Raw genomic sequence first — 65,107 nt, 5'->3', positions numbered from 1 at the left:
CCATGTGTGTCTTAGGGACAGCTGTGGTTGCAGCACTTAGGCGCTCCATGACTTGTGGGGTCAGTCAGAGGGGACTGGGGTCTGGCTTGTGCCTTCCTGAGCACGGTCAGCCTTGGAAACTGGAGTCAGGCACCGAGGAGCCCCATGGGCGCCTGGTCCTGGGAGGAACTGGCAAGAAGGTTTGTTGGAGCCAGACGCCCCGGAGAGTCCAGCCACAAGGGCCAGCTCGGCTGCCAGCTTGCTGCGTGACCTTGGGAAGTCACCAGCCCTTACCAGTCTCCTCTCTGAAGTGAGGAAGTTGGCATACATGATTCTGAAAGTTTCCCAGAGCACTGTGCATCTCATCGGGCAAGGAGGGGAGAACTTACTGGAGACCTGCTACACCCCAGGGGCTTTCCTGGATTTATCTCATTTCATCCTCAGAAGAGCCCTTGAGATCAGTAAGCAAATCCCAGGAACCCAGACCTCAGCCAGGGTTCTCTGATTTTTATTATCTGAGTCACCCAAACCTAGGGGACAATTCAGGCTCCACCCTTTTGTATCTGGGCGTCCTGGGCATGTGACTTGAAGTTTCGGGGTCGTAGTTTTCTCTTTTGTAAAAGAGGAAATAATGCTTTTTCACAAAGGAAGAAGCAAATGAAATCATGCATTTAATTAATATGCAGTTCCTCTGCCTGGTTCTTAGAGCTTAATTATGTCAGCTCTTAATATAATGAAATATCCAGTGGAAATCCAAAGGCTTCCAGGAGTTCTGTGGATTTATAAGGAGTTCAGCATCTCATGGCAATCTTCCTGTAAGCAGCTGCTCTTCTTTTCTGAATATAATTTTAAAAATCATTTTGCTTGTTTTTCACTGACATAAATCTATTTCAAAAGATAATTTCAGAGGGCTATTGCCATAAAAAGTAGTGCCACTTTTGATCTGTGGAAGGCAGCTGAGAAAAAGAAGCATGATAAAGCCAAAACAAAGGCTGACATCCTAAGTCGACGCGGCTGCCTCTTGCCCTTGTCCTGTGCTGGGTGCTCTCGTTGATTGAGGGGAGCTCGGCTAGTGTCAGAGGTGTCCCCTTGACACTGAGGGTTGAAATAGAAGTGAGAAAGGACTGTCCTTATTTTATGAGTCGATATCATTTAACGCCATGCAGAATCCTAAAATCAGTCCTGCCTTATTTGGGAATTACTGCTCCACGCTGCTAGAAGGCGATTTCCCCTGGTTAAAATGATGCATGCAAGTCAGGCAGAGGTTTCTGGCATAGGTTTCCTTTCTCCTTCTCCTCTTTTCCCTGTCCAGCCTTGCTCTATCTGGCCCACTGGGCTGGAAGCGAGAAAAGCAGCCCCCTCCTTTAACGGGATGCATCACAGAGGAGTCGTTTTTAAATCCCATCGTTTGCTTTTCATCTCTATTACCTGCTTTAACTACTTAATTTGCCAAGTTCCTGTGAGCTGCCTATTGATAATTGATAGATTGCTCCTTCCTTTCCAATTTCCTCTATTAGTTATCCCAGGAAGTTTATGTGGGCTTTGCATGTAACCCAATAGGTCGGAGAGTGCCCTGCTTGTTTGTAGCCCTGTGTAAATTAATCCTGTCCAGCAGTGCGGAGGTGAGGCCAGCAGGCCCTGGGAGCAGGAAGCGATCCCGTTGCATCCTGGCAGGCTCCTCGTGGGTTGAAATGGCCTGGAGCGGAGGCGCGAGGACTTCCCCTGGCTTTAGTGGCTCCAGCGGCTGTCTGTAGGAGATCATTGATGCCAGGCCTCCCTCCTCCCGCCAGCCAGGAGGCTCTTCCCTGGCCACAAGCCCCCTCCTCCTCGCAGGCCTCCAGCCTGGGGCTTTCACAGGCGGGGGAGGGAGGCCCAGCCAGGAACCTCCTGTTTAAGAGTGCCCAGTTTCCCAGCTTGTCAATCCCTTCGCTTTATGTTATTTTATATTTTATTTCATTTATTTCACTTGGTTTTGTTTTATTGATTTGACATTTTATTAACTTATATTTTATTTCATTTCATTTTGGTTTATTTTATTTACGTTATCTTTTTTTTAAATTTTCATGTTTTATTTTACTGTTTTATTGATTTATTTTGTTTTCTTGATTTTGTATTTCTTTTCTTTTATTTATTTCATTTCATTCATTTTATTAATTTTATACTTTTCTTTCTTTTGCTTTGTTTATATTATCTGTTATTTTGATGTGTTTTATTTTATTTATTTTTATTGTATTTTGTTGGTCTCATTTGTTTTGGTTTTCTTATTGATTCTATATTTATTATTTATTTCATTTCATTTGTTTTATATTTATTTTATTTATTTACTCCCCCATTGTCTGCTCTCTGTGTCCCTTTGCTGTGTGCTTTCTGTGTCTGCTCATCTTCTCTTTAGGTGACAGCAGGAATTGAACCCAGGACTTCCCATGTGGTAGGTGGAAACCCAATCGCTTGAGCCACATCGCTCCCCTACAGACTATTTTTATTTGCCCATCAATTTAAAACTATTGAATTTGTGAAAGTCTAGAGATTGCCCTTGAAATTCTAAATTTTGGGTTTTGTTGAGAAATTGGAAGAGAGAGTAGCCCTTGGTTCACATTCCTACAGGGAAACAAGTGGAGGGAGGGGCTGCTTCACCTTGATGGTGTCCCCTCTCCTGTCCACTATAGCCTCCAAAATGGGTCATTGTCTTATACATGGCAAACGTCACACGTGCTGTGACTTCTTGGACCATGGTAGACAAGTGCGGTTTAGACCTACATATTCCCTGAGGGTCCTGTACAGTCCAAACTAAAGATACATCATCCTTTTTAAAAAAGATTTATTTTATTTCTTTCTCTCCCCTTTCCCCTGTTGTCTGCTCTCTGTGTCCTTCACTGTGTGTTCTGTGTGCGCTTGTTTTATCAGGCAGCACCGGGAATCTGCGTCTTGTTCTTGTTGCGTCATCTTGCTGCGTCAGCTCTCCGTGTGTATGTGGCGCCACTCTGGGCGGGCTGCATTTTCTTCACACAAGGCAGCTCTCCTTGTGGGGCACACTCTGCACCTGGGGCTCCCCTACGCAGGGGTGCCCCTGCGTGGCACAGCACTCCTTGCACGCAGCAGCTCTGCGCGTGGGCCAGCTCATCACACGGGTCAGGAGGCCCTGGGGATCATATCCTGGACCCTCCATATGGTAGATGGATGCTCTATCAGTTGAGCCATATCCGTTTTCCTGAAGACTCATCATCCTTTAAGGAACTTTGGATTTGGACAGACAAAGTCCTGATTTCTACTTGAGTTCATTTCCTTCTATCATGATGTAATCATAGTATAGAATCCTTGGCCTCAAGGAAGGAAATTTCTGGCTGTTCCATTCATTCATTTTATGTACTTTATGATGGACTACTCTCCATCAGGCCCTCTGCTACAATGTGGGAATACTAAAATGAAAGAGTGCTTATTGCCCTCCTCTACCAATGGAATGGGAATGCCCAGGGTACAAGGAGCTTGTCTGTAATTGAACATAGTATACGCCTCACTTCTATCACAGTGCCTGGTCCATTATAGAATGAGTGAATGAATGATATAATCTCTGTCCTCAAGGAACTCACCACCGTCAAACACATCATTGCCATACCCTGCAATGAGGACTATGAAAGGGGCAAAACAAGGGATGGTGGAAACCTAAAGAAGGGCCACTTGGCTTACCTAGGTGGGGGAAGGCTCAGAAGAGGTTTAAAGGATAGAGCAGTGACATACCAGCAAGGACTTGCAGGGTCAGTATGGTTACTCACCCAAAACCACTGGAACGGGCTTTGAGAAGTAGAAAGAATAGTATGTGCAAAGATAGAGCAAGAGATTCATGAAACTACCAAGTGGGCTTGGCTTCCTCACTTGACTGTGGACCCCCAATGGGCTTTGCCCATCTTATTCACCCTGTCTCCCCAGAGACTTGAATAGTGCCTAGTGCAATATTTGTCATGATAGAATGAATGAAACTTTAACTACAGCTTAAATATGGAGTTGAATCAAGGTTGACTGGGTTGAGTGATCTGGATAGTTGCCTCGGTGCCAAGGCTGAGGGGTTGGAGGGGAAGGGATAGACTTGAGAGGGATTTGGAACTAATGACGATGGTAAAGATGAGGTGGTTGGGTGAGATGTGTGAACAGGCTCTGGTCTTACTTAGCCTTTCTCACAGGATTCCGGCCCCATCTCCTGGGATCTTCCAGTTCAATCTCGGAAATGCCCTACCTCCCTGGGTGTTTTCCAGCCAGGCAATCACTGGGCCATATGGATTCAGAAGACTATCTCAGAATTTCTCTGATTTGAACATACCAGTCCAATCTTTGAGTTATTGAGGATGAAGGATCCATTGATATCTACCACTTTGCTCTGTCCACTTAAGGATAATGATTTCATTATTGTGCTCAGTGTTTAAAGCAGGGGATAGGGAAGCACAGACTACTTACTTTCCTCTTCTGAAATCTGAGAACACATCACTCATTGACTGAGTAAGTACTATGTGAAAGGTACCCAGCCAAAATACTTTTCATGCATTAATACACTCATCACATCTCTGTGAGACAAGTACTCCGAGTACCATCCCCATTTTATTCTAAGGGCTGAGATTTGAGCCCTTGGGCCTGCCTTCAATTCCCTTGGGATGGTTCTCCTGCACTGCACCATGCAAACCAACACTTATGGCCACCCACAGTGCCTCTAAAGTTGGGGGGAGGGGAGAAGAAGGGTTTGAAGAGCAGTGACCTTCTGTGTCTCCCCTCACCATAAACCTACCTTTCCCCGAAAAAAAAAACCATTGTCTTAGGTCACTTACTGGAAGCGGAGTGTGAGATGGGGATTCTTGGGCAAGTGATTTATTGAGGGAGTGATCTCAGATGAGCTCTGTAAAGGAGCAAGGGAAGCAGGGGAAGATTAATAAAGGTGGTTTCAGAGAAGTCCAGTAGCTGCATCCTGATTCCTCCAGGAGTTCTGGAGTGTGAAGCACACCACGGAGGATATTCCACCCAAAAGCGAGGGCACTGGGTTGTGATGCTTCCTTGTCAGTCAATCAGGGCCATGGGTGAAGGAGGAATGGAGTGTCCATTTGTATGGGTCTGTGGGAGTGCTGGTCAACCAAGGACAGACCCCAGCCAAGGACACTCTCCAGGAAAAGGGTGTAGGCATCTAGGGGATCTGAGTGGGACTCCGACAGTATCTGTTGAACATCAGCCGAAGGCAGATGGTTTACAATCTCAGCCAATAGATCAGGCTTCAAATTCCAGGTCTTGTACTCGTAAGGAGATGACCTCAGATAAATCCCTTAACCTTACAGAGCATTGATTTGCCATTCTGTAAAATGGGGATATTAGTTGCTTTCTTCTTGGATTGTTGTAAGCATGAAACAAGACAATGCAAGCGAAAGAGTTGAGCATAATGTCTGAGTCCTCATGGCAGCTATTTTGATAGCTGCTGCTGGAACAGGTCTAAAGTTGGAAGGGATTCTACCCAATTGGTGTTCTCATCTTTGGTGAAGGATTGCTTATTCCTCAGAAGCACAAAGAGATGTTTCCTTACAGGGTAACACTCCAGTAATTTCTGTGTGTGTATATTTTTAAAAAGTAAGCTTGGTAGCAGCCTAGTTACAAATCTGATTGGCATTTGGCAGGCTGTGACTCAGCCTGGGGGTCAAAAGACTCCTGAGAACTGCTTGGAAAGGGATGAGTTCGAACAGCCTTTGCCAAGGAAATATGTCAACAGTCAACACCTTATTTTCCATGTGAACATCATGCAAATACACAGCCGTAAATTGCCTGCAAATTGCTCTGCTGCCAGTTGCCAGAGTAATTTTAGGATAAGCCTCCCTCCCTAAATTCTTAGCAAGCTTTTGAAATGAAATATAAAGGTCATTATGATTAAATTAAAAAGGATAGGCCCGGTCTAGAAGGAACTATTCCACCTCATCTTTCTTGATTATTCTTCCAAAGGAAGAATCTGCTTCCATTCCTTCACATTGACCCAGGATCTGAAAATGGGTGAAACACAGAATTTTCTAAGTTACTTTGAGGAACCCTGTTGGGTGAGGGACAATTCATTAAGTCCATTGCCTTGCTGAACTTCTTGGGTCCCCATTTTTAGAGGGATGACTTGATGGCAGAAACCAAGGTTATTCCTTTGGCTTGCCTTCCTCAGTCCCCCACAATGCCCACTGGACTTCCATCCCATTAGGAGAAACCAGTGGGTTACCCACTTGCTACCTATGGTAGATTAAGTTCGGTACCCCAGGGGGAAAAAAAGTGTTCTTAATCCCAGTCCTATGGGAGTGAACCTATTTTAAATAAGACCTTTTAGAGATGTTATTTTTAGCTCATGTGTGGCCAACTGAATCAACATGGGTCTTAATCTGGGTAACTTGAGTCCTTTGTAAAGAGAAAATTTCAGACACAGAAAGGGAAACAGGAGGATCCAGAAGTTGGAAGCCAAAGAAACTGAAAGAGGAAGGAGAGGGCATGGCCATGTGACAGGAATGCCAAGGAGCCCAAGGATTACCATCCAACCACAATCTTACTGAGCTTGGGAGGAAGTAAGCCTTCTAGCCTCAGAAACCATGAGTCAATAAATTTCTGTTGTTTGAGCCAACCCATGTAGGTTATTTGTCATAGCAGCCTGGAAAACTAAGACACTGCCCAGAGAAGGAAGACTTCAAACTAAGGAGTTATCTTTTACTGCTTTCTACCACATTTTTTGCAAATGCAGAAAAAGAAGAAGCCCTAGAAAATACTAACTGGAAAACAGAAATTGCAATTCTAGAAGATGCAAACTAATCTACAGTGGTAGAAAGCTGATCAGTGGTTGTCTAAAGGTGGGAGGAAGGGGAAGGGTGATTATAAAGGGGCATGAGAAAACTTTTGAGGGGAAGTGCATATGTTCTTTATCTTGATATTGATTTTTTCATGAGTATGTAGATATGTCAAAACTCATCAAACTGTATAATTCAAATATTTGCAGTTTATTATTTTATAATCATGCCTCAGTGAAGTTGGAAAAATAAAATTAATCACTTCTTTTAAAAAACCTTATGATAGTATGTTCCTGGCTTGAAAATGTAGAATATAGTACAGGTGTTAAACCAAAAAGAAAAGACATCAAGTGTGACAATTTGAAGCTGGTTGGATCCCAGAAAATCCTGTTATTAAAGTGCATGTAAACTCATTGTAGAAGGGACTTTTTCAATAAAATCAGTTAGGGAGAGTCCTTTTGACTAGATCACTTCAGTAAGGCATGGCCCAGGGTAGATCTTAATCCTCTTACTGGAGTCCTATATAAACAGAGGAATAAAAAAGCTGCAGACACAGAAAGAAGACTGCAGAGACAGAGAGAAGACTTCAGAAGTTGAAATCAATGAACCTGTGAGAGATAAAAGCCAGAGACAGAGTAGCTGAAGCTGAAAGAAAGGAGGCCTGGAGGAGAGGGGAGAGTTGAGAAGTTGTTGCAATGTGCCTGATTGCCCACAGCAGTAGCTGAAAGCAGATGCTTTCCGAGAAAGCATCTCTGATGGTACTTTTTTTGGGGGGTGGGGTGGGGAGGGGGAGAATAGAAACAGGATTTAATACGATATTCAAGTATAGGATTTGCTAGTTACAAATATAAATATTATCCTTACCCAATAGGTAAATTTTTTTGTGTTTTTTTTTTTCATACAAAAAATTCATTAGAGTTCATGAGTTTTGCGTGCACATTGGCAGAGATGCTTGGCAGCTGGACCTCTTGGGTGCTGCTCAGCAGAGAGGGCTGCAGGGCTCTCAGGGTTCTTTGCCCTCTGTGTCCTTGTCCTTTTGGTGAACTTCTGGATTTTCCCAAATTTTCCTGGATTCTATGTCACCTTGAGTTTGATAATTTCATGGCCTTCAAACAGTAAGCTTTTAACCTAATAAATTCTCACTATAAAGCCTAACTCATTTCTGGTATATTACTTTGGCAGCATTTAGCAAACTAAAACAGCAAGTCATCATGTTTTAAAACGTATGTGCCTCAACAGTTTTGTGGATCAGGGATTCTTACTTGTCTGTGCATCCCTTGAAACTGGAGCGTGTGGATCATGTTCTGGGAAGATGGTCTCCAAACTCTATCAGAGACTTAGAGATGTGAGTCATCCAAGGAATTCTGAAAAACCTTTGCCTAGGCAATCCCCATGGCCCAATTCTAAAGGTGTGGTATGGAGGAGAAGCTGATAAATATTTGCTGAAATGAATAGGTTCTGCAAGTCCCATTTCTCTCTTCCTTGCTTGGACAGGTGATTTTCCAAATTAGCTTGAAGTTAAAAGGAAATATGGGGTGGTTCTCCTAAGACCCCTTTGGCTTTGAGCAGGCGACTGGTTGACTGAATGAGCTTGAACATTGGATGTCTCAATGTGGGAAGCTCAGGTGAATGGGGACAAGACCCAGAGAAGGAGAGCTCCTCTAGACCCCTGCCTGTCCCCCTGCCAGTGGTGTCACCATTCCCACGTCCTGGCCCACGTAAACAACAGAGATACACACACACAGACAGAGTCACACAAGTGTGAGGGATTCTTCTCTTTTTAATTAACTTTTTTATTTTTATTTTTAAAAGAGCTTTAGATTACATAAATGTTACATAAAAAATGTAGGGGATTCCCATATGTGCCACACTCTCCCCCCTATACTTTCCCACATCATCAACATCCCTCATTAGTGTGGTACATTCGTGGCAATTGATGCACCCACATTGAAGCACCGCTACTAACCAGGGACTACAGTTTACGTTGTAGTTTGCACTCTGTCCTGCACAATTTTGTAGGTTATGACAAAATGTACAATGGCCTGTATCCATCACTGCAATGTCATGCAGCACAATTTCAAAGTCCTGAAAATGCCCCCATGTTACACTTATTCTTCTCTTTCCCTCCCCTAAGAACCTCTGGTAGCCATTGCCTTTATATCAAACATACGAGCTCTTCCATTGCTAGAATACTAATACATCTATAGTAAAATAACAGTAAGTCTACCTCAGTCCATCATCCATTCCCCACTCTTGAGGATTTGGGGATGATGATGCCCACTCTGCTTCTAATTGAGAGGGGACTTAGATCCCATGGGGCAGATGGACGGAACTATATTGCTTACAGTTGCAGACACTCTCTGTTATGAGGGATTATTAAAAGAGAAATCTTGCTATCATCCATCAACCCACCCACCCTTCCTTTCACCCATTCATTTAGTCAAGAACTGTTTGCTTAGCATCCACTGTATTCCAGGTAAAAGGACTTGGTGATCAAAATAGACATAGTGCCTGCCCTCAGGGAGCTTACATTCTAGAGGGATAAGCACAATAACCAAATAACCAAAAAAGAAAGGTAAAATTATAACTCAGTACTTACAACTAAGTGCTATAAAGCAGAGATAAGTGGGAGATTTAGCTTAGTCATAGAGTCAGAGAAGGAAGTGTTCCCTGAACAGTGACAAGTAAGGAGATTTAAAAGAACAGCAGGAATTACCCAGGTAAAGAAGGTCAGGGGGAATATTTCAGGCAGAAGGGATGGTGTGTGCAAAGGCCCTGTGGTACAAGGAAGACTGACATGATTAAAGAACTGACTGAGGACTTCTGTGCCTGGAGCTCAGATTGCGAGGAGGAGAGAAGCCAGTGAGCTAAGCAGGGGTCAGAAGATTCTTCAGTTTGTAAGCCATAGCAAGGATATGCCAACTATCAATTCCCCCTGAAGACCATCTGCAAAACCCCTAAAACAAAAGAAAACAAAACAAAAACACATCAGTCAAGCTAAGCTGAGTTCAATAAACCTACTGCAATAAGGGAAAACACAACCTTGACAGAGTCTGAGCACTGTCACAGGAGGTGGGGGCCAGAAAGGGAATTTATAGAGTTTCAGGGCCTGGGCCCTGAATTTAAAGGCTGGTTTCACACGGCAGAGGATTCGTTGGGATTGGGCAGAGCTCAGGACACCATAGCCTGGGGTTCATGGGCACAGGGAGGAGAGAGACTTAAAGTAAGTCTTACTGTTACTCTTCATACATAAGCTATTTGAGTTGGTCCGCAGACATCTTCCAGAAGCAGATGCTTCTCAGAGCACACAGCTAAGTTATTTTTGCTTACGCCCCGTAGTTTACAACAGGTACATGGAGCAGGAACATAGGCCTGATTCTAGTACTGTTTAGCATAGGGATGGGGAATCGTGCGCTTTCAGTTCTGAGGTTCGACTTTCTCCAAGGGCCACGAGAAGACACGCATGCGTTTTCCTGTCCCATGTACCTGCTGGCCTTGCTGACGAGGCAGTGTGGGGTCGTGGAGAGAGCGTGGGATTGGGGACCCCGCCTGTCACCTGGGGCAGGTCACTCACTCAGTTTGGGCCTCAGTGTTCTCATCTGTCTGGTGGGAACACAGGAAAAGAGGACCCGGAAGGTTCTCTTCAACGTGCAAGTTTTCTCTCCCCGCCTCCCTCTGCGTCGGGAACGGCTGGCAGGAGGCACTCAGAAGTGAAACGGGCCTGTGTTCCTCGCTAGCGCTGACCCTCAGCCCATTTTATCACCTCTCAGCATTTGGCTCACTTCTGAAGTGAGATAAGGACGCCCACGGTATCGGGGTGGTTGTGCGGCTTACAGTACACCTTAGCCCTGTCTGGCACGGAAGCGCTTGAACGCTAATTACCGTTGTTGCTTCACACACTGCCCTTTCCACGGCCCTGTAAGGGCAACTGCCCATCTCATTCACCCAGAACTCCGGGCTCTCTTTCTACCTCCTCCCACGGTCTCCTTTTTTTTTTTTTTTTTTTTAAATGCATACAATTGCTTTCTGTTCCCCACGCCCAGGGTGATTATCTGCATCCTCCTTCTGGTGATGTGGCCAGAATGTCCACGTGTGGCAGTCTCTCCTGCGCTGCAGGCAGCAGGCCACGTGAAGGCAGGGAGAGCACCTCCAGAGCTTTGATTTCCCACCCAGGAAGGGCTCAAGGGCTCAGTTAGCAACAAAGACGCCCTGGGACTGGCCTGTGTCCTGGGAATCCTGGCAGAGCCTGCTCTTGGGTTGGAAAAGCCCAGAGGAGAGATCATTGTCTCCTGGGGTAAAACACCAAAAGACGGATGCTGCCGGTGCACACGAGGGAGCGCTTGATTCTGACCTGCGGCACTAGAGGAAGCTCCGCAGAGGAGGTGACGTACAGGTTTATTGTACGTGTGCATGGTGGCCTTTTCACCTAAGAAAAAGATGCAAATAGTAAAAAAATTAACAAAATAAAATGGGCGCAGTTTCAAAATAGTTTAGAGTTAAGTAAGTCTTCTTTCCAGCTCTCCAGTTTCCCTCCCAGGGGCCCCCACTGCTTCTAGGTTCTACCTGAATATATGAGCACAGATAATGCCTATATCAACTTATCCCCACAGCACATATGCCTTTCCACTTAATTCTATAGCTCAGGGATCATCTCATTTCAGCATGCGTTGATCTCATTCATGGCTGTTCTTATTAAAATTAATGGTAATAATCAGCCCCCTCTCATAGGCAGCTTCGTCATTTCCTTATTTATTTATTATTGCTATAATAAATAATGCTTCAATGAATAACTTTGTCAACATTTCTTTGAGCACTTGTAGGAGGATTGCATAGTAAATATATGGTAAATTCTCCAAGGTAGCATTGCTGGGTCAAAGTGTCCATACATTCATAAATTTGCTCTGTGTTTCCAAGTCATTCTTCTGTGAATAGATTTCTCAGAGGGTCCATCGGTGTGTGACTCTCTCTGACAACATATGAGAGTTGAGCAAGGCTTGAGGGATTCCTAGCAGGAGCCTGGGATGGTGGAAGGAGCTGGAAGGAATGGATTGGTGCTCGAGGGTCCAGAACAAGAAGGCAGGAGGGAGACCCAGGACTGAGGAGGCCGAGAGGATCCTGAGTTTAGTTGCCCTATTAGGTAGGACGTTTTCTTGGAGGCAATGGGGAGCCTTGGGGAGGTTTTAGGGAAAGTAATGTGATTGAATTTACACTTAAGGAGTACCATTCTGGCAGGTGGAGAAAGGCTGGGAGAAAAGAGACTGGGTAAAGGCTTTCGTTGTGATGCCTAAGAAATGATGAAACCCCCAGCTAAGGTAGAGGTCTGGAGAATCAAAACGAGGGAACACATCTGTGAGCTGTTCAGGAGGGTGATTGGGCGGACGATACCTACTTTGCCTAAGACTTTGAAATTCATAATCTCATTTGATTTTCTCAAGACCTCTTGAAATATTTTTTCAAAATCACCATATTCAGGTTTTATGCAACCTGGCATTATGGTTCTTAATAGTTAATTTGCATAATTGTCCCAGAGTACCATGGGAGTGAACCAAGAGGGAGATTGTCCCATGGGGTGGTCTTGGGAGACTTGGGTGTGGAGATTTAGGAAGAATTCCAAGTCTTCTTGGAATGCGTAAAAGCTCAAGCAGGCGTGAATTGGGCTGGGGAAGCAGGAGCAGTGAGTCATCATAAGTCTTTTGAGAGTTAATAAAAATTCCATTCCCTCAGCCAAAGCCAACTGAAGTGATCAAGTTACTTTTCTATAGAAGTTGCCAAAGTTCCCTTGCCTTAAAAGTTTTTTGGTGCACTTACTGTGTTCTAGGGATGATGGAGAAGGATTTACTTGAGCATGTTTGCTTTACCAAAGATGATACTGAGGTCCAAAGAGAAGTGGTTGCAAGACATGGGAATAGAACCCAGTTCAACAAAACCCCCTACAGTGTGGGCTGCGGCGGGGTCTTTGTCCAAAAAGTCCTCTGGACTAAAGACCTCTTGGGGCCTGTTAAAAGATTTCTCTCTGATCAGGTCCCAAAAAAACCTCTTGAAAACCAAACGTGGCTGGGGGAGAGCCACCAATACCCAGAGGATCGAAGCAAGACAGCACCATCCTAAAAGCTCTGTCCTCAAACAATACTGGGCCATTTGGGGCTCTGTTGAGCTTGGTGTTCAGAACAGTATCTGCTCTATTATAAAATGGACGCTGGATCTTAATTCTCTAAATTAAATGGCAGTGGATCTCGAAGGTAGTGGGTACAAGGATCACCTGGGAGATGTCGTTTTTAAAAATGTAAAGAAAAAGTCATCTGGGAAGCAGAGTGGTTTAAGCAGTTGGGCGTCCACCTACCACGTGGGAGGTCCTGGGCTCAGTTCCTGGTGCCTCCTAAAGAAGACGAGCAAGACAGCGAGAAGACAGCCTGACGTGACAGGCTGGCGCAATGATATGATGCAAAGCAATGATGCAACAGAAACACAATGAGGAAATACAGTAAGAGACACAAGCCGGGAGCAAATATGGCTCAGGTGATTAAGCACCTCCCTCCCAAAACGGAGATTCAGGGTTAAGTATATTTATAAATAAATCTTTAAAAAAAGTCATTTGCTCTGAGCTGGTGCCTGGGAACCTGTCTTTTGGAGGGACACCCCAGGGGAAGCTGATGCACGTCCACCTAAGGACTCCTCTTAGAGAAACGTGGTTCCAATGAAAAGTCTTATTCCTTGGAGCTCTACTAAGTCTACTACACGTTTCAGGTGAAGTAATTCCTGTCCTCGAGGCAGGAGAAACTAAGAAGGAAATGAGCTCACTCCTGGGATTTACTGGGTCAAATTTTGCAAACCAGACTGTCAGGTCAATGACTTTGAAATATGCTAGATTCTGAACAGTGTTCCCTGGAAGCTATTTACTTGGTCCGGGAAGGGAGACATTGAGAAAGAGAGTCAACAGGCATGAAGACAAAGAGGGTTTTCATTCATTTCATTGTATTTCAAACCGTTAGAATGCCCGCTTTTTGTTCTGCTCCATGCTGGACCCTGGGGATGTAGGCTAAATCTGATGTGGACTTCTGGGTGTTTGTAATTACAAGAAGAAAGGGAGAGGAAGGGTGAGGTAGGGGGCTGGGGGATAAAAGAGGGTGAAAAGGGAAGAGAGGGAAGAGGGCAAGGGGGAAGGGTGGAATAGAGGAAGGAGGAAACATTTTTTGCGTGCTTACCTCTGAAGTTCCTAAACTCAGACACCCCCGGGGCGCAGCGGCAAACTCAAAGGGTGCTGCAGGCTATTTTAAATTTTTGGGGGAAACAGTGATACTTGATATCTGTCGGTTGAGAGTGAAAGGGTGGAAAAAATGCACCATGCAAGTAGCAACCAAGAGAGGGCAAGAATAGATATATTAATATGAAATAAAATAGACTTTAAGTACAAACTGTTAACAAGGGAAAAAGATGGCCGTTATATACTGTTAAATGGGTCAATTAAAGAAGAAAGCAAAATAATTAAAAATTATAAATGCACCTGACAGCAGATCCCCAAAATGTGTGAAACAAACACTGATAGATTTGGAGGGAAACAGAGGTGATTCTTTAATACAGCACTTTAAATAATGAATAGACCATCTAGACAGAAGATCAATAAGGAAATTAATATTTGAATGAGAGCCTAAACCAACTAGACCTGACAGGCGCACATAGAACACTTCACCCAACAACAACAGAACACAAATTCTTCTAGAGTGCACGAGGATCATTTTCTAGGACAGACCATATCTTAGGTCACAAAACAAGTCTCAATAAATTAAAAATATTGACATCATATGATGTAGGTACGCCAAACAAAATGGAATAAGACCAGAAATCAATACCAAAAGGAGAAACGGAAAATTCACAAATATGTGGAAATTAAAAAACATATTCTTAAACATCCAATAGGTTAAAGAAGAAATCACAGGAAAAATTAGGAAATACCTTCAGGTGAATGAAAATGAAAACATAACATATCAATAAAGGGATGCAATAAGGGTAGTGTTGAGTGAAAATTTTATAACTCAAAATGCTTCCATTAAAAAGGAGGATGTAATCAGAGATGGAGCCTCAAAACTGGCAGGGAAGTAATAGACAGGGATAAGTGAAATATAGAATAAAAGGGGAAAAACATTAACAACAATCGAGAGAATTAACAAAACCGAAAGTTGTTTCTTTAAAAAACACCAATAAAGTTGGTAAACCCTTAGCTAGACTGATGAAGAAAAATGAGAGAAGACACAAACCACAAAAATCAGAAATGAAAACGTGGACATTACTATGGCCCCTGTTTGTAACCTGCTAGCTCCAAGTAGTTCACAGTTTCGGTAGTGGATTGGGATCTATTCCTTTCTATGATGTCACCCCTTTGGTTTCCGGCAGTTGCTAGAATAACTGCAAGTCCAGCATGAAAATCACTGTGGAATAGGACACTAGGGTAGTGGCATCCAATCTGCTCCCCAGCTTTGAGAAGTTGTACAGTGCCCAACAGGCACGCATGTCCCATGAGGAAGTTACTGTGGCTACCGTCCGTCTACCACATGGGAGGTCCGCGGTTCAAACCCCGGGCCTCCTCGACCCGTGTGGAGCTGGCCCATGTACAGTGCTGATGCGCGCAAGGAGTGCCCTGCCACACAGGGGTGTCCCCGCGTAGGGGAGCCCCACGTGCAAGGAGTGCACCCGTGAGGAAAGCCGCCCAGTGCGAAAGAAAGCGCAGCCTGCCCAGGAATGGCGCCCCACACTTCCCGTGCCGCTGACGACAACAGAAGCGGACAAAGAAACAAGACGCAGCAAATAGACACCGAGAACAGACCCCGGGGGAGGGAATTAAATAAAATAAATAAATCTTTAAAAAAAAAAGAATGAAACAAAAGTATTTATCTTCTTTCAATGTATCCTCATTACTTTTTTCAAACGGCTTCTACGCTGTTCGGACACAGATAATGATTAAGTTGTTTGGAGCTAACAACTTAATAAAGGGAATGGTTATAGGTATTCCTTTTTGCCTCAGGGTGCCGTAAAAAAAAATCAGGAGAAGCTAAAGGCACCACGAAGAAAGAAAGTTTGGGAACTTCTGGCTTACTCTGTTCTTGCAACATTTATTTCTTTTAAATTTAATTCTGGCCAGAATGCAATCAGTGCGGCGCTATCCCGCACCCGGTTTTACTGACGACAACACGGAAGAGCGGGGAAGAGCAACATCCATTAGTGCTGAAGGAGGAAATGACTTTAGCTCCGTCCAGAAGAATGTGTGTGCGCCTGGCCACTGGCCTCAGCTCTCAGGTGCGTAGACTACCCACTTAGCCAGCAGCTTAGTTTTACTGTGCTCCTGGCAAGGCGATCGTACCCTTTCATCCCACTGATCGGCACCAGCATCCCGGCCCTCTAATTTGAAGTGCTTTGATGTATGGTCAGGGTGGCCGAGCGCGTCAGAGGCTGTGGCTCTGCCGCTGTGACCACGGGCCGTGGGGGCCGGCGGCTCATAAGCTCTCTACCTACGGGTCTGGCTGGGCCATTTTCCAGCCGTCAGGAGCTGCTCTTCCCAGGAAGGAGGCAGACTTGGAGAGCGTTCAGAAGGAAGCAGGCGCTGTGGTCACAGGTGATCCAAGGATATTACAAGGTAAGAAACCAGCTAATGCACACCCTTCTTTTCTTTTCTTTTAAAGACTTATTTATTTATTTCTCCCTCCTCCCTCCCTCGTCTGCTCTCTGGGTCCATTTGCTGTGTGTTCTTCTGTGTCTGCTTGTCTTCTCATTAGGCAGCTCTGGGGACCGATCCTGGGACCTTCCGGAGTGGGAGAGAGGCGATCATTCTCTTGCGCCAACTCAGCTCCCTGTTCTGCTGCGTCTCTTATTGTCTTTCCTCTGCGTCTCTTTTTGTTGTGTCATCTTGCTGCGTCAGCTCTCCGTGTGGGCCAGTGCCCTGCACAGGCCGACACTCGGCGTGGGTTAGCGCACCACATGGGCCAGCTTGCCTTTACCAGGAGGCCCTGGGTATCGAACCCTGCAGCTCCTATATGGTAGACGGGAGCCCAATTGCTTGAGCCACATTCACTTCCCTCTTTTCTTTTTTTTAAGATTTATTTTATTTATTTATGCCTCACCCCACACCCGCTGTTGTTTGTGCTTGCTGTTTGCTATCTCTATCCATTTGCTGTGTGCTCTCTGTATCTGTTGGTCTTCTCTTTAGGAGGCACTGGGAACTGAACCTGGGACCTCACTCGCTTGAGCCACCTCTGCTCCCTGCTTTTCTGTGTCTCTCATTGTGTTTCCTCTTTGTGTCTCCTTGTTGCATCAGCTCGCCATGCCAACCCATCACACCAGCTCGCTGTCTTGCTTGTCTTTTCCAGGAGGCACTGGGAACCAAACCCGGGACCTCCCGTGTGATAGGCAGGAGCTCAATAGCTTGAGCCACTTCTGCTTCCCTCCACACCTTTCTTGACACCAAGGATGAAGGAGGCCCAGGAGGGTTAAGACACTGGTCTAAGGCCACATGTGAGTTGGTGGCCGAGCCAGGGTGAGATCTGACTCTCTCGAATGTAAGTCCCCGGTGAAAAACTGACCTGAGATGTAAACCATGGAGGCCTCATGTGGCTACTCAGAATCTGTATACCCAACCTCCAGGATGACCTCCTAAAGGCTCCTTTTCAGGTGCTAACATTTGTTGAGCTCCCGCCCTGAGCCGGACCCCCTGGGGGGTACACCTTGCTTGTATTGTCCTACCTGGTCTGACTTAGTAGCCACATTTATGTAAAAAAATTTTTTTTTAATTTTTACTTATTCCCTGCTCCCCTGCCGCTTGCTTGCTGTCTGCTCTCTGTGTCCATTCGCTGTGTTTTCTTCCATGTATGCTTGTTTCCCTTTGTTGCATCATCTTGCTGCACTAGCTTTCCGTGGGCACAGGCCATCGGCTCTCCATGGGATGTGGGCCATCAGCTCTCCATGGGATGTGGGCCATCGGCTCTCCATGGGATGTGGGCCATCGGCTCTCCATGGGATGTGGGCCTTCGGCTCTCCATGGGATGTGGGTCATCGGTTCTCCATGGGATGTGGGCCATCAGCTCTCCATGGGATGTGGGCCATCGGCTCTCCATGGGATGTGGGCCATCGGCTCTCCATGGGATGTGGGCCATCGGCTCTCCATGGGATGTGGGCCATCGGCTCTCCATGGGATGTGGGCCATCGGCTCTCCATGGGATGTGGGCCATCGGCTCTCCATGGGATGTGGGCCATCAGCTCTCCACAGGTGCGGGCCAGCCTGCCTTCACAAGGAGGCCTGGGGAAGCAAACTCAGAGCCTCCCATATGGCAGACAGGAGCCCAACTGGTCAAGCCACATCCGCTTCCCTAGGAGCCACATTTTAAAGACTAGGCAGCTGAACTTCAAAATGTGGATGAGCATTTACAAGCGAGGAAATAATGAAGGTCAAGCTCCAATCCAGGTCAGACTGACTTTGTATTACATGGTGATGCCTCCCCTCCATCTATTTAGATGTTCTGGGGAGATGGGAAAGTGACATACAACTGTTAGCTATCATCATCGCCATCATCGTTCTGGGGAGAGTTCCCAGTTTCCACCAGACTTCAGTTCTGAATGTACAAAGCTTTTTTTTTTTAAGAGTTATTTTTATTTTTATTTATTTCTCCCCCCTGCTTCGTTATTTGTACTCACTGCTCCATCTCTGTTCATTGCATATTCTCTGCATCTGCTCATCCTTCTTTTTTAGGAGACACCAAGAACCAAACCCAGGACCTCCCATGTGGGAGGGAGGTGCCCAGTCACTTAAGTCACATTGCTTCTTGCTTGTTGTTTCTCTCATTGTGTCTCTTTGTTGTGTCTCATTGTTGTGTCATCTTATTGCATCCTTTTGTTGTATCAGCTTGCCATGATGGCCTCTCATGTCAGCTTACTGTCTTCCTTGTCTGCTTTAGGAGGCACTGGGAATTGAACCCAGGACCTGCCATGTGGCAGGCGGGTGCCCAATGGTCTGAGCCACATCCACTTTCCCACAAACCATTTTTTTTTCCCCTAAAATCTAAGTAAAGTTTATGTTTAGTTTGAAAGCATTTGACATGTTCCTACAGAATCTGCAGAGAGTCCTGGGTGTTTCTGGAAGAGGCAGGTAAGTCTTGGCAGAGCATAAGGGTGGTCAAAGTGGTGACTGCCCAGGCCAGGGATGGCTCAGAGGGTCCTTAAGTGGGGGATGGCCAGACAAACATTTCCAAGGTTTAAAAACAAAATCGGTCATTCCCAATAAGGATGTTTTTCAGCATGCAGGTGAAGGCCTCAGGGGTCCTGCTAGATTCCAGATGGGAGAGTTTCTAGCCCTCACGTACATTCTGCTATAGTTCAGTTGGCAAACTTCTTTTGTAAGGGGCCAGGCAGTAAGTACTTCAGGTTCTGCCACAATATCTCAACTCTGCTGTTACAGCCTAAAAGCAGCCATAGGTAGTGTGTATACAAATGAGGTGGAGGAGATCCAATAAAAATTTTAGTTACAGAAACACAAGGCAGGCTGTAGTTTGCTGACCCCTGTTAATCCCATACCCAGCGAACAGCCCCTTGCTAATTTAGCTTCAATATCTTCCTCAAATTTGCCTGAAACACACACAACACAGATGCCTTCACACCAGTGGTTCTTATACTTGGGTGGCGGGAGGAGTCACAGAGCCCACTGAGACTCCCTTAAGCCTCTTCCTAAGAAAAATGCAAACGTGTGTATGATTTTGCATGCAATTCTAGCCGGTCTGTGGACAGGTTGCCTCCTCAACCTTTAAGAGCTTCCTAGAAACTGCAAAGATGGGGGTGGCCGGCCAGGATGAGAACATCAGACTGTGACTGTAGAAGCCTGAAAAAGATTTGAGGGGTGTGCCAAAGTGCTGATTATTATAGGGTTGTATCTCCACATGGAATTGCCCAACAAAAGAGCACATTTCCCAGCTTCCCTTGCAGCTAGATGTGGCCATGTGATCTTGTTCTGACCAATGGGATGAGAGCAGAAGTGACAGGTACCACTTCCAGGTCTCGCCCTTAAAGACTGGAGATGTGCTCCCCTGGCTTCTTCACTGACTAGAAGGAGTGAGAATGGGACAGTGACCTTGGATCCAAAGATGGAAGCCCTGTGCTGAAGGTGGAGGAACCGTCCTGCTGCATGGATTAAACAAACAAAAATGAACCAACCTCTGGGCTGCTATGTGTGAGAGAGATAAGCGTCTGACTTGTTTAACTCACCGCCTTTGCAGATTTCTTCATTAGAGCAGTGAAGCCTCTACCTAGGACTGGCTACAAAATTGGCAGAGCCCAGCATTCAGCTACTACTAAGAATTTCAAGACGGTGACAGCAGCTCCAGCAGCTCCAGCTGCCACAAGGACTGGGCTATGGGACTGATCTGGGCGTTCCCTGAAGTCTACCTTCACCACCTAGCAGCTGGTCTCTCTCCTCTGAGCGAGGCTATGAGGCAAGTACTCTTATTACTGCATTTTGCAAATGGGAAAATGGCGGCCCCACTGGTTAACAGTGGAGCTGGGACTCGAGCCCAAGCAGTTGTGTTCAGAGTTTAGGCTCTTAACCACTACCTTATGCTTGACCCTACACAACCCACATACTTGGCATGCGTGATCGAGCATGTTGTGCCCTTCTGAGGGAGGCAGCTTAGCCCCATTTTCCAACACCTGGGATAGGAGGGCAAGTCAAGAAGTTACAAGGATGCCTAGGTCCCACTTATGCTTCCATTACTTACCTACCAGCTGAGGGAGCTTGGGCAAACCTCAGTTTCCTCCTCTGCAAAATGACAACCATAATAACAGACCTTGCCTCATTGGCTTGGTTTGGGGATTTCATAAGACGACACAGGCAAGGGATCTGACATTTAACAAGCCCTTTATAGATAAATGTTCCCTCTCATTGCTGATGGAAAACATGCAATAAGCTGGGCTTTTCAAACTCCTTCAAATATTTATCAGCATGTGCTCTGCTCTCCCTCCCCCTCCCTGCCCTGCCACTGTGCGTTTCTGCCCTTGCCTCAATGTTAGACTAGGCAGGTGTTGCTTTTGTTGTTGTTGTTTGGTTTTCTCGCAAATCGGGGTGAAATGGTCATATTGAACTGAGTCTAATTCATTAAAATAATTGCCCTAATGCATACTCATTATGAAATGTGCACTGAGTTACGTGCTCCCCTTGGCTGCTACACGTACTTCACCTTAGTCATTATGAAACAAGGCATGCAGCAAACTGTGTAATTACAGACAAAGCATTTAAGACACAAACCAATAAAAATCAAAGGTAGGAGAAAAATGCTTTGAAGAGAGCTGGGGAGCAGCTGGGACTTCCTGTGTCCGGCCAAGGACCTGCAGCAGAAGCTGAGGAGAGGGGGGACAGCCTCGGGCCCCCTACCCATCCCAGAGAGGAAATGAGCAGCTGTTTCTAGAAAAGACCATTCCTCATCTTCAAGCAGGTTGAAAGAGATGAAACCCAGGCCTGGTCGAGCTCTTTTGGCAGAAAGAACACACACGGGTGCAGCACAGGTGGCAAGTCAGGGGTGGGATGGGTTCCTGCCTTTTCCAAGCTAATGATTTGCCGGGTGACCCGGGGCAAGTACATTGCCTCCCCTGAGCTCGGTTTCTCTGACTGCCAAATGCAATGCCGTGATGACATAACCTCAAAAGGATTTGCAGCCCTCAGGTCCTACGATGCAGGGAGGCCAAACAAACCAGCCCCGAGCTGCGCAGGGGATAAATGCAACCTTGTCCGAAACGTTGCCGAGAACATTCGAATAGGGGTGGGCGTTGCCTTTCAGAGAGAAATGAGGCAAAGGCCAGCTTCCCCAGGCATGGCTTCATGCTGGGCATGGAAGGCCCCAGCGACTCTCCAAATCTGGGTGACCAAGGACCCTCAGAGGTCAGAAAGGACCAAGAGCTGGTCACCCAAGGGCCAGGTGTCCAAGGCTGGGCAGGAGCCTCTGGGAAGTGGAACCAGGTCCCTTCCCTTTCCACTGAGGTCATCCAAAAGGCCTCGGCTAGGCAATGGCTTTAATCCCCCAGTTCAAGCCAGAGGATGAGGAAGTCCTAGCCCACTGCAATCTCCTGATACATTCAGATTTGCCTTCACTGATTCCCATCATATTGTCCTGATAACCACCATGATTTTAGCTCAGCATGCTGAATGCCTGCAGTGAGAGATGCGAGGCAAGAGGAGGGCTGCTGCCAGGCAGCTCTGTTTACAGATGTTTGCACACCAAGCTAGCGTTTGCACAGAAAAATGGACCAACTCTGACGGAGAGAGTTACAAATAGTCATTCTGTGTCAACCTGAGCAGTAGGTTATGCAGGGAAACTGAGGGTGCATATTTAAGTTTGGGGGTTTCCGGACGCTTCTTTTGAAAGATGGAGAGTGTGGAGTGAGCTGGGGACAGAGTCTGTGCCTGCGTGAAGCCACCAGACCATTGGTCAAGGTCACTCGCCAAGCAACAGCTCATCACAGGGTCAAGCCCGTGGCCCTCAGACTGACACTCTGTCCAGTAACGACCTGTGCTGCCTCTTTATCCTGCCTACTGACATGTAACCAGCTGCTCCTACACCAGGGCGACAACCGTGTCCTGATTTGCCAGGGACTTCTGTTTTAGCGCTGAAAGTCCTGCTTCCAGAGCCCCCTCAGCCCAGGGCAAACCATCCATCCCAGGCAAACCTGTCCCTAAGTGCTGACCTCTAGCAGTCCTGGACAACCCTATCCCTAGCCTCATCCACCCCCCCCACCCCCCACACACACACTCTAAATCAGGCCTAAAAAAACCACTTGCAGTTTCTGAAACTTGCCAGGCTGCATGATTTTGCACCTCGGTTCCCTCCTCGAACAACCCTAAGTCACCCTTTCACCCCACGCTCCTATGGGAAGACTGTCCCCACTCCCTGCCCTGGTCCCAGACCTGGCTCTGAAGATTCCCCTTCATCTGCTGTCCTGTTCTTAAGCTGCTCATCAAATTGGAAGCTCCTCCGGAGCAGGGGGCTGGACAAGACTGGACGCCAAGGGCTGCTGCATAAAGGAAGGAAGAGGAAAGGGAGGGATGCCACGGCCTCAGAGACAGACCAGCCTCAGAGCTGTCTGGTCGTTTGGCCATGCCGGCTGCCGGGAAAGGGTTGAGTAATAGGATGGTGGTGTTCTGAAATAAATACACATGGTAGAAAACAACTCCAACGGTACCTAAGCAAAGATGTTTCCCTTCCATGCTCTTATCTTTTCCAACACACAGCCTCTGTTAACCAGTTTCTTCTTTATCTTTCCAGAGATAGACTGTACACATATAAACATAAAAATCACAAACAGGAACATAGCATCCCCTTTCTTCTTTTTTTTTCTTAACCATACATCTTGGCTGCTGCTTGCTATCAGCTCCTGCAGGGCCTCGGGAGTGTTTCTTTCTCATGACTCTCGTTTCCCAAGGAACATTTGCCTGGAAGCTCCAGAGCTCCAGTCACCTTTCCCAGGGACTCATGCAGTGCCCTGTACCTCTTGGCTGTCTTTTTTTTTTTTTTTTTTAAAGATTTATTTATTTATTTAATTTCCCCCCCTCCCCTGATTGTCTGTTCTTGGTGTCTATTTGTTGCGTCTTGTTTCTTTGTCTGCTTTTGTTTCTTTTGTCCGCTTCTGTTGTCGTCAGCGGCACAGGAAGTGTGGGCAGCGCCATTCCTGGGCAGGCTGCACTTTCTTTTCACGCCGGGCGGCTCTCCTCACGGGCGCACTCCTTGCACGTGGGGCTCCCCCACGCGGGGGACACCCTTGCGTGGCACTGCACTCCTTGCGCGCATCAGCACTGCGCATGGCCAGCTCCACACGGGTCGAGGAGGCCCGGGGTTTGAACCGCGGACCTCCCATATGGTAGACGGACGCCCTAACCACTGGGCCAAAGTCCGTTTTCCCTCCTCTTGGCTGTCTTGACCACAGTTTCAATTAATTGAATAATGCGTTGTTATGTTTAATTAGGTGCCTAATGCCCGAGTCTCCCACTAGACCATGGCACGTGCTTCAGGAGCATCTGGAAGGCTTATTAAAATGCAGATCGCCGGGCCCTACCCGCAGAGTTCCCGGTTCAGTAAATCCAAAGCAGGTTCCCGAGATTTTGCATTTCTACTGTGTTCTCAGGCCTTGCTGCTGCTGCTGGACCTGCTCTGAAAACCATTGCACTAGAAAGTAAGTCCCACAAGGGAAACAGCGGGGACGTTCTGTTCACTGAACTATCCCTGATAGATGGGCAGTCAGTAAACGTTTGTGGGATAAAGAATAATTGAAGGAATGCGTGGCTCCTGGATGCGACAACTCCCACGCACTGGTCCCTGTTAAAACATAGGCTCTCTTCCTAAAGGGAATGTGAAAAAGAAAAAAATAGAAACCAAAACTGCAGAGTCCATCCGAGATGGGCCTCTGGTTCAGCTGGTTGGACAGGCTGGTCCACCCCGCCCTGGGTGTCTAAGCTTTGATTCCACCAACTCGCTTTTTCATAATCGTATCCTGATTCCTGTTCTCAGAGCTGCTCAGACACGACCCCTTCTTTATTCTTCATTGTACCTGTGAGCAAACAGGTACCTGAGTGTTTAAGTGGCTAGTGCAGGTCCTCGGGACCCCAGTGGTGACAGAGCCGAGCCAGCCCATCCAGGCAGAGAAAGCGACGGGACCAAGACACCCCAGGGACAAAGCCAGCACGACAGTCTTTCCCTGTTGAAACTTTGTTCTCATGCGAAGTTTCACACAAATTCATCATTCATTCATTCATTCAAGAACAATTTATTGAACAACTATGCCAAGAACTTTTTTGGGCACTGGGGATGTAGGGATGAACAAAACATATTTCCTGCCTCCGTAGAACTTCCATTTGGGGCTGGGGAAGGAGAGGCAGAAGATAAACATGTCAAGAAAGAATCATTTCAGAGCTATGATGAATGCAAAGAAAGTACAACAGCCCCAAATCACAGTGCTCTGGCTATGATCACCTCATGGTGGGCAGAGCCAAAGCGCTTTTGCCCTGGTCAATAGTGAGATGCCTCCTTGGGTGGGAGGAAAAAGCTTCCATCCAGAAGACTCTGGATTCACATCCTGTCTCTACCACTCTCCAGCTGTGTGGTCTTGAGCCAGTCATTTCACCTCTCGGAGCCTCAGTTTTCACACTCAGTGTGTGAAGTGGGCAATAATTTCTACAATAACTATTTCATCGGCAGTTATGAGGACTGGAGGTGATCATGCATGTGAAATGCTGAGCACAGTAACTCACGCGTGATCGAAGTTCAATACATTTTAGTCATTAGGACTATCAATAGTCCCTGCTGTGGTACGATGGAAAGATCCCTGGGTTGGCAGTCAGAGAAGCAGGGTTCAAGTCCCCATTCTGCTACCTCCAAATGGTGAGTCTTTGGGCAAAGCACTTGATTTATTTTTTTCTGAACCTCGAAATACATGTTCACACATTCATTCACTCAACGAAGAAAAATCGATCCTAAAATAGGCATGATAATTTACAGTTTACTAGGATGTTGTACAGATTACACAAATCCATAAATGGAAACTTTATTTGGAGGCAATGTGTTCATAAGCTGGCTGTTATTGTATTAAATATTATTAAAAGGAGGAAACAGTCCTCTACCCTAAGTGTCCCCAAATCGTTGGCTTCTTCACATGTCCCTCTTCCGGCTTCTGCTCAAAGCCACCCAGGCAGCAGGACTCCAGAGTGGAAATAATTCAAGTGAGATCTGAAAGCAGTAAGGCCCAGGGCCCTCATAAATCAGAAGCAAAATGGTAGCTGTTAGAGTCCAAGCCTGGGATAGTGGAGGTAATTACTAGCCTCGGGGTCGCACACACCTGACAGTGGATCGCAGTTCTGGGAAAGGCCTGTCACCCTCGGAGCTTCCATTTCCTCATGTGAAAAACAGAAAACCCATCCTCGAGTCCTAACAAGCACAGTTGTGCTGGTTTTAGAAAATAACAAAGGTGATAACGATCAAAACCAATAATCATTAGTATTCACATTTATCGCCTATTGGCTCTGGATCAGGCACAAGACTGCTTGATTTACATGTTTCAGCCTGTTTAATCCTCCTAATGACCTTTTAAGATGACCAAGAGTATGATCCCGTTTTCCAGGTAAGGGAACAGATCCACAGAAGCGCCCAAACTGGCCAGTGCTGTGCAGCTGGGCAAGGCAGAGCCTGGATTCCCGCTGGGACTGTCTGGCTCTGGAGCCCACACTGTGCTCCCAAGAAAGTGGTGGATAAACTGGTCAACTTCCAGGTACGAAGCCTGGCACATCACAGGTCTCTGAAGCAGGAAGCTCTGATTGTGATGATGAGTGTCATCGTTTCTCAGCTCACAGGCAAGCCTCTCCTGTCCTTCGCTGCCAACGCAGGCTGACAGGGGCCTGGGAACCACGTGTGGGTTGCCCTGAGTGCTAGCTGCCAGCAGGGTCTTTGGCTCTATTTGCAAGGCCTGAGGGGGCAGACTTTGCTTTTGGGGGGGACCTAGACTTCTTTTTTTTTTTTTTAGGAGGTACCGGGTTTGAACCCAGGACCTCGTACATGAGAAGCAGGTGCTCAACTACTGAGCTACACTCACTCCATGGAACCTACACTTTTTAAAAAGATTTATCTTATTTATTTCTCCCCCACCCCACCCCATTGTCTGTTCTCTGTGTCCACTCACTGTGTGTTCTTCTGTGTCTGCTTGTATTTTCATTAGGTGGCTCTGGGAACCAATCCTGGGAGCTTCTGGAGTGGAAGAGAGGTGATCATTCTCTTGCACCATCTCAGCTCCCTGACCTGCTGCATCTCTTATTATCTCTTCTCTGTGTCTCTTTTTTTTTTGCGTCATTTTGCTGCCCCAGCTCTCCACATGGGCCAGCACTACTGCATGGGGCAGCACTCCTCTGTGGGGCAGCACACCTGTGTGGGGCAGTACTCTGCACAAGCCAGCGCTCTGCTCAGGCCAGCACTCCTCATGGGCCAGCTCACCTCATGGACCAGCTTGCCTTCACCAGGAAACCCTGGATATCGAACCCTGGAGCTCCTATATGGTAGATGAGAGCCCAGTTGCTTGAGCCACATCCACTTCCCAGGACCTACACTTTTAAGGGCAAACTTGAGTAGTAGGATTTTCTTAGGTATGCAGAGTATAGCTTTGACAACCTTTATTAAACAGGGAATCTTATCCTAAGACTCAAGAAGACACTACAGGTTTTCTAACTAATTGTAAATGCTCCCTTGTTTCCTCTTTCCATAATGGCAGAGTGAGTCTTTTAAGTGAAATGAATATTTTAGTTATCTGTGGCTGACACTGTCTCCCTTACAGAGATGGTAGTTTCCAAATTGTTTGAATTAAATAAGATGACTTTAGCACAAAAAGGATATGACTATAGCTGTCTATTCTTTTTCTTTCTTTTTCTTTTCTTATATATTTACCAGGAAAATACTTCAGCTTTTTTTTTTTTTAAAGATTTATTTATTTCTCTCCCCTTCCCTCCCACCCTGGTTGTCTGTTCTCTGTGTCTATTTGCTACATCTTCTTTTGTCTGCTTCTGTTGTTGTCAGCGGCATGGGAATCTGTGTCTCTTTTTTGCTGCGTCATCTTGCTGTGTCAGCTCTCCGTGTGTGCAGCACCGTTCCTGGGCAGGCTGCACTTTCTTTCGCGCTGGGCAGCTCTCCTTATGGGGCGCACTCCCTGCGCGTGGGGCTCCCCTACGCGGGGGACACCCCTGCATGGCGTGGCACGGTACTCCTTGCACGCATCAGCACTGTGCATGGGTCAGCTCCACACGGGTCAAGGAGGCCCGGGGTTTGAACCATGGACCTCCCATGTGGTAGACGGACGCCCTAACCACTGGCCCAAGTCTGCCGCCTACTTCAACTTCTCGTGCATCAAGAAAACTTGAGTCTCCTTTGGACAGAGTTGCACCAGCTGAAGATGTTGAACTGTGGTATGGTCTCCATCAATCACTTTATTCACACAGGAAGATGCTTTGGGGGAAGGACATGAGGGGTACTTTTAGACATGTTTTATTCATTCCATGCTTATTCTCATTCATTCATTCCATGCTCACTCATCATCACGCATTCATTCCATGCTTATTCTCTTTGAACCTCAGTATCCTTGAATTAGTTATTGCTGGGTAACAAAGTACCCCAAAACGTGGAATCTCTAAATATCAACATTTATCATCTCACTGTTTCTGTGTGTTAGAAACCTGGACCCAGCTTAGCTGTGTTCAGAGCCCAGCTCCACACAGATCAAGGAGGCCCGGGGTTTGAATCACAGACCTCCCATGTGGTAGGCGGATGCCCTATCCATTGGGCCAAGTCTCCTTCCCTTCATATGTGTGCTTCTAGACCTTTTCCTCTCTTTTTTTGCAATCAAGATGCTGGTCAGAGTCGTAGTCATTTTGAGGCTCTTCAACTGGGGAAGGATCTGCTTCCAAGTTCACTTCTGTGGCTGCTGGAAGACTCAGTCCTGGAGGGTTGTTAGCCTGAGGGTCCCAGTTTCTTGCTGGCTGTTGTCTGGAGACTATCCTCAATTTCTTACCATGTAGCCACACTATGGTTGCTGGCTTGCTCAGTGCAAGCACAGAAGAGGTCAAGAAAAGAAAGAGTGTGCAAGATGGAAGTCATAGACTCTTATAAACTAATCTTGGAAGTGACATCCCATCACTTTTGCCATATTCTATTCATTAAGAAGTGAGTTACTAGAGTTGGCCCACATTTAAGAGGAGAGGATTAGCAAGAGGCTTGAATACTGGGAGGAGCGGATGTTTGGGACCATTTTGAAGGTTGCCTAGCACAGTCCTTCTCTGTAAAACAAGTGAACGACTGATTAAACAAGATGATGCATGAAGATGATGTGTAAAAACGCCTTACCATATGCCTGGAACCTCAGAAGTACTTGGTGAATGGATTGCCCTCCCGTTTTGGCTGCTTGCAGCATGCTGTCTAGTGGTTGTGCCATCTGATTCCTCTGATAGTCTAGCTGGCTGGCAAGTGAGGACTTTTTGCATCTTGGTAAGTAATTTTTACTTTGACACAAGATCCCACAACTCAATGCAATTTCAGAGGAATTTCAGACTTACTCTGTGTTTATGTTCTCAGTCTCAAGCAATTATCAGGATAAACATCCTGGTCATGGTTTGTGGTTGTGATTTCCCAGCCGCTGTCATCTCCGACCCCATAAACCTGGGTAAAGTTTATGGGATCCCTATGGGATCCGTGACATGGTGATCTTCTTCCCACTTGGTGTTTGTCAAACAGTGCTTGGCTGGTAAGTTCCACGTCTCTTTTGCTGGATGGAAAAAGTATTCCCGGTGGTGTTGGGCACAATATAGGCCCTCAGCAGAGATTTGCTGCATGAAAAAAAATGAATGAAGGATTAATGCAGCTGCCTTGTCCTTGCACCACTCTCCCCCTACTAGCCTGGCAGGCGCTCATTCAGTTTGCACATTCATTGTCCAGCACAGGGGGCCTGGCCTCAGCAGAGACACACAATGAATGTCATTAATTGGTGAAAAGAATGGCAGGTGAGCATGTCCTTGCCTTGGTTGCAGTCAGCTGTTGCAACATGGGACAGAAATGGAAACACCATTTTTAATCTGTTCAAAGGAGGCACATACTTGAGATAGCATCTCTCTAATCTCCTTGTCAAAGGACTGAGAATGTCAAATCAAGGAGACTCTTTCAATCATTTGAGTATACTAAAAAGAAAGTTGTTTTCAGTTGTTCCCAAAGCAGACCCTGAGAAGAAGATTTGGGTGCAAGTAGCTTATTTGAGAGAAGACACCACTTGGAGAGTGGGGAAGAGAGCCGGAGAAGAGAAGAAATCCAGGACAGATGCCTAAATGAATAGGTGACTGCTGTGGGCAACCAGAGCGCGGTCTTGCTGAGGACCTCTGGGAGACGGTGTAGAACATGCCTCAGCGGTGTCCCTCCTGACAGGACAAGAAAGTGGCAATGCTTATCCACTATCACCCATCCTCATGGCATAAGGTCTGCACTCCCTGGCACCGCTGACCTGCTCTATGAGCAGAGCACCATGCCTCTGCAGCCAGAGAGCCCAGAAGAGGGTCACAGGTACTTGCAAGAAGAAGCAACGTGTGGGTACTATAGAGTGCCGAGGGGACCTGGGAAGGATACTGCAAATATAGGGAATTAAATATAAAAAACGGGCCCCTGAGTGCGGTCACCCCTCGGGCTGAAGTGTGGTTTGCTGGCCTGGCGGGGGAGCAGCCGCGGCAGGCCAAGCTGCTGCCCCCATACTAGGGTGGCTGGTCGGACTCACCGCCACCCCTGAAGGAAGCTCGGCATGGGCGCAGAGTGCCCTCGGGTCTCCCCTTCTCGGCAGCCATGCTTCCGCGGCCGCCCCTCCTCCCGGATGGCGCCACACGATGCCTGTGGGGTGGCACCCTTCTTCTTCTTTCTCCCTGCGCAGGCGCAGGGCAGAAAATTCCAGTCTGCCCTTTTCCCCTCCCCCGACAGCAGCAACAGCCAGGCGTGGGCGGAAAAATCCAGTCTGCCCTCCACCCCAGCAACAGCAGCCACCAATCCCTAAACCCTGCCCCTTCCCCCAGCAACAGCGACAGCCAATCCCTAACCACCACCCCTCCCCCGTCCAGTACCGCCCACTGACCTTTCACCGGCAACCAATCAGAACAGGGCGTGGCTTCGACCAATCAGCCTTCCCCAGCCCCTATAAAACTGTTGCCTCTCCCTCAATAAAGTGGACTTGCCTGTTTACCTTGTCTCCGCGGTAGTTCTTCTGCCGTGCGCCCTCCAGTCCTGAGAGCCCCCGACAAGGGCCTGGCCTCCCTTGTCCCCAGTTCGTCGCCTGCTTCTCCGGGCGACCCCTTCGTCGCCGGCTTCGCCGGGCGACCCCGTCAGCCGAACTGCGCAACCCCTTGTGAGACCGATCCCTCGTCTGCTGCCGGACCGACCCCTCGTCCCAGGTGGGACCGACCCCTCGTCCCAAGCGGGACCGACCCCTCGTCCAGAGCTGGACCGACCCCTCGTCCGCAGCCAGACCCCACCTCTACTGACCGAGCAAGCCGCCGCACCTGAGACCTGGTTTTGTTCCTTATGAGCAAGGCAAATCACTTCCAACCTTTAGCTGGCCCATCTAGAAAGCCTTTTTCTCTCTGAAAGCTCCAAGATTTCATTTCTCCAGGAAGAGAGATGACTTGGGATTGCCGGCCACGGCCATTCCTAGCCAAAGCTGTGCCTAGAGTTTCTGTGAAGGTGGGCTTCTTTCCATTTTTCTGTCCGTGCTTCACATCAGCCATTCTAGTACTAGTCATTCTAATGGAAGTTCTGCAGAATCAGGGTGCCCTTTGCAGCTGATTTCTGCATGTCTAACTGCAAGCCTGATTCACACACCCAGTAGTTTGATGACTTTGCGTGACTCAATGTGAAAGCAAAAGCATTTGTTTAGGAGCTTTTGTTAATTCCTCAGCCCTGTTGAAATCCCTCCCTTCCTACTCTGTGGTCTACTAACCCTGTGGACAGAGTTAAATCCCCTGTTGCTGGGATAACCCAGCATGGCTAAAACAGTCTTGTAAGTGAATCACTGGCTCACTGTGTCTTTGACTATAACCAAGGTAAAAGACAGAAATAAAGCAAAAGAAACAACTATCCTGGTTAGGAGTTACTCGTACAGATTTAAGTCCATGGAGATCCCACTTTGCAACAAGAATCCTCCTCTCCTTGCAGTTATCTCTCTGTCCCCACTTCATCTCCACTATTTTAGGGCCAGGCAACTGCCTCATCAGTGTTCCCTGGGATCTGAATAAGTGCATTGGGGAAAAAAGCTCCTTAGTTACATAAGTTTGAGGAAGGCTGTATTCAGCAAAGAAAAAAGGTGACTTTGTTGTGGGACTTCTCAGAGCCTTAAAAATACTAATATGCTCTGTGCCTGCTAGTGAGGACAGAGTGAGCAGCATTTCCCAAATCAATGTGACCACAGAACACTTTCTGTTAGCTGGAGAATGTTCTGCAGGGCATTCAAGTTTGGGAAATGCTTTTCTGGTCATGCATTTGTGGTCGGAGCTAAAAAAAACTGATAATTTAGACAGCTGCTATATAGCAATCTGCAATGGTTCCATAGGTGTACCATGAGGCTGATATGGCTACTAGAATCCCCTTGCCTCCTCTCATTTATTGAATATCTACTATGTGCTGGGTGCTTTACCAGAGGAAAACAGCTTTGCCAGGGAAGACAAAAGTAAGGATGTCCTTCCCCAAGGGAAAAAAAAAAGCTTGCTGGTAAGGCATTTGGCGAATCAGGAAAGAGTGGAGTCAAGTCTGGGGGCACCCTGGATGGAAGCTGGATAGTAGTTACACCCAAAGACCTGTCCTCAGCACCAGGACTGGCTACATAATTTGCAGGGCCCAGTACAAAATGAAAACTCGAGTCCTTTGTTTGAAATGAAGAATTTCAAGACAGAGAGAGCAAAGCATCCAACCAACCGTGGAACCCTTCTATGGACGGGTTGCCACTGCTCAGCATGTACCTGTGACAGGAATAGCTTCCCTGTCATTTTGTAGTCAGGGCAAGTCAACAGGTCACCTCCTCTTCCTTTCCCTGCAGTGAGCGGCTCTAAGGCAGTTTCTCTCTCTCTCTGCCTGGGCAGAATGCTAGTCCTGCCACCTCTTGATGAATCAGCTGCCGACGAAATCATGTGCTTACCCAGAGGCAGCATGAAATCATGGCAAGAAATTTGGGGGATCGAATCCTGACTTTGCTCTCAGTAATGTCAGGCTATTCCCTTTCTGAGCCTCAGATCCCAAATTTGGAAAAATGCCTGTGGAGGAGAGTGGATGGTCAGGAGCCAAATAGGATCATTATAAGGCTGGAAACCCTTTGCCAGCGGGTCTACACTTCCTAAGCATAGAGGTGCTGGATTTCCTCTCTTGAGACTCTTGGCCATTTCTCTCATGTACTTATTTATCCATTCAGGCAGTCAGTATTTAGAGAGTGGGTGGAATGAGCAAGCAAAGAGTGAGGAGAAAGGCACTCCCATGGGGGAAACGGCGTTTGTGCCCAGCAGGGAAAGCGAGACAGCTGCCCGTGCACCTCACCTCTCCCAGGTCTGGAGCAACTTGGCCGACTGAGAAGAGAGAAGCTAATGGTAAACAAGGACCATGTGGTTGCCTGTAGACTTGAGTCATCCTCATATCCCCACTGCACAGCAGCCCAAGTCATTGACTGGCCACCAACCAGCTTCTGGAGGCTCCAACCTCCCGCTGCCTTCAGCCATCTCCAGCAATTAGGCTCAGTGTGACAGTTGTTTCTGAACCAAGAAGCCGAATGAATGGAATTACTCTCCCTGATTTAAATCCATTAGCACCTGTGATATACTGGTGCAGGCATTTAAAAGAGCCACTTCGCTTCACCAGGTCATGCCCAAAGGTCACAGACTGACTCATAGTTAATACTGTGGAAGACTTTAATGGAGGAGCAGTCTTTGAAGACGGGCAGGGCGTGTTCAAAAGCTTGCAGGTTTAATGCAATTTTAATTAAATGTGCTTTAATAGGATTCAGCACCAACTATCATGTCACTGCAGATAGATTCATTATATTTGTTCGGTTAATTACGCGCGTGCTATTACTCAAGTGTAAACTCTGATGACCTGGAAAGAAGTTTGACTTCGAGGGACACCCAAGAGCTCTGCCGGTACATTTCCCCGACCCTCCCATCCTCGAGTGTACTCTTGGGCACACATACACACACCCGCAGGTAGACACACACGGGCACACACCCAGGCGCAGGCCCCAAACACACGAGGGTGCATTCTCTCCTCTCTCTTCCTCCCCCTCCTCCTCCTTTCAAAGAGTAAAGGGTGGTAGAAGACGCTGAAGTCAGGGAAAAGATTTCCAGAATGGGCTCCATCCTTTTATGAGCTGGACGTTCTTCAGAAGGGCACTGAACGTTTCTGAGCCTCCATTCATCCTCGTCTATAAAAGAGTAACAGTAATGGCAGCTCCCAGGACTGTTACAGGAACCGAGGAGGTAACACCCGTGAAGAACTCTGTGAATCGCCAAGAGCCCCGGCCAGGCTCGTTGTTCCCGGTTGTTATAACGGACCCTGCGCGAAGTCCCCCGGTTAGGACTCCCTTCCAACAGCTCCAGGAGCGGATCCTTGCTTTATCCCTAGGGCTTGCAGCCTGAAGTGCCGCCTTTACGCACGCGCCGGGAATTCACTGCACATGCGCAGAAACAACTTGCGGTGCGGGGCTGGGCCGCCGCTTCCGGGTGTGTCTCCTTTGCTCGCCACGAACCACTAGGGGAGGATGTACCGTCAAAGATGGATGACCGAGACTTAGGCCATCGATTCGTTTCCATACTGTCTACTGAATTCTTCTCATGTGCCAGGCCTTGGGCCAGGAGTAGGGGCAAAGAGGCACATGAAACGGGTGCAGTTTTTGTCTCCGAGGACCCGATCTTCTCGCGGGAAGTTTTAGAGACTCATGAGCAAGTGCTCATGGCCCTGGGTCTTTGGTCAGATAATAATGGATTGAACTGTGGCTCTCTCACAATGGGGGTCTCTTGGGCATCTCACTGCTGTCCTACCCACATCGGTTTCTTCCAGCTTTGGGATGTCGGGTAGGCCTGGGAAGGAGATCCAGTGTATCCAGAGGAGAATTATCACAGATAGCCTGGGTAAACCTTAAAGGAAGCGCTTTTCAGACTTTAACGTGCTCGCATATCTCCTGGGGATCTGGTGAATACACAGATTTGGATTCAGTAGGGTCGTGGGGGCTGGAATTCCAAGATTCTGAATTTCCTACAAGTTCCTAGGAGATGCAGATGCTGCTGATCTGTGAACCACCTTCTGTGTAAGGGCGACAGAGAAAGATGCTGTCTGCAAATCGGATTTGAATCACGTGAAAAGCCAGGGCAAATCTTAATATTGATAGACAGACCTTCAGAGGCTGGTAGCAGACAAGTTTCAGTGGGAGCCCTTTTGCCGTGTTCTCCCCAGTGATTAATATCTGTCCACTCATGCAAAAGCAACAGCTCGTCCAAGCTGGTGAGCCACTGCAGTCTCCAAGAACACGCCCTGGACAACTTTCGATCTCACGCTTTTCTGTTGTATAAACATAGCATCTATCACACACCCTCAAGTAAGCAGAGACAGCCAGTACCCACTGCCGAACAGCTGGATGGGAGCTGGAAAGAGAAGAAATCAGAGTTGCAAAAAATTTCCAGCAGCCCAGATGTCTGTCATCCTACAGACACCAACACACGCCTTCAGCTTCCCACCCACCTCTCCAGACACCTTTCAAAGGTGGGCCTGAGCTGGGTGGCTGCTGGAGTACAAGACAAAAATAATGAGAGCTTAATTTATAACCACTGCGCATGCAAAACGGGGCATTGGAAATGTGCTGCTTGGCTTGGGCGATGAGGCATGCCCGCAGATTAAAAAGGGAGAGGATGATGGCAAAGGGAAAAAGGGTCTCATTGGCAACTGATTCTTTCTCTTCCTTTCAGACAGCGCTGCCTGCATCAGATGTTAGGATGGAAGGCATGATGACCTGTGACTTTGAACCCTGAAGCTGGTGGAGGAAGCCATGATGACCCATGGACCGGCAGCCAGTCCAGAGATGCTGAGCAGTGCTGTCCAGTAGAAAGAGAGTGCGGGCCCCATGTGTAATTCAAAAATTTTTTAGTAGTCATGTTAAAAAACAAAACAAAACAGATGAAGTTAATTTAAATCATATATTTTAACTTAACATAAAATTTCTATTTTTATTTCAACATGTCATCGATACATTTATGAATGTGATATTTTACTTTTTTTTGGTACTAAGTCTTGGAAGTCTGGCATGCTTATAACACACCTCAATTGGGACAAGCCACATTTCAACCGCTCAATAGTCACATGTGGTACGTGGCTCCCATATGGGACAAGGCAGGGTAGGGACTTTCATGACCGACACAGATATGAGGCACATCCTTATGTATGCTGCCCGCCCTTGCCTCCCTCCCAAAAATAGAAAAACAAAAAAGAACAAAGGAAAGGGGGGGGGGGAAACTCCTTCAATAATTAAAGATGCCAGGCAAATCCTGTCAAGTGATCACTTACAGAGAAGTGAATAAGAACAGCAGTTCCACTCAAGCAGGCACCAAATAAGCAAACATTCTTTAAATAAACAGAAATTGAGTATATTTCAGGAATGTATTTATTCTCTGGGTCACAGAGGAGGTTAAACAAAAATTTGTTTTTTAAAAAAAGACTCCCACCAGACACCTCTGTTGTACTCCCGCCGCGCGGTGTTGGTATTGGCAGAGGCTTGGGGGTGGGGGCTGGACTGGCTGGTGGGCTGAGGAGTGGGACTCAGGTGGGCACCAGGGCCTCTGGCCACCTCGGCCAACCACAGCAGGCCTGGCCATCTCCAGATCCTACAGTCAGGTGCCAACGACACGGGAGGGTGGAATCCTGGATCTGAGGAACTGTAGGAAACATGGTGTTTCCGGTGGGGGCTTCTGGCCGACGCAGTGCCAACCTGTAGGGTGTGGATTGGAAGAGAGGTGTGTCCCACACAAGACAGGTCATTCATTCACTTCATTACTCGTTCACTTTGTTCATTCATTCCATTCATCCATCCATTTTGCGCTTTCTTTCATGCCATCCATTCATGCATTTTATGCATGCACATATGTGTTCATTCATTTCATTCAGAAAGGAGGTTTATTGGGGAGGGTCCTGCCATTCCCACCTCTGGAAGGGAGAAGAAGGAGGCAGGATTGGACCGAGGGAGCTGAAATGGAGGCTCCATGGAGAACTCAGCCGACCCTGGGGAGGTCTGAAGATGGGATGACCTCCAGAGCTCTCCAAGGAGCGAGGTGGGAGGGCCAGGTCCTTAAATGCCAGTCAATCCGTCTTTGAATGCGAGCCACCCTGGGATGGGGCTGTGATGGTGGGGAGGTGGCTTGCTTCAGTCTAGGCAATACCAAAGCAGGCTTGAGGGCTAAGGCTCTCTGCCGGCAGCACTGCCAGCAGCTGGGGGCATAAGTCCCTTAACCCGTGAAGGGGGATCTGGTGGGTGTGTCGCAGCGTTCAGCACGTATATAGTCATTTATGTGTTCTTGCTCTGGGCTTCACTTAAGGACTCGTTCATTCACTCATCAACTCATTAATTTAATTTGTGCATGCCTCCCCTCTGCCCTGCCCTCTCCAATGCCTTCTCTTGGCACTTTGAGACCAGCAAAACCTGGCTCCTGGCTCCTGGCTCCTCTGAGCCTTTACCAGAAATGACTCTCACCATGCTGAGGCCACCTGGGGCCTCCTTGCCTTCTAACACACCAAGTTCCTTCCAGCTTTGGTGACCATCACGCTTATTTTGGTCTCCATCATAAATCCTGCTCCCTTGGTTCTCTGTATAATGGGTTCCTTTCCCGCTAGGAGTTTCCTTCTTTAGTTATACTTTCTGAAATAATCCTATATTTACACTAATAACTGTAGTTATCACCCACAAGAGGATTCTCTAGGTTATATAGTCCCATGTTTTATCCTCTACCTTTCCTTCAGGTAATATACTGAATCCAAAATTCTCATAATCTCACATTTACTTCATTGCTGTTAATTACATTCATAAAGTGCTACCATCACTTCTATTCATTTCAAACATTTACAAGCAACCTAACTTGGAATTTTGCACAAATTAAGCACCAGCTCCCCATTCTCTACCTACATAGTCTCTCCTAGTAACTTACATTCTAGATGATAACTCTGGGTTTGTTTATTATAATTCGTTCATAAAGGTCAGACCATTCAACATTTGTCTTTTTTGGTCTAGCTTATTTCACACAACAAGATCCTCGATATTCATCCACGTTGCTGCAGGCATCATTCCTTCTCACACCTGTGTAATAGTTCGCGTTATGTATATACCACACTTGGTTATCCACTCATCAGTTTATGGACACTCGGGTGGATTCTTTGGGGAAATTGTGCATCGTGCTGCTTTGAACAGTGGTGCGCAAATGTCTGTTCATGTCCCTGCTTTCAGTCCCCCTGGATGTAGAAGCAGTAGCGGGATGACTGGATCATATGTTCGTTCTGTTTAGCTTCCTGGGAAACCGTCAAACTCTATTCCGCAGAGGCTGCACCATTTTATACTGCTACCAGTGTTCCTATTTCCACATCTTCTCCAACATTTGCAGTTTTCTCTCTTTTTTTAAAAACAGTGGCCATTCTATTAGGTGTGCAATGATATCTCATTGTGGTTTTGATTTCCATTACACTTGAGGGAGAACCCCGTGACACTACTGAGAATGTCAAGGCAAAGACACAAGACGAGGAAGGCGCTCCTCCTGACCAGCAAAGACTGATCTTCACGGGGACGCAGTCGGAAGATGGATGCAACCTGTCTGACAACAACACCCAGAGAGAGGACACTCCATTCCTGGTATTCCATTTTAGAAGGATGCTGGAGAGTCACGTGGACATGTTGACCACTAAGACTACTACCCTTGAGGTAGAGCCCAGTGACACCACTGAGAATGCCACAGAAAAGGTCCACGACCAGGAGCCATTCCTCCTGAACATCAGCGACTGCTCTACACAGAAGCAGCTGGACAGGGGATGGACCCTGGCTGACGACAGCACCTGAAAGAGTCCACTCTGCACTTGGCCGTGCAAAGGGGGCAGATGTCTAAATCTTCCTTGTTTTAAGCTTTCAAGAAATTTCATTGTGTTTTCTTTCAATAAAGTTGTTGCATTCCCCCAAAAAGTAAAAATAAAAATATATTCAGCAATTGAAAAAAAAGAAGTCTTTGCAAACCACCTTATCTTCAGATATTCACCCTCTGTCACCCCATCACTTTCTCTAGCCCTCTTCTCTGGTTGATTTTTTTAAAAACTGTGCATCGCTATATGAAATTACCTTGTTTATTTATATATTTATTTGTTCACTCTCTCCCCTACTATATTGGATTATAAGCTCCAGGACGGCAGGGTCTTTGAGTGCTTGCTTATTCTTATAGCCGTAGCGTCTCAAAGTGCCTAGAACATAGCAGATGCTCAAATATTTGTAGAAAGAATAGGTGTTTCTACAGTCATTTAGTTTCATTCATTCATTTACACATTGGCGCTCATTCAGCTGTTACTCTGTTCATTCATTTAGTCATTCACTACACAAGCACAGGTAAATAGATGGTCGATGGATATACTACGCCTATGATGAGCTCAGTAAAGACAGTCCTTGCAACATTATTGATAACAGCCAAGCCATAATTATACTGAAAACCAAACAAATTAGAATAGCCTTGAGCTTGTCCAGCTGGAGGGGATGGGCGACAAAATTGTAATACATCATGACAGAAAATGAAGAACGCTTTGCAAATGACACTTTGTTTAGAATTCAGGGAAGTATAACAACATTGAAGAGGGGATAAAAACAATTTCGATGAAAAAGCATATAAAATGTGGTGCAGCTACGTAAAATGTGTCTTTCGGGGTCAGGACTGGAAGGGAGCAGGTAAGAGTAAATTGAGTTGGGAAGTGGACTTGGCCCAGTGGTTAGGGCGTCTGTCTACCACATGGGAGGTCCGCGGTTCAAACCCCGGGCCTCCTTGACCCGTGTGGAGCTGGCCCACACACGTTGCTGATGCGGGCAATGCCACGCAGGGGTGTCCCCGCGTAGGGGAGTTCCACGCACAAGGAGTGCACCCTGTAAGGAGAGCCGCCCAGCACGAAAGAAAGTGCAGCCTGCCCAGGAATGGTGCCGCCCACATGAGAGCTGACAGCAAGATGATGCAACAAAAAGAAACACAGATTCCCGTACCACTGATAAGGATAGAAACAGTCACAGAAGAACACACAGTGAATGGACACAGAGAGCAGACAACTGGCGGGGTGGCGAGGAGGAAGGGGAGAGAAATAAATAAAAAATAAATCTTTAAAAAATAAAAATTAAAAAAATAAACAGAGTGACTCTCAGGTAGTGAGATGGGGGGAGTGTCAATTTTTTCCAAGTATTCCTTTGATACTCTTACATTTTTCAGGGTAAAAAACACATTGTGGCAGTGTATGGCCCACAAGTCTGGTCAAGATGAACATTCATGAGGTTTACCTAATAATTCCTATTTCTAAAGTTCCAATTGCCTGCCTCATGCAGAACGTGCATTTTTCCTATTTAACACACACAATGATCCTAGAAGGCAGGTGATTTGATATACATTCCATAATTAGTTAACTGGTTCCATAAATTGAAGCTCAGAAAGATAAAGTCACTTGTACAAGGTATGGCACAGTTAGAATTCCACTCAGAGATTAAAAAATTTTAACCCTCCAATGCTCCCCCTTCCCACCTCTCTATGGGGTGTAACTGAATTATCCACAATGTTTTAGATCCTTCCAGATACCAGCTGTTGCCTTCATTTAGGATTAATTTTCAATTTTAATTAATTTTAACTAATTTCTCTTGACTTCTTTCCAAGCCCTACTGCATTCTAATCTTTCCACGGAAAGTTTCTGCCTTGGTTTGAGGAGCACCCCAGGCTCCTCTACTCAGGATGCCCCAGGGGGCCAACAACAGGAAAGAGAAGAAGCAAGCTTTGCATGTCAGGAAGTGGAAAAACATGAACACAGAGTGACATAGGAGAAAGTGCACTGGTCAGGGTGTCTGGCGTTTGAATTCTGTGTCTACCTCTCATTTCCCATGTGATCTTGGAATGGTCAGTTGTGCCACTCAGAGCATCAGGATCTTTTTCTGTTCAATAGGGATAATAAATTACCCAAGTACCCTCTTTTCCAGGGTTGGGCATACAAATGACAAAAAAATATGTAAAAAAGCCTGGTATAGTGGATGTAAGTGGAATTGGGTGAAAAGTGAGCACACCCAGGGAAATCTTTATAGCCAGTTGCTGCTGTATAGATTATGTGGATTAAGACCACTCTCTACCATGAGTGGCTGTAAGTATCAGTATGTAGAGTGCTGGTTCTTTATCTGATTGGACCTACCTGCATGCATGCACTTGTGTGCACACACATATGCAGTGGTATAATGGAAAAAAAACAGTACCTGACACCCGAGGTCTAATTCTTCTCTCTGGACCTCAGTGTTTCCATCATTAAAATGATCAGTGGTAACAAGCTGGGAGTTATAGACTCACAGCATTGAAAAAACTTTTTAAACTAGTGGCTTACATGAAAAATGTAGATATTGCCTAGAAATGTTAGATTCCTGGCTTCTCTTGAAACCCTTTCCCACATCTATCTGCTGCTGAGTAGCAGCTGTTCCCTTGAGACCTAGCATGCTCTTGCCAGCAAACCACAGTCCCCACCACTCCCAAATGCAGCACACCCTGCTCAATTATCTACCTCATCAGTACATTCTACCGGCCTATCCCCTGCTGGTGACTTGTGACCCCCATCCCCATGTGGAGAAATATTTCATTTCTCAGCAGCCACGGTTTAGGCCCAGCGCTAGGCCTGATGGGCAAACAGAGCTACAGGGAGAGACAAAAGTTGTCACAACTCTAGATTAAAACTGTTAAGTGGGAAGCGGATGTGGCTCAAGGGATCGGGCTCCCGTCTACCATATGGGAGGCCCTGGGCTCAATTCCCAGTGCCTCCTAGTGAAGGCAAAAACTAACCCGCGCCCTGGGAGCTGGTGGCCCACGCCACGGAGAGCTGGTGCAGCAAGATGACAAAACAAAGGGAGATGCAGAGGAGAGATGGTGAGAGACGCAGTAGACCAGGGAGCTGAGCTGGCTCAAGCAATTGGGTGCCCCTCTCCCACACTGGAGGGCCCGGGATCGGTTCCCAGTGCCTCCTAAAGAGAAAGACAAGAAGAAAAGTCAGGCCGACACAGAAAGAACATTCAGCGAATGGACCCACAGAGCAGACAGTGAGCACAAACAACAGCAAGGCGGGGGGGGGGGAGGAAAAATAACTGGTGACGGGAGTGGGTGTAGCTCAAGTGATTGAGCTCCTGCTTCACATGTATGAGGTCCCGGGTTCGACCCACAGAACTCCCTAAAAACAAACAAGAAAACCAACTTCCATTAGGGAGGGGGTGTAGTGCAGTGGTTGAGCACCTGCTTTCCATGTATGCAGTCCTGGGTTCAATTCCCAGTACTTCCTAAAAAGAAAACCGTGGTAAGTGAATAATGCCAGAAAAATCCCTCTTTCTTCTATGACTAGGCATCCGGTCTCACAGAAACCGCATCTCGGGCAAGTCTTATCTTCTGTTTGGGCCTCGGTATCCCCATTTGTAAAATAAGGTGGGTAAAAGTAGATGATCTCCAAGATCCTTTTCTCTTCTTGTGTTCTTTGGTTCCCCTGCCCACCTCACATACATAGGAGTGTATACGATCTGTCACAATGGTACACACAGACATACTTACGCATCTCACCTGAGTTTTTTTTCCCATCTGCCCATTGTAAACCTGGACCTCACCTTCCATCTCTCACCCTCTGGCATCAGTTCCTCTGCAGGTCTCCTTCATGATTAAACCCAGCCACTAAGCTTCCAGTGAGTTACCTGCTGGCATTGTGTAAGGGCAGCGAGCAGAATTAGTCACCTAATCTCCTCTCTTATCTGCGTCCTCTCCCAGCAGCAGACAACCCGAGACTGTTCGGCAGGTACCTTGTTTGGCAGGTACCGCAGTTCAACTGGAGAGGAATCAGATCCCACCGGCTGATAGCGGAGGAGGGATGGGGTGCCTGGCCGAAGCTCTGCTCTCCTCCCTGCCTGGAATTGTGACCCTGCAAGACAGACAGCAGTGTCCTTGGACTGATCAGAGGAAGGCCAGGCCCCAATCCTGGCTTTGGGCAGCTCTGGCACCTGTGACGAGCCTCTTCCCACTTGGGACCTCTGCTTTTCCCTCTCTAACCCGGATCCCCGTTTCCAGCTCTATTCCTCATGAGGAGAGGAAGCTGGCATCCCAAAGGACGTCACGGTCTGCTCTGCCCTTTTCTCTTTGGAACTCTCAGAAAGGAGCAAGGCTCGGGTCATATACATGATTTTTGATAGATACAGGCCATTACGCATTTTGTGTTTTTTTTTGTTTTTTTCCTCTCCTCTCCTCCCCCCTGCCCCAGTTGTCTGTTCTCTGTGTCCATTTGCTGTCCGCTTCTGTTGTTGTCAGCGGCACGGAATCTGTGTTTCTTTTTGTTGCGTCATCTTGTGTCAGCTCTCCGTGTGTGCAGCACCATTCCTGGGCAGGCTACACTTTCTTTCGTGCTGGGCAGCTCTCCTTACGGGGTGCACTCCTTGCGCGTGGGGCTCCCCTACGTGGGGGACACCCCTGCGTGGCACGGCACTCCTTGTGCGCATCAGCACTGCGCATGGGCCAGCTCCACACGGGTCAAAGAGGGCCGGGGTTTGAACCGCAGACCTACCATGTGGTAGACGGACGCCCTAACCACTGGGCCAAAGTCCACTTCCCTGCACTTTGTTAAAACCTATAAAATTGTGCAGTGCAAAATGTAAATCATGATGCAAACTTTAGACCATGGTTAGTGGCAATGCTTCAATGTGTGTTCATCAGTTGTAGCAAATGGAGCACACTAATGAAAGATGTTATTAATGTGGGGAAGTGGGGGAGGGGGAGGAGGTGAGGTACCTGGGAATCCCTTTTATTTCCTATGTAACATTCATGTAATCTAAAGCTCCTGTAAAAATAAAAAATAGTTTTAAAAAATGTGGAGAAAAGGCCAAATCAGGGTTACACCTGTTGTGACCTTCATTTACATGGAACAATTCACACTCTTGGCCAAGGAGGTTAAAGTGTAAAATGTACTGTTCCTAAGATGAGGAGTCGATTTATGTAAGAAATATCATGTGTTCCAGAAAGGGGCCAGGAGTTTGAGGCTGTGACAGGAGCGTTGTCCTCTTATCGACCACCAGGGTTAGTGACAGGACGGCACCTTGTTTGTCGATGAGTGCCAGTTTGAGGCCCTCGGTGAATGAGTAGCGTGGGCCCTAAATGCCACCCTGGATTCCACTGCCCTGGCCACGGGCACTGCTTGAGCAAACCCTCTGTGCAGTGGCCTCCTCTTTGGAGTCTGCTTCCTTCAGACCAGACTGAGAGTGGGTGCTAGCAGGCAAGGGGATCACTCTTTGCCAAAACGCAAGGACTCCTGGGGAGGGCTACAGAAAAGTGGCCGCCAGCCAGTCACCTTTTAGTACGAATTTGTTGATCAGCTCTGGGCAACGTGACTGTTATTTGAAAGGTTCTCCATGAAACAGATGTCCAAGGCACAAGACACTGGACAAGGAGGCTTGGCTTTAGTGGGCAGAAAAGGCCACGGGCTTAGGAGCCAGAAGCTCCTGAGGGTATATTTCTTGTTGTACTAAGAGTTAGCCCTGGGATCCTGGGCAAGCCACTTCACTACTCTTTCTTCACGAGTAAGAATGGTGATGATGTATCCTTCAAAGGCGGGCAATCTGATGAGATATCCAGGCTTTGGATTTAGAAGACAGGTAGGTCTCTAACCTCACAGTTTGATTGGGAAGGGAGACAGTCAAGAAGTAAATTATTAACTATAAATAGTGATATAGGAGATAAACACTCTCTCGGATAGAGAGCCATGAGAGGTGGAAAAGTAACTTGATTTGGGGGCAAGGAAACTTCCCTTGGAAGACACAAACATATGGAGAGAGAATTCCAGGCAGAAGGAGCTGTGTGGACAGAGGCTTTGAGGTGCCCAGGGGTTGGTGTGAGAAAGAGCGAGGCTGACAGTGTGGGGGGAGCAGCGTGAGTGTTGGGGGCTTGCAGGAGGTGGGGGTGGAGGCAGGGGTGGGTGAGCCTGCATCCAACAGGCCTCATCCGCCTGTAAAGAATTGCGGTTCATTGTAAATGAGCCAGGAAACTGCTGGAGGTTTTTAAAAATACATAGGAAGCCATTTTAATATGCATGAAAGTATTCTGTAAACTGTAAAGTGCAAAGGCAAAATACTATTACTATCATGTAACTGCCATGGTAGTTAAAATGCTGAAGTGGCAGCTCGATCCTTCACTTCCCTGGTTACAACATGAAAAAGCACAGAAGCCAGGGGCCCGTGTCAGGACCCAGGTCGCAGGGCTTCTCAAGGGGCGCAGAGTGTCCAGGGCCCAGAGCCTGACCCCTGCTCCCCTGTTTCCTCACTCTAGGGGGCGGGCGGGCCCAAGGTGCATGCAGACACCTGACAAGGTCTTTGAGCTCCCGGGTGAAAAGAGCTTTGAGCTTTGAAGTCTTGCACACTCTGAAAACACTATGCGCTTGTCACAGTTGGTAATTATCCAGTGTTGGGGGGAGGTCTCGCTCATATCTGACTTCCCCACTTGATGGCTGATTTCATGAGTCTAGCGACCAGGTTGAGTTTGCTCATATTTTCAGTCAGTCAGGATAGGCTGGGCTTTGCTGCAACAACAAACAACCCCCAGGTCCCAGTGACTGACAGTGACAAAGGCATATTTCTTGCTCAAGTATGTTCATGACAGGTTAGTGGGGAGTTTGGCTCGGTGTCATCAGTCAGGGGCCAGGCTGATGGGTGCACCTTCATCTTACGTGGCTTCTCAACGCCAGGCTCCAGGCTCACCACGGCAGGAAAAGAGAGGGCCAGAGAGCTGAGCCCTGGCAGTGAAATGCTTTGGACTAGAAGGGATACATGTCACTCCTGCTGGCAATTTATTGCACAGAGCCTTGGAAATTGGTCATGCCAGATTTCAAGGGCTGGTAGGAGAACCACACCCTGATGTCCAGGACACAGGACAAAGGCACTCAGTAAATGATTGTTGAAAGGCTTGCACACTGGTCTAAGCCAATCTGACTACTCACCAGTTGTTAGTACCTTTTGTTAAATACTAGTAGGGGTTGGGGGAGGGGCCGAGGAGGTGAGAGCTGTATCCTCCTCCTCTACGACTTCACTCCTGGTGTAATGAAAGCCAGTCAGTGGATTTTGTTGCTTGCACGTCATTAGCAAACAGGGGCAGTGGGAACGTCACCTAAACAGCAAGCAAACAAAACCAGATACCCAGTTCCAAATAATGAGGTGAAGTCCTAGCTCTTTGTCCTTAGCTATCCTGACAGGTACTTTTCAGGAAGGGTCCGCTCCAGGACAGGTGCTGCAGGACGCTCATGGCAGATTCAGGCAAGCTATTCAAATCAGGCGGCAGAGTCGTACGCAAGAGGCGGGGCACAGGACCAAAGAGAACTTCAGTGCCTCTAGGGTTTGCTGAGCAGCACTCATTCCACCAGAGAAGAATTTATCCCTGATGTCCCTTATTCTAAAGAGCATACCAACTGGTGCAGGTTTAGGTAAGAATATTCGAAGTACCTCTGGAGTATGGATCCGCAATTAAAGTCCTTCCAATATTGACTGCCTTCCCCTGGGTGTAGACACAATTAACTCACCTGCCATAGGCAGACTAAATGTGAAACATCCATAAAAGCAACCCAATTGAGCAATAAAAAGGAATAACATTGCAAGTACATGCCACGACATGGGTGAACCTCAAAATCATGGGCAGTGAAAGAAATCAGACACAAGAGATCACTCCATTTATATGGGATGCCCATAAAAGGCGAATCTACAGGGAAAGAAACAAATTAGTGGCTGTCTGGGAGTGGGGGAGGGGCCGGGATTCACAGTTAAACAGGCATGAGGGATTTTATTGGGATGACGAAAATGTTCTAACACTGATTTATGGTGACAGTGATGCCAGATTTTGTAGATTTACTAAAACATCATTGAAATGTACACTTGAAATGAGCGAATTATGTGATCTATAAAACATGCCTGATAAAGCTATTTAAAAATTAAAAAAAATAATTCATATATACCCATTACACTGTTTATAGTGCCTTTAAAAATAGGTTATGGACAAGACGAGACAAAGAAATGAAGGCCTCTTTCCCAAGGAGTTTGAAATCCCTCCATCTAACTATTTTTGCTTTTGGAAGAACAAACTCATTCAGTACTGATATCAAAGGGGCCCCGGGTGCCTCTGAAAGACCTCACAGCAAATCAGCTGGAAAACACAATTTAGAGCTGAGATTTCACACGAGCATCTCCCATATACACATCCATGCAACAGGGAAGGAGATTTGGGGAGGTCTTGATCTGAATATTCTAATCATTTCTCCAGCCTCAGTTTCTTCAGCTGTAAAATGGGGATAATCTCACCTCCTTGCAGGGCACAGCCCCCCGTGGCAGTCTCCTTATGCAGAGGATGCTATCCATGTTCTCTGCAGAAAGTCGTGGCTTATCTAAAATGACAGACACAGCTACCCTAGGCGACATCGAGAGGATGTAGCAGTGCTGCTCAGACTGGGGATCATGCTGCAACACAGATTCTGATTCAGCAGCACCCAGGCCAGGCAGATGCTGCTGGACGGGGCCCGCGCTTTGCGTTGCAAGGAGAAACAGCAACCTTCCTCCGGCGAGGACTTTAAATCTTCAACCCCTCCTACGTCACCCAGTGGAGCCCCCCCCACATCTGGGTGACCACCCTAACTCCTCGGAAAGCACAGAATCCTAACTCCAATGGACTGGGTGTCTCAGGGGTAAGGCTGTCGACCCCGAGTTTTCAAAGCTTCTACAACATCAGGATTCACTGGCTAAGAGAACTACACAGAAGCCGAGGAAGCACACCGGATGGGGAGACAGGAACCTGGGTTCGAATCCCTTCGCTGCCACTGTATGACCTTGGGTAAGTCATTTTCCCTCTCTGGGCTTCAGTTTCCCCAGTGGGCCAAAGGAGGGTGGTTGCAATAGGTTCGCCCTCCCCCTGTCCAGTGCTCCTGTTCCGTGACTCTGGGAGCCTGGGCTCCCTGGACTGTACCCCGTTTCTGACGGGTCGTGGCACTTCTGTGGCTCAGGGGCGGGTGCGGGGCCGGGAGGCGGGTGCCGGGGGCGGGGTGCCAGGCTTTCCGCCCCGCTGCCCCTGGAGCCAGGCGCCTAGCTCGAGCTATTGTACTCCCGGGAGGTCTTAGGTGGCGAGGCCGCCAGCCCGACTGCTCAGGCGCCAGGGCTGTTTCATTATTTCATCCAAGTTCATTATGCTGGGGAAGAGACCAGTAATAAAACATGATTACAAGTGTCTCCAACAAGCACTTAAAGACATAATGCGGGGTGTACATTCTGCCGCATCCCTGTTTGTGGTCACACGAGGCATGGAGATTTGCACCTTTGATATATGCCAGTCTTCGCTTTAACTGAAGCAAAAAACTCCCCGAGAACTTGGTTCAATTTGTCTCCAGGACCGAGTTTGTTTTTTTATATGGGGGCATAATTTGCCGCTCTGAAAACACACAGTTAATTATGTGTGTAAAAGGCAGAGACAGTGACATAGGAGACACCGAGGAAGTTAATTGCAGCCAAGTATATCAGATGTCAGCGGGCAGGCACGAGGGAGAAATTGCTTTCTTTCTTTCCGTTCACCCTCCTGCGCCCCAGCCCTGCCTCGCCATCTCCACTTCTCTTCTCTGTGAAATAACAGCCTGTGATGAGCTCCGGGAAGGTAATAGATGATCCTTTCTATACCAGAGTAACCACAACAAAAAAGGTCTCATGTCATCTGGAGTGTTTGCCAGGAGTGCTCGCGCCCCAGTCATCGGCGAAGAATAAGGTATGAATTAATCAAGAGTGAGGTCTTAGTTGATGGGGGCTGGGGGCTGGGGGGTCGAGCCCAGTGGCTCAGGATGCGGGGTGCAGACCAAGGAGGCAAAGCAGCCTGAAGAAGCCCTCCAGTGGGGGCCCACTGGGTGGGAGGATTTCCCTGGGCTGTGACTGCTTGTGCCCGGCTGTCTCCCATCTCTTTCTGGGTCTCAGTTCCCATTGCTCCGCCTGGATACCCCCGGGCCTGCCCCAGGAGGAGTGGGAGGCCCGCTTGTTGCCTCGCATTGTCCTTCTCGCACTGGGCGCCCGGGTCGGGATCTTCTCTTCCCTGGGCCTTGCTTTCTAGTCCTTGTAGAAGAGGAAGCCTGGGTAGGTGGTGCCACCCAAAGTTGCCTAATCTTAAGAATCATCCAGAAAACATGTTAAAAACAGATCCCCCCAGCCTACACCACGGATGTCAAATCAGAATCTCCCTGGGAGCAGCGTGGAATCAGTATTGAATAACTTCCCCAGGTAACCCAGTACATTTTTTATCTTACTTTTTTTGGCTATGTGAGACATTCTCATTCTGTTTTTTATAATTGTCACGATATAACTAGTAAGAGTGAAGAGTTTGCTTCCACTCTGCCCCTCAACCACTGAGCTCCTGTTCCCAATTAAAACTAGGTAAGGGGGCTGTATGTGTGTGAGCGTGGGAGACTCCGTGTGTGTGTATCCTTCCAGAGAAATCTGCGCTATACAAGCCAGTATGTACCTATGTCTGTATGCTTTAATCTTCCTTTTTTAAAAAACACAAATTGATAGCATGTACAGCATACCTCGCCTGCCGTTCTGCAGCTTGCATTCTTCATTGAATCATCTAGGAGATCTTTTACGATCGATTGATAAAGGCAGCCGTGGGCTGGCGTCTACTGGGACCTACTTGAAGCTCAGTGCCCTCACGTTGATGGTTTGAAAAGGGCTGTGGTGGAAATATTTATACCACGGAAATTGACAGATGCTACAGTCAGGGATTTGGGTGTTTGTTTTCCCGGCTGGGAAGCTGGTTGTTACGTGTTTACTGGCACACCACTGCATAAAGTGCATCCTTGTTTTTTGTGCAATGGTGGCATAGTAATTTAGCATTTGGATGAATTATAGTTTATTTAACCAATCCCCTGTTGATGGGCCCTTAGGTCGTTTCTGATCATTTGCCAAATGCAAACAATGTTGAAATAAATAAATTTGTACGTACATCATTTTGATCTTGTAAAAGATTAGGAGACATTCCTAGAAGGGACCTTCCTCGGTTGAAAGTATGAGCCTTTGTTGTTCAGGTAGTTACCACCACATTGCCTCGGAGTGCAGGCAGCAGCGGAATCTTCCACCAGCAATAGGTGAGAAGGCTGTTTCCTCACCCTGTCCACACCATCACCTTTTAAATATCTCCACATTGAGTCAATGTGAATTCCCTCATGATGAGTATGGTTGAATATATTTTCACGCATCTCAGAGTCATTTTTCCCAGTGACCCCTTTGATCAGGAAAACTTGGAAAGACAAGCCTAATCTTCTTTTTTTTTCACAAATGGGGTCCCTGAGGTCTCAAGAGGAGGAAGGACTTGCCCAAGACTCCCACAATGAGGAAGGGCAGAGAAGGGCTTACAACGAGGAGTTGTGGTCCCTTACAGTCAAGCGGGGGGCTATCAATAAACAAGTCAACAAGCGAATGGACATGAAATCACAAATCGTGGTAAGTGCAGTGAAGTCAAGTAGGGGCTGCAAACTGGTGACTCACAGGCTAGACCTGGTCAGCCAATGGACATTGTTTATTTTAGCCCACATAGTGTTTTCTTTTTCTTATTTTAATCTAAAATAGTCACCAAATTTGAAAACAAGGACATTGGGCATAATAACTCCTATTTCTGGTTTCTCTTGGAAAAATAATAACAGAACAGAAGCTCTAACCCCCCTGGACTGACTATTCCAACAGCAGTTATCATCTCAGGGTGGATAGCAGCCGCCTTTCCACAGCAGACACATGTTTCAGTTTACTCCAGTTCTCTCCACTCCTTAGTGTTTCCCCGGGCTGCCATCACAGTCACCTGGTCACCCACCTTCATGCTTCTGTTATCTTTCTCTTATGATGAGGAGAAAAGTGAAAAATTTATTCTTTCCATTTCCCCATTAAAATGCAATGGTGGGGGAAGCAGATTTGGCTCAACAGACAGAGTGTCCGCCTACCACATGGAAGGTCCAGGGTTCAAACCCAGGGCCTCCTGACCCATGTAATGAGCTGGCCCACGTGCAGTGCTGATGCGTGCAAGGAATACCCTGCCACATAGGGGTGTCCGCCACATAGGGGAGCCCCATGCGCAAGGAGTGTGCCCTGTAAGGAGAGCTGCACAGCACAGAAAAAGTGCAGCCTGCCCAGGAATGTCAACGCACACACGGAGAGCTGACACAGCAAGATGACACAACAAAAAGAGACACAGATTACCAGTGCTGCTGGCAAGAATAGAAGCGGACACAGAAGAACACACAGCAAATGGACACAGAGAGCAGACAACTGGGGGGTGGGGTGGGGGAGGGCAGGGAAGGGGAGAGAAATAAATAAAAAATAAATCTTAAAAAAAAATGCAATGATGGGTAAGTGGATGTGGCTCAGGTGACTGGGCTGCCACCTACCACATGGGAGGTCACTGGTTAGGATTCCAGTGCCTCCTAAAGAAGGCAGCAAGCTGCCATGATGGGCAGGCATGGTGAGATGATGGAACAAGATACACAAGAAGAAAAAACATAATGAGACACAACAAAGCAGGGAACAGAGGTTCACCTCCTAAAGAGGACGGTGAACTGGCCCAACAGGCAGATGAGGCAAGCTGACGCAGCAAGATGACCCAACAAGAGACAAGGGGAAGAAAAACATAATGAGAAACACAACAAAGCAGGGAGCAGAAATGGCTCAAGGAGTTAGGCACTTCCCTCCCACATCAGAGATCCTAAGTTCTGTTCCCGGTGCCTCCTGAAGAAACGGAAGATGAACAGACAAAGCAAGTGCAAATAACAAGGAGGTTGAGAGAAATAAATATATAAAATAAATCTTAAAAAAAAAAAAATGCAATGGTGAAAGCTAGACCGAGAGGGTTGCTTATTGAGAGACCAATCTGAGAAGCATCTTTGCAAGGAAAGAATATCCCTATCTGTTTAAGCTGTGGAAATGAATTAATTCAATATTTAATTATAGACATTGTATAGACTGTAACTTAAGAGTCTGTGAAATAAACTATGCTAATATTTCATCAGCTTCCCCATTAACGTCAGCTACTTGATTGTGCGTTTTTTGTGGGGTGGGTGGTTCATATCCTGGTCTCAAAAACTCTCAAGAGTATTTTCACAGAGGTGGCCTGAAAATTTCTACACAGAAAGGTTTGGAGATGACTGATTGATTGGAAGTGGGTGCTGGGGGAATTGTCCTGTGCTTGTCACACAAGCATGCTGACTTTACCTGGGTTTTCTTTCTATCAAGGATGGCTTGGGAAAGATGTGAGAGGTGGGGGAAGGGGTGCAGGTAACTGAGCCATCCCATTGCGCTACTTGCTGTTTCCCTCTAATAACAATGAGTCTATATCCTCGGCCAGGGTCTTGCAGAAAGAGATCTCCCACAGACTGGAGTCATCAAACATGCCTTCCCTGTTCTCCGGAGTGAAGCCCAGGTGCTCTCTCATCTTCCCAGCCTTTCCCAGAGCTCCCTGGGTACATGTGTACCCTCAGCTTGTCTCATCTGCCTGGTGGAGGTAAGGTGTAACTCCCTGGGCCTAAGCCAGGCCTCCACGGCTAAGCATGAACTTGACTGTGGAAAGTGAATATCCCAGACATTCTCTGCTCTTGCATGCACAGAAAATGCTCATCCAGGGCAGTGAGTGGCTCAAAGGGCAAGCAGGCTACTACCAAATAAATGGTGACTATTGTTGTCACTGGTTTTTTGGAAAGATACTGGAAAAGGAGCTAAAGTGGTCTCAACTCCTCTTAGCCACAGTGGGCCAAGTTGCCTGCCACTATCAACAAGAGCCACCACTGGGATGGGCTCTATTTTGAGTCCCATTTTATTTTATTTTTTAATTTTTTTAAATTTTTAAAAATTTTTTGGTCTTATTTATTTTTTTAATATTACATTAAAAAAAATATGAGGTCCCCATATACCCCTCACCCCCCTCACCCCTCTCCTCCCCCCATAACAACAACCTCCTCCATCCTCATGAGACATTCACTGCACTTGGTAAATACATCTCTGAGCACCACTGCACCCCATGGTCAGTGGTCCACATCATAGCCCACACTCTCCCATGTTCCAACCAGTGGGCCATGGGAGGACATACAATGTCTGGTAATTGTCCTTGCAGCATCACCCAGGACAACTCCAAGACCCGAAAATGCCCCCACATCTCATCTCTTCCTCCCATTCCCCACCCCCAACAGCCACCATGGCCACTTTCTCCACACCGATGCCACATTTTCTTCGATTACTAATCACAATAGTTCATGAATAGAATATCAGTAAGTCCACTCTAATCCATACTCTATTCCTCCTTCCTGTGGACCTTGGCTTGGTTGTGTCCATTCCACATCTCTGTCAAGAGGGGGCTTAGATTCCACATGGATGCTGGATGCTATCCTCCTGCTTTCAGTTGTGGGCACTCTTGGCTCCATGGTGTGGTGGTTGACATTCTTCAACTCCATGTTAGCTGAGTGGGGTACGTCCAATAAACCAGAGTGTAGGAGCTGAAGTCTGTTGAGGCTCAGGGCCTGAGAGCCCCATTTTAAAGACAAGGAAGAAAAGGTTCTAAGGGGTCAGGTGCCTGCCCAAGGCCTCATTGCCGGGGACAGGGTACCAGGGCTCTAAGATGATCTGATCACAAAACACATGCTCGGAACCACTGGTGTCTACATGCTCAATTGTTTGTAAGTATGCTGTGCTTGATCATTTGGGGTGACTTGTTTCCAGACACATAAAAGTCAGAAGTCTTCACATAAAAATGGGAGATCGAGCAACACTGAGCCTGTAATCATGCACTGTTAAAACAACCAGAGGCAAGTATGAGAGGCTCATGCTCTCAGTTCACTGCAGACCCCACTACTCCCTGCTGTCTTACCCAGAATTCCCATTTCCCCTTCCCCTCCAATATTATGAATATTCTTAAACATATAGAGAAGTTGAAAGTATCATATAGTGAACATCCATATAACCAACACATGGGTTCTACCATTAACACTTTACTCCACTGGCTTTATTACATATCTCTCCATCTGTCCATCCCTCCATCCATTCATTTACCCATCCTCTTTTTGATGCATTTCAAGACAAGTTGCAGACATTGGTACATTTTATCCCTAAACACTTATATCATTAACTAGAGTCCAATATTTGTTTCCACCCCCCTTTTATGAAGTAAGATTTATAGAGTGAAATGCACAAATCTCAAATTTACCATTCTGCAAGTGTTGACAACTGCATCTACTCACCAACCCAAACCTTACAAGATATAGAACAATTATATCTCCCCATATCCCTTCCTCTGTTTCACTTTCAATATTATCAGTCAAAGGGGTGCTGATGCTAAATACCAGAAACCGGTTGGCTTTTATAAATGGTCTTTATTTGAGGTAGAAGCTTACAGTTACCAGACCATATAGTGTCAGTTACTTCCCTCACCAAAGTCTGTTGCCATGTCTTGGGGCAAGATTGCTGCCGATGTCCGCCAGGGTTCAGGCTTCCTGTGTGCTTCTCTTCCTGGGGGTTGCTTCTCTCCAGGCTCAAGGTTCCCCTTTTTCTGGGCTCCAGCTCAAAAAAGTCCAACCTCCTTTCTCTGAGGTGTGGTTTCTCTCTGAGTCCCCGCCCACCAAGAGGGCAGGAACGCAACGTCCTACCGACGTGGCCCAATCAAAGCCGCTATCATTATTTAATCGAGTAAAAGTAAAACCTCTAAATCCAATACACTCTCATGTGCCCAGAGGAAAAGACGAGTTTACAAACATAATCCAGTATTTCTTTTTGTAATTCATCAATATCAAGCTACTACCCAAGCCCACAGGCATTTGGGTTTGAGGGCCTTTGCATATAACAATGAAAGAAGGGGAAGGGAGAAGAAATAACCTCAGAAGTAAACAGGGGCAAAGGAACCTAGGCCAAACGTTCTCCCCCCGTGGACCCACCCTCCCCGCCTGGAGCCAGTCGTGGCCTCTGGCTGCCTTCTGTGCTGCTCCCTGAAACCCAAGGATGCCCTCCCACCTTGCCTTTGAGCATGCTGTGGCTTGGCGTGGAATGCCCCCCACCTAATAACTCCCACCCCAATGTGGTCCTGGCATGGCGGGCAAATGGTACACCTGACCTGTGGCAGGCACGTAGTTGATACTTAGTTAACGAAGGTGCTTGGATGGCATCCTGTGTCCCTGGCACCTGATTCAATGTCTGGCTCGTAGTAGGTGGCTGATAATTGTGTGCTGTGAAAACACACAAGAAACCCCTGCCAACTTTGTTAGATTTATCAGAGTGAAGGAAATGGGAATTTTGTAAACATGTGAATTTCCTTGCTTTCTTGGATACAACTTCTTGGTTTGTAGAATCACGAAAGCGGTGGAGTTGAACTTGGAGTTAAAAAGAACGACGTCTGAGTTCCAGGTCTGACTCTTCATTCTCTGAGTTTGGATCATCCACTTAATCTCTCTGAACCCTGGGTTTTCTCACCTGCAGAATGGGGGCAATAAGAGACCAAGGAAGAGTTGCAGCGATCAAGGAAAGCATGGATGTGTGAAGTGGCATGGCTGTTAAAGTAACTTGCCCAAGGTATCTTTGTTGAAAGGCAGATCGTTAAAGGAACTACCACTTGTCCTAACAGTTAATTAGTAGGCAGTCTTAAGAGCCTAAAATTGGAATGAGACTATCTAGCTGTGAAGCCTGATTCAGCTGTGAGCCCCAGGCCTGTCTCTGAATCCCCCTGAGCTTAAACTTCCTCTTTAACAAATGAGGTATAATAGTCCTTTCTTCACAGAGTGAACACAAAAATTAATAAGATAATGTGTTTCAAAGCACACCGTGGACTGAAAAGGAGTACAGAGATATAAGGGATTATTTAAATGGCTGTTTCCTCCCCTTCACTGCTGTACTTCAGCTCAATCTACCTTTGTCTCTTATCTGGGCTTCTGCAACAGCCCCTTCCTGCCCTTTCCACCTCCACTTTTATCCCTTTCCAATCCATCCTCCCCAGGAAGATCTGAGCGCGTCAAGTCCCCACTTAAAACTCTTCAGAGGCTCCCTTGGCTTCCAGGAAAGGGTCTAATTCCACAGTATGTTTTGATAGGCTGCCCTCAGATGGACTGGCCTCTCGGGTGCACTGCATGCCTGCTGGCTGGGTGGGAGGGCCCGCTCTCTCTTGCCCCTGGGTCCTCGTGCAAGTGCTTCTCTTAGTCTTGAACACTCCTCCCTCCCATCTCTGAGAACAAGGACCGTGCCCTGCGAGTTCAGCACTGGGCCTGGCAGGTGGTAGACACTCACTAACTTTCATTCAATGAGTGCTTCTAAAGTTGATTTAGCATTTACAATGCATCAGGCACATGGTAAGGGCATTCCTGTACAGCATCTCAATGCGTAGGTATGTCCACTCTCCTCTCATTTTTGTTTGCAGCATAAAAATAAAGAAACAGGGAAGGGGCTGTGGCTCAATCAGATGAGCTCCCGTCTACCATATGGGAGGCCCTTGGTTCGTGTCCCGGGGCCTCCTTGTGAAGGCAGGCTCGCCCACATGCTGCGGAGTGCTGCCCGGCCCACGGACGCCACAGAGGGCCGACTCAGCACAGTGGTGCAACAGCGAAAAAAGAAGGGAGACAAGCGAGAACACAGAAGAGCCCACAGTGAATCAACACAGAGAACAGACAGCAAGCAAGTTGCAAGGGGGGAGGGAAAATAAAATAAATAAATACAGACACAGAAGAACGCACAGCGAATGGACACAGAGAGCAGACAGCACACAAAAAACCTTAACGGGGGGTAAAAAATATATAAAGGAATAGATCAACAAACTATTTTTAGCCCTAGGAAACAAGCAGTTTTTCATTTCATTTTCTAGAAAGCCTACATGTCAACAATACTTCCCTTGTAGTTGGGTGGAAAACTATATGAAAAAATATTTCATAGTTCTGTTGCTCTTTTGCAACTACAGGCATAAATGCTTCCACCGTCTTTCACTAATGCATCTTAGTGAATCTTGTGCCGAACACCCGTCAGCAACCTGCCGGGAAGCAGTCAAAACTTCAGATCAGTGGAGTAAAGGCTCAGATCCCTGTTGAGCCTCAGTGAAAGTGGCTCCCAGTTGCACTGCTTCTCTCCCCGGTCAGATAATGTACAAGACTATCTGGAAGTAGTTCATCATCATATGGATGATGAAACATACATGAATTAATTCATCCCAGGAATGTTCTAGTAAGCTGATCAGCATAATGTTCAAAGCATTTCTTCCTATTCCTTCCACACGGAGGATTAAACCAATCACCCCAAAGCACCCCACTCTCACAAGGCTAAGACATCTATGGGGAAGGAGGATTGGTATCTGTGAACTTAAAGCAATATTAGACTGACACATGAATTCCATCTGCTCCATTTACTGCCCGTGTGATCCTGAGCAACTCACTTGCCCTCTTCGCGCTGCAGGTTCCTGACATACAAAGCAGGACCTCTGGGGGTGCTGTGAGGGTTGGATACAAGAACAGGTTCCATGATGCCTCACATCGTGCCAGGGGAGGGACAGGTACTTGGGGGCCTCGGTGCATTTCCTCACTTATGGCAGGGATGGGAAGGTGGGTTCACCCCAAGGACCAACCCCAGGAGATGGAAGGCATCTGTCTGGTGCACTCCACCGAGTTTTTTGAGAGCTCATATGGGCCCCTGAGGAAGGAGGGCTGCGGTTTCTCTGCCAAGTTGGAGAGGAAGGACTGGCAGCAAGCACTGAGTACATACTGTCCCTGACTTTCTGAAAGGCCATCCTTTGGGGACCTCTCATGATTTCTTTTGAGAAAGCATTTCTCTCTCTTTTCAGTTCCCTTCAGAGTCTGGGAGCTCTTGAGAGAATGTTCCTTAGTCAAAGCCAGAGGAGCAAAGCAGAACAAGGGGTAGGTCAGAGAGGCTGGCTACCAAGGACATTCGAGGCACCACGGTTAAGTCAAGATGAAACAGGTGGAGGGGCAGGAGCATGTCTTCTCCGGGCCAGGCGCTGCTTAGGGTCCAGGTAGCTCACAGGAGTTTCACGACACCAGCTCCATTTTCCCAGGTGTTCTCTGTCCCACCTCATCCAGAGGTGAGTCTGGGAGGGCCCAGGGCTTGGTGGGCACACTCGGAGATGAGAGGAGACACTTCTAGGAAGGAGGGTAAAGAAATTGATGTTCCACTAACCTCTCTCAGAACATTCCTCCCATCTTGAGTTCAGCAAAGACTTGGGTGATTTTTCTAGTTCTCATTTCCTTTGAGATTTTTTTTATGCTGTTGACTTTTTTTTTTTTTGCCCCTCTTTATTATCATTATTATTATTTTTAAAGAAGTTTTAGATTACACAAATATTACATTGAAAATATAGGGGATCCCCATATACCCCACTCCCTACCCCTCCCACACTTTCCTATATTACGACATCCCTCATTAGTGTGGTACATCTGTTACAATTGATGAATACATATTGCAGCATTGCTACTAGCCATGCTTAATAGTTTACATTATAGTTTACATTGGCACTGCACGATTTTATAGATTTTGGCAAAATGTGTAATGACCTGTATCAGTCATTTTAATTTCATTCAGAACAATTCCAAATGTCCCCAAAATGTCCCGCGTTACATCTTTTCTTCCCTCCCCCTCCCCTCAGAACCTCCGGTGACCACTGCCTTTCTATCAGCGCTGCAAGTTCTTCCATTGCTAGTACAATAGTAAGGCTACTTTAGTCCATAATTGTATTTTCCCCTTCTGTTTGTTCATTCCTCAATCTTGAGGTTTGGGATGATGGTGCCCGCTCGGCTTCTGGCTGAGAGGGGTTTAGATCCCATTCCTCCAAGATTATAAACTACAGATTCTAAGTGTTTCTGATTCATTTGCCATAGCATCGGTTAAATGGGCATTGGTCAGGAAGTTATATAAGCTTTCTCATGGAACCAGACTTTTGTGTTTCTGCCAAGATGAACTCAATCAGCTGGGGCTGCACTTTGATCCTAAAGATAGAGCAGGAATGGGGGTTGGTGGGGGGATTCCCTTCTCCAAACCTCCATCATCCTTTCTGGTCTTAATTACACAGATCCCACCCGTAGCTCCCTGGGCTCCGGAAACAGAAATGTCCTAATTAGTAGCAACAGAAGGAAGATCACAGTCTCTATTCCAGTATGTTTTATCTCGGTAATTTCAGAAGGCAAGTGAAAAAACATGGATTCTGAACAAGTATTTGTCTAACAAACACTCCCCCCCCCCCCCCCCCATTTCCTGTAAAGAAAGCTCTGTTGCAGCTAATCCATCTTGGCTCCATTCGGGGCACATTATCATCTTTATCAGCCTCGTAAATCGCCTTTCCAGATTACACAAAAATATACATGGCTCGACTATAATTATTCCAGACCCCCCCTTCTCCTTTTTCATCCTGATCCCAGGTAAACCCAGTCATTACCGGGCCTCCGTGTGGCTTTCCAACATGTCAAGATTAAAACGCGACCACGGAGACTCACGCAGCCGTTGAGTCAGCCGAGCAATTTGAACCAATAAATATCAAAGTCGTGTCTAAGCAGAGAACAATTCATTTGATCCCACGTCTGTCAACAGGCCTGAGGAAGCCCTTCCTTCCTGGGACTCCACCCTGGCGGCGAAGCTGGCTTCTCTTCCTGCAACGACGCAGAAGCTGCTTCTGGCCTCCCGGGAGGACGGAGCCTGGCGCCCAGGCCCGCGCCCGCTGCTGGGCCCCGGGGTTCAGCGGCTGATGCCAGCCCTCCGCCCACCGGCAGAACGGCCTGCTCGGTGCCTCGGCCGAGCTCACGCACACTGCAATTAGCGATTCTTTTTTTTATTGGTTGATATGGGCCCCTGGCCAAGAGGCACTGGGATTGAATCAATATTCCTTTTATTATGTCATCGTAGGCAAATGAATTAGGAAAACAAAAGCTCCATAGGAAGCTGCCAATGCTAATTACTGGGTAGGAGGTGGAGGCACAATCCACAAAGAGTGCTCTGTCCCGGTGGGGGGTCGGGGGGTGGCGCACCTGCCCTCTCACTGGGTCTGGGGTCTGCAAGGTCCACCACTAGGCCCACCTCTCCCTCTCCCCTCACACCTTGGGCTCTCAGAGGGAAGTTAGAAAGGCCCCATCCCAGTTCCCGTGAGCCCAGCCGTATCGGCTGCCGATGTTTAAACCAACTCCTCCAATTCAATTCAAGAAGCATTTATTGAGCACCTACTGGGTACCAGGGACTGTGCTGTTCACACACAACCACAGTCTATCTGCTGCTGTTTCTAGAATCTGGGCGTGGAAAGGATATGTTTTAGAAAGAGACACACCTGGCTTCAAATCTCAGCTCAGATGCTTCAGTAAACTTGACCTCTCTGCGCCTCCATTCCTCATCTGAGAAATGGAGATAATAAAATGCCTATTATAGCATATTCCTATATAGCATAACTATATTCCTATAGTTCCAGGAAGGTTACCTAAGAAAACATGTTCCAGTGGGTATTCAGTAAATGTTAGCTCCTTCTTTCCCTCCTTCTCCTTCTTGTATCCTCCTCCTCCTCCTCCTTCCTCTCCTCCTCTTCTTCTCCTTCATCTCCCCTCCTCCCCCTCCTTCTCTTTATTCTTCTTCCTTTTTTCTTCCTTCTCTTCCTCTTTCTCCTCCTCCTTCTCATCATCGTCAGCATTGTCGTCATCATCATCATCAACATCATTATTTTTCAGCGAGCATCCCTAGTGCCCAGAGCAGGTAAACATTGTTCCTTGACTGTATAAAGGAATGAACGGAAGGAAAGTAGTAAGGCAATTGGTCTTGGCAATGTCAAGGTGACAGAAGATAGTTCACATCAGGCTCTTGGACGCCAGGGCCCACAGCCTAACGGGGAGGCAGACACACATCGAGTTAACTATAACGAACGTGGAGGGAAGCGGTGCCGTGTGGTCAAGGTGACAGCTCGCCTCCGCCCGCCTCTTGCTTGGGTCTTTGAGAACCAAGCTGGACCAAATCAAACCCCCCCTTTTCTGAGAAAGTGCTTGCCTTCTTCTTGAGTGGGCAACACAGTGACATCTTCAAGTTGAGCTTGTGATCTCCTGGTCAAATCTGAGATGGCACAGGATGGAGTGGTCTGATAGGGGTCCAGGGGGTGGGAATAAGTCGTCAGCGAGGCTGCCCTGTGCCAAGAACATGGCTCATGCCACCTTGGTTCTGCAAGGCTCCTGTGTGCCTCTCAGGCTATGGAGAGATGAAGGGACTTCCCAGGGCCCCTCAGCACAAGCCGAGCCCTGGCTTGGTCCTCGCTTGATCCCGTGCCACCTGTATGAGTTTAGGAACATCTCTTACCTTCTCGAAGCCTCGGCTTCCTCGTCTGGAAGATGGGGACGGTGACAGGGCCTGGCTCCCGACCTCATGAGCACTCAGTGCCAAGTGCCTTGTTAGATGAAGAGCTGGGTTTCCCTCTAGAGCCCATGCTCTTTCTGTGTCTCACCAGGGGCCTCCAGACTCACAGGGGCTGGCAGGACTATTCATCCTATTCAACTGTGCCATTACGCCTGGCGACTCCTTGTGCCTGCAGCTGTGTGGGTCTAGAGATGAGCACCAGATCAGTCTTAGTAAAGAAGAATAATCACCCAAAACCAACTGTCATGCCTTGAGGAACAGCTTCCAAATAATTTTGTTTGGTTGTTTTTTTTTCATAGTTAACAGCAATGCTCTGGAGGGGATTATCATCCTATTTTCAAAGGAAAAACTGAGGCTCAGAGAAGGAAAGTTTACACAACTGATCAAGGCATTGAACTGGGGCCTGGAGCCCTTCCTACCGCTCTGAGCCTTCTAGGAAGCCAGCCCTCCAGCTCCTGGCCATGGGGCAACTCCAGATCCTGCTTGTTCAGGGAGACTAGTGCTCCACGGCAGAGTTTTCATGACCTCTCATCCCCATGGACAGATTAAGCAAGGACTTAGTTGATACTTAATTGGAGAAAAAACAGCCCTGACTTACACGCACATGTCTAAGCAATGAGTGGTTCTCAGACATTGGACTAGATAAATCTCTTTGAATGCCAGGTCAGAAATATTCTTGATAAAGAGCTTCTGGAGGTGGTAGGGGCGAAGCATAGGAGAATCAGACTCCCATAGGGCAGAGAGGGAGGAGAAATGGGAGGGACATCAGTAGACACTGAAAAGTCAAGTACTGGGATCCTGCTGCCGGCCTCACACACCGTTCTAGCCAAAACCAAGGTCTTGGCTTGGCCAGGTAAGAGTTGGCTGTTAATTAAGAGTTCCCAGACTCCAACTGTTAGTAAACAAATTCCCATTGTTTAAGCTGAACCATTTCATGGTATTGCTTAAAGCAGCCTAGGAAACTAAAACACACACCTATGTGCTGTTTACAAGAGACCCACATTAAATTCAGTGACACAAGCAGGTTGAAAGTGAAAGAATGGATAAAAAACTACTCCACGCAAATAGTAATAACAAGTGAACTGGGATAGCTATACTAATATTAAAAAATGGACTAAGTAAAAAACTGTTAAAAGGGACAAAGTAGGGCACTACATACTAATAAAGGTGTCAATGCAACAAGAAGATACAATGACTATAAGTATATTTGCACCTAACAGCAGATCCCCAATATATATGAGGCAAATATTAACAGATTTGAAGGGAGAACTAAATGGTTCTACATTGATAGCAGGATACTTCAATGTACCACTGTCAATCATGGATAGAACATCTAGAGAGAAAATCACTAAGGAAAGAGAAGGCTTGAATGACACTATGTATCAACCAGACCCAAGAGATATATATAGAACATATCGCCCACCACCAGCCGAATACACATGCCTCCCTAGTGCAAATGTGTCATTCTCTAGGACAGACCATATGTTAGGTCATAAAACAAGTCTCAATAAGTTAAAAATATTGAAACCCTACAATGGAACTTTTCTGACTACAATGGAATGAAGCTAGAAATCAATAACAGAGGGAGAACTGGAAAATTCTCAAATAGGTGGAAATTAATAAACACTCAAGCAACCAACAGGTCAATTAAGAAATCACAAGGAAAATTAGGAAATACTTTGAGATGAATAAAAAATGGAAACATAATATACCAAAGCTTACATGATGCAGCAAAGGCAGGGCTGAGAGGAAAATTTATAGCTCTAAAGGCTTGCATTTAAAAAGAAGAATGTTCTCAAATCAGTGACCTAACCTGTTATCTGGAAGAACTAGAAAAAGAACAAACTAAACATAAAGTAAGCAGGAGGAAGGAAATAACAAAGATTATAGCAGAGATGAAGGAAAGAGAAAATAAAAAACAATAGGGAGATTCAACAAAACCAAATGTGATTCTTTGAAAATGTAAATAAAATCAACAAAATTTTAGCTAGACTGACAAAGAAAAAGAGGATGCAAATAACTAACCCCACAGAAGTAAACAGGATTTTAGGAGGATGCTATGAACAATTTTATGCCTACAAATTTATATAACCTAGATGAAATGACAAATTCCTAGAAACATGCAAACTACCCACATTGGCTCAAGAAGAGATAGAAGATCTCTAAGACCAATAACAATAAAGAGGTTTAATCAGCAATCAAGAACCTCCCAATAAAGAAAAAAATAACACTGTAGTAGTTTGATATTATTGATGAATTCCAAAAAGAAATATTGGATTATGTTTGTAAATTTATCTTTTCCTCTGGGCATATTAGATTATATTGGATTCAGAGGTTTACTTGATTAAGAAATCAGGTAAACCTTTTATGCCAGTAGGGTGTTGAGTCCCCACCCCTTGGTGGGTGGGAACTCACAGATAAAAGACATGGCAAAGGACAGAGTTGAAGGGTTCTTAATGTTGAAGTTTGATGCTGAAGTCTTAAGCTGGAGCCCCAGGAAGCAATCACACAGAGGAAAGAGAAGCAAGCCCTGGAAAGAGAGGAACCCTGAGCCCAGAAAGAAGCAAGACCTGGGAAGAGAGGAACCCAGGAAGTCTGAATCCTGGCAGATGTTGACAGATATCTTGCTCCAACATGTGGAAATAGACTTTGGTGAGGGAAGTAACTTATGCTTGATGGCCTGATACCTGTAAGCTCCTACCCCAAACAAATACCCTTTATAAAAACCAACTGATTTCTGCTATTTTGCATCAGCACTCCTTTTGCTGACTAATACAGAATTTGATACTGAGGAGTAGGGAAGTGCTTTTGCAATTACTGAAATACTGGAATGGTTTTATAAATGGGTAAGGGGTATTTTTTGGAATTGTGAGATGCTTGGAAGAAAAGACCTACAGTGCTTTGAAAAGACTGTTGACAGCAATATGGATACTAAAGAGACTTTTTATGATGACTTAAAAGTGAATGATGAAACTATTATTGGAAACTGGAGGAAAGGTGATCCATGTTTTAAAATTGCAGAGAACTTAGCAAGATTAACTCCTTGTGTTTTATGGAAGGCAGAATTTGAAAATTAGAATTAGCTGAAGAAATTTCCAAAGTAAACCCAGAGAATGCGGCTTGGCTTCTGCTTGCAGTTTATAGCAAAATGCCAGACAAGAGAGATGTACTGAGGACTGAACTGTCAGGCACAAAATAAACAGAAACTAATTCTGGAAATTCCAAACCTCTGGAAATCAAGCTCCCAGAAGAAAGTAAATCAGGATTGAAGATGTAGTTATATTGGAAAGACTTGTGGAAAGTCTTACTGTCTGATGGCCTTGACCCCGCTTCTTGCATGCTAAACCAGGAAGGATTTTGAGAGAACTGTATGAACAAAACCACTGTCAGCTTGGACTAAAAGGGACATGGAAAGGAGAGATTGAAGGAGAAACAGCTTTAAGAGGAAAACCATGGAAGCTGAGATCTGGAATTAGGACATCACCCTGGGCCAAGAGAGGAGCCCCAGCCATGTGTACAGAGAGGGTGAGTTTGCCCCAGCAGTTGGAGGGTGGATGTTCCTGTCTGATGTTCTGGGAGAGTTTCACTGCCCCAAGGCACAAAGAGGGGGGAGCACATTCCCCGAGGATTAGGGAGGTTAAGGTCAACACCCCACAGGTCTGAGAGGGGTAGACTTGTCCCCCATGGATTAGGGAAGGCCAGGTGGTCAACTCATTGCTCTGAGAAGGTTGAGCCTGTATGCCAAAGGTAAGGGGGGAATGTTGTCTTCACATCACTGTATTGAGGGTTTAAACTCTAACCCAAAGATTGGATAAGGTGTGGCAATCACCCCAACACTTTTGGAGGGAGAGGTCTGGAGCTTGGTTGACACCCAGATGCTTGATAAGGGTAGAACCAAGAAAATGGCCATTGGGCAAGCATGTGGAAAGGGTGGGTTCCCATAAGAACCCAAGGAGAAGAAACCATCATCTTAAGAATGACTCTCAGAATTTGAAATCAAATAGAGGATGCCCTGCAGAGAAACTGTGACTCATGTTTCCCTCCAATTTCTCCTTATTTTAATGAAAATGTTTATCTTTTTTCTATCCATTTGTGTTTTGGAAGCAGATAAATTGTTTTGTAATTTCAGAGGTCTATAGCAGGTAGACTTTGCCCCAAGACAAACTGTGTTT

The 65,107-nt window shown here is 46.8% G+C and overlaps 1 long non-coding RNA gene across 1 annotated transcript; it reads right to left on the bottom strand.

The window, feature by feature from the left end:
- Positions 1 to 53,933: 53,933 nt before the first annotated feature.
- LOC139437356 (uncharacterized) lies at positions 53,934 to 59,357 on the bottom strand. Its single transcript, XR_011647118.1, has 3 exons — positions 58,993 to 59,357; positions 56,983 to 57,703; positions 53,934 to 55,043 (listed from the first exon to the last, which is right to left on the bottom strand). It is a non-coding gene; the product is annotated as an uncharacterized lncRNA (long non-coding RNA).
- Positions 59,358 to 65,107: the final 5,750 nt, after the last annotated feature.

The sequence above is a fragment of the Dasypus novemcinctus genome, chromosome 2 (assembly GCF_030445035.2).
Source record: "Dasypus novemcinctus isolate mDasNov1 chromosome 2, mDasNov1.1.hap2, whole genome shotgun sequence".
Taxonomy (NCBI): Eukaryota; Metazoa; Chordata; class Mammalia; order Cingulata; family Dasypodidae; genus Dasypus; species Dasypus novemcinctus.
This window is presented reverse-complemented; position numbering and strand designations above follow the sequence as displayed.